The sequence below is a fragment of the Mixophyes fleayi genome, chromosome 8, assembly GCF_038048845.1.
Source record: "Mixophyes fleayi isolate aMixFle1 chromosome 8, aMixFle1.hap1, whole genome shotgun sequence".
Classification (NCBI taxonomy): Eukaryota; Metazoa; Chordata; class Amphibia; order Anura; family Limnodynastidae; genus Mixophyes; species Mixophyes fleayi.
The window spans coordinates 113,952,081-114,024,169 of NC_134409.1; the positions used below are offsets into that span (position 1 = coordinate 113,952,081).

The 72,089-nt window shown below is 41.9% G+C and overlaps 1 protein-coding gene across 3 annotated transcripts; it reads right to left on the minus strand.

Moving 5' to 3' along the window:
- Positions 1–8,719: 8,719 nt before the first annotated feature.
- On the minus strand, positions 8,720–55,334 carry DCP1A (decapping mRNA 1A). 3 transcript variants are annotated; one of them, XM_075183222.1, is made up of 10 exons: positions 55,165–55,333; positions 50,240–50,280; positions 49,581–49,708; positions 35,717–35,783; positions 27,451–27,577; positions 23,214–23,321; positions 17,792–18,475; positions 14,261–14,326; positions 12,509–12,724; positions 8,720–12,327 (listed from the first exon to the last, which is right to left on the minus strand). In XM_075183222.1, the coding sequence occupies exons 1-10, from the start codon at positions 55,297–55,299 to the stop codon at positions 12,247–12,249; spliced, it is 1,653 nt and encodes a 550-aa protein (XP_075039323.1). In that variant the 5' UTR covers positions 55,300–55,333; the 3' UTR covers positions 8,720–12,246. The 3 variants fall into 3 exon arrangements, with proteins under 3 accessions (XP_075039323.1, XP_075039325.1, XP_075039326.1); XM_075183224.1 differs by lacking the exon at positions 14,261–14,326 and having other exon boundaries at positions 55,165–55,334; XM_075183225.1 differs by lacking the exons at positions 49,581–49,708; positions 50,240–50,280; positions 55,165–55,333 and adding an exon at positions 49,403–49,516.
- Between the last annotated feature and the right edge of the window lie 16,755 nt (positions 55,335–72,089).

Consider the following 72,089-nt stretch of genomic DNA (forward strand, 5'->3'; position numbering starts at 1 on the left):
TATATTTATATATATATATATATATATATATTCATTCCCCCAGTATAGAAAATGTGAGTGACAGTTTTACAATGAAGGCAGTAAAAGTGCCGATATGGCCTACCACCGTATACCAGCTCACTGCGACGTGTGTGAATATAAACACACTTTCTTCTTGGCTTAGAGCGCCTTCACACAGGTGATTATAAGCAATCCCTGTAAAACAGAGAAAATCCTGCACTCTGCTCCCTCCTCCCCCCTGGGGGTCTCCCTGTCTTCCACGCCCCCCTTCTTGGGCCCCGTCATTTTCGGATCCTCCCTCCCCCTTCCCCGCCCTCTCTAGCTGTGCATTGAGCGTACTGAGTTGCTGTGTTTACTGTACTGTGCTGTCTCCCATTGTATTGTGATTTTGTTTGTCTCTGTACGGCGCTGCGGATGCCTTGTAGCGCCTTATAAATAAATATTAATAATAATAATAATAATACTCTACCTTTTAATAGAGCGCTACAAGCATGTTCTTGAAACCTCCCTGCAGCATAGAGTACTATGTTCTTAATGAGCGCTCCCACAGAATTCAATTATTCTGTTAGTTAAAGCTTATGAAGACTACATGCATTTTAAGATGGGATACAATGCAGAGAAGCGAACGTTCATCAGAAAGTGTGTGTATGGGTCAAGCTGGTTACATTACTTTTTATCAAACACTCGGACTAAAGTCTGTTGCACATGCAAAAATAATCTTGTGTGCCAGACCTTAAATAGCAGCCTGTCCTTTATCTGCATGCAAAAACCAACCACACACTCTTACCTCCTGTTCAGTGTGCAATTTCCAATGTTTCATTATTTTGTTGTATGATCAATTGCTCAGTAACCCCACACCTTATAAAAGACTCCATCACATCATTGTATTGTTATAGGAGGACATCATAACAAGTAGAAATATCTAGATTAATGCAAAGATGGGTAAGAGCAGGGGCGAAGAGGTTTCTACACACATACCATAACAATAGAGGGCACTGTTCCCATTTCAATACAATTTCAGTAAAAAACAAATAACAAAAACCAGTGCTGCTGTCTAATATATAAAAAACAAGTGAATTAGGGCACACTATATATATATATATATATATATATATATATATATATATATATATATATATATATATATATATATTCTAAATAAAGACAACGATCCACCGATCGCAGTATCGCGTCTCATTATTTTGAATGCACATATTATTGTGCATTAGCTTTATGTGGACATTTCACAGTACAAATTCTCAGGTTTATATATAATATAAACTGTGATGGTCAGATATTTGATTATACACTGTAGCCCCAGCTCCTGCTTCCTTATGTCAAACACAGCGTATACACCAGTTATAGGCAACCTGATACAATTCAGGGGCTGGATGGGCAGGAACTCTCACCTTCAAAAGGGCTGAAAATGTCCTAAATCTCGGTAATACAATAGATTTAAGAGACACCTGTCTGTGATAACATCAGCAGCCATTTTATATGTGTTACAAACTATAATAAACACATCTGACAATAAAGCAGGAAGGAGCTGGGGGGCGGTGGTGAAAAAGCTCAGGGGGACGCCTGTTGCTCATCGGTGGTGAAAAGCTCAGGGGGACGCCTGTTGCTCATCGGTGGTGAAAAGCTCAGGGGGACGCCTGTTGCTCATCGGTGGTGAAAAGCTCAGGGGGACGCCTGTTGCTCATCGGTGGTGAAAAGCTCAGGGGGACGCCTGTTGCTCATCGGTAGTGAAAAGCTCAGGGGGACGCCTGTTGCTCATCGGTGGTGAAAAGCTCAGGGGGACGCCTGTTGCTCATCGGTGGTGAAAAGCTCAGGGGGACGCCTGTTGCTCGTTGCTGTTCTGCACAGTTCAACTACAAAATGGTTCAAGAGGAACTCTATGAAACTGTTTAAAAACCATATCAAGTCCAAACCCTATTTAAATTGAGTTCACCCGTAGTCAATGCACAGTAAAGGCATGCAAAACCCGAGCGCACGCGCCCACATCAATCAAGCTCTGGACATCTCAAAATTACTTGTTTTTCTGCCATATCTCTTTAAACGCACGTAAATCGGGGCATATTCAACTAGGAGCGGATCTGAAGATGTCTGATGAAGAACGCGAGTCTAGGTCAGCTCTGCTCTGACAGGACACTGCAGGATATGTCCAATACATATATGGACTATAAAGTCACAAAAGACAGCACAGAAAAAATATATATATTTAATTAGCTTCACCTGATAATAATCTGGTCATTAATGACAAATCCTAAAAAAAAAAAAGTTGTATGATTTACTGTGGCACTGTCATAATATTTACGGCATTGGCAGTCAAACTGTTAAAGGTATCGATTTATGCTGGGATGACACACGTAGCTGTATATTAGTACTGACTCGGATAGAAGCCAAACCTGCACACATTCATCTACCACCCCAGAACAACAACAGGATAATTGTTTTCACTTTATTTTATTTATGATAAGTAGAGATGCTCAGACTCTGTTCCTCGGAAACCTAACACACCCGAACTTAGGGGATCCGAGTCACTTCGGTACTTTTGCGCTTTTTCGGATTCCAAAATGAGGCAAAAACGTCATTGTGAGGTCGTCTGATCTTGCGAGTTTTGAAATCTATAAATACCAACCTCCACTGCGATCTAGCATCATTTGATAGAGGGATACAGAAGGGGTAGGATAGAGTGTAGAGCAGTTGGGTAGGAAAACTTACAGAATTGAAAGAGGAGAGTGGTAGCAGTGTTAAAGAAAGTTCCATTGCCAATTGTCATTGCTGACATACAAACATACAAGTCCTTGCAGGCTTTTTTTTTCTGAATTTGCACCAAAAAGTGTAGGGTGTTATCCAAATGTATTCACAGCAGGACACAGAAGAGCAGGAGCAGCAAGCAGCTGCTGCCACCAGTCCTGATGATAGTTATCCCTGTATGTCATCTGGTAAAGCCTATGTAAAAGTACTTGGTGTTTTTTTTTGTTTTTTCCTTGACTTCAAAAGACTAAATTACCGTGTTGAAGAGAAAAAGAGCTGTAATCCAGGAAAAGCTACTCCTCACCTCTACCAGAAGTTTCTTAAAATTTTTATTATTGGGCTGCAAAATGCCATTCTACCCACTGGACACTTAACCACAGATATGTGAACAAGTGAAACTGGTCAAACTAAAGATTATATGACTGACAGCCCACTGGGTTTGGTGATTCGCCTTCACCAGCAGGAACAGAAGCAGCATGTACCCAAGTACGTCACATTTGTCAGAGGCAGGCTACTCTGTGTATCACTGCCTTCACTGAGGCATACAGCTGACAATCTGTTACAAAAACTAAGGGATGTCATTGCAACATGGCTTATCCCGCTTTGACTCTGCTCAGGATATGTCATTTCTGATAACGCCACCAATATTGTCAGAGCATTACAGCTGGGTGAATTCCATCTTTTGCTCACACAATAAACTTGGTGGTGCAGAGCTTTTTAAAAAATGACAGGGACGTGCAGGAGATGCTGTCTGTGGCTCATAAAATATCTGGACATTTCCGGCATTCTGCAACAGCAGGAGATTGCAGCAGCTGCAAGAGCAATTTAATTTGCCCTGCCACCAACTGAAGCAAGAGGTGGTGACAAGGTGGAATTCCACTCTGTATATACTTCTGCGGATGGAGGAACAGCGAAAAGCCATCCACGCTTACTCCACCAGCCATTACATTGGGAAAGGAGGGGGGATGTAGTTTAGTCAAGCGCAGTGGAGAATGGTTTCCGTGTTGTGCAAGGTGCTGAAACCATTTGAAGTAGTCACCTGCTAAGTGAGTTCAGACACTGCGAGCTTGAGTCATGTTATTCCCTTAATTAGACTTTTGGAAGAGGAGCTTGAGAAACTGAAGGAGATTAAACAAAGCAATTCCGCTAAGTATGTCGGACTTATAGATCAAGTACTTTATTACCTTCGCCAGGATCCAAGAGTTATCAAAATCTTGAAATCGAATCACTACATTTTGGCGACTGTGCTTGATCCTCGGTTTAAGAGCCATGTCTTCTCTTTGCCTCCAACTGACCCAGATCTGAAGAGATGCAAGGAGATCCTGGTGAGCAAGATGACAGCTCATTACGTGACAGGACGGCGTCTTCTCCTTCCGTTTCTCAATGAACTGCTGCTAGGAAAAAACCCCCAAAAAACGTAGCTTTCCCAAGAGACACAGGGATGATGCAGATGACTCTGCACCAAATTTTGACGTCTGGTCTAAAAGAATTTACCAAAAAACATGACCTCTGCCGTAACTCCACCTGACCCTACTATCATCCATCCAACAGCATAGAAATAGACACATCAGACTGTCTCTTTACATACTGGGAGAAAAAAAAAAAAAGAATTTGGAGACCCATGTACCAACTCGATTTGCACTGCCTAAGCTGCCCACCCCTCCAGGTGTGTACTCGGAAAGAGTTTTTAGCACAGCCGGGAACCTTATCAGCGATTGGCGTTGGAGGCTACTTCCTCAAAATGTGGAAGAGATGATGTTCATAAAAATTAACTTCAAGTTCCACGAGGAAGGCCTTTCCCAGCAATTACATCAAAATACTGAGACTTCTGTAACGGTGGATTCCAGCGGTGATGAATTAATAATGTGGAAGGATCATGTACACACTGATGAGGGTGAGGCCGAGGATGACAACAACAACATCTTGCCACAGTAGAGTTCATTAGCAGCACTGTTACCTTAGGTGCCTTAAGTCAATTGCTACCTTGTTTTGTGGGGGCCCAAACAAACCAAGCACTTCAGCCACAAGGAGTGACACTTTTGTGGCTGAAGTGCTTGGTTTGTTAAAGTATGCATGTCCTTTTTAAGATCCAACATAAGGGTGGATGGGAGGGCCCAAGGACAATTCCACCTTGCACCATTTTTCATTTCAGCTATCGCTGTGTGCCAATGTTACCTACATGTGCTATGTATTGTTGTGTGCTTAACAAAAATGTTAGACTTCCATTCATGATGCACATGACTCAGCACAACATTTTGACATCTGGGCTTGTCTACTGTAAAAGTATTGACCAGAATTAGTGACACCTGTGCTCAACATCCAAAGAATGATGGAGGGATTATTTTAAATGTTTTTGAACGGTATAAAGACAACTATTTTATTAACAAAGAACAACGTTATTTGCAGAAGTAATGTAAGCATGGATATCTAAATAGACGTGTATATGAAGTACCTTCCACTTTGCTGCTGGTTCAGCAAGTGTTTGTAATCTGCACTTTACATCAAAGGTACCTAACTAGATTATAATTTTGTGGGAATTGGGGCTGATTCGAAGCTCAGTGATGAACTTGCTTTTTTGCTGGGAATTACAATGGCTCTTTTTAGGGCATTGTCTGGCATCCTGGATTGGTCTGGGTCTGATAAAAGCACGCATCCCGGGGGGGGGGGGGGGGGGGGATCAGCGCTCGTTGCCATGTATTAGCTGTAGAATTACCTCACTTATCCAAGAAACAGTGGAGCGATCAAATGAACCATAACTGGTTTCACGATCCAAGGACAATTCCATCTTGCCCCACTTTTCTTTTCTGCCACTGCTGTGTGCCAATGTTTCCTAGATGTGCTAGGAACTGCCGTGTGTTTGAATCATTGTTCTGTCGCTTACCATCCAGCCAGATCGCTGCAGTCTTTGTCCAAAAGTGTATGAAAATATTAATGTGACCTGTGAGGTGGCCAAAATTGACTGCAAATGGCTTGAAATTAGTGCTATTGAGGTTTATAATAATGTAGGATCAAAAAAGAGCAAAATTACGTGATTTTAGCATATTTTTCCAAAAATATCCAGATCCAAAACACAGGAGGGTGGTTTTGCCAAAACCAAAACACAAAGCTAATCCAGATAAAAAAAACTTCACGGGGGTCAGTGAGCATCTCCAACGATAAGTATAGCATGTTGAAAACAAAGACCTGCTAGTGATTTAAAAATTGTGTAACTTCAGCAAATAAAATAAAAATAAATAAATAAAATCCACAACTCTGTAGGCGATGCTCACACATTTATTTAGAATTAAAAAATATATATATTTGCAAACATAGAAAGTTTTTACATGTAAAACTGCACTTAAACATGTATTCAATAACTTAACATCTGCAAACGTTACATCAATATGTAAAAGGTTATACAGATATAGTATTTGCGCACCTGAAGTTTGTATCAGATGATTAATGCTGGGGGAAAAAAAAGTTCAAACAACCTTCAAAAAAATGATCTAGGTAAATACTATATTACATGCAATTGTCAAATCCATACTTTGGAACTAGTAAAACCCCTGTTAATATATGCATTTAAAAATCGTTTTTGTTTTTATTTTGCAAACTATTAAGAACTAAAAAGATAGAAAAGAGAAGCTGTATTTCCCATTATTGCATACATAGAATGTAACAGATTTTACAAATCCATATTCAAGAATTGCCCACATTCTGCATCCAATTTTGTAAAATTGTAACAAAGATTGGTTTTAAAAGGATTTTTTTTTTAAAATTAGAGTAGAAATTGGTCATTCTTCCAACTTCTGCCAAAATGTTACATGATATTATAATTGTGGAACACACACAGCAGAGTGAGGGGGCATTTATAAAGTCACAGAATAATGTAGCAAAATAAAGAATTCTGGATGGAAAGTGTTCATATACTTGATAATGAATAATCTGACCACTTTGTAAGAACAGCAACGCTTGTGACCATAAAAGCGTCTGTTTTAAGGAACATTTAGTTTTACCTCTTCCTGTTCCATTTCAGTGCATGGGACGAACATGAACTTATACTCATCTCAATGGGAGCAACGTAAATGCAATGACATTCCGTTATGTAGCATTTACATAGGCAACTGACAAGGGAACTTCCTGTTTAGCCAAACATGCATGCTCAAAATACAGACTGACCACCATACGGAACCCCATTTAAATGCACATTAAAATTAATATATACGCAATGAAGTTTGTGTTCTTACATGCAATAAAAATGCATTGCAAAAAATGTGTATATAGCCTTAAATAACGGATAATAAGGACCTGTTGCATAGCAAAATATCACATTTCTAATCGATATATAATAACAGTTGCATATTGTTTTATGTGACTTTTAGAATTGCAACAATATTCTTTACAATTATCTGTATTCTACTTTTAATTTATTTTTTTGAATCAATGCCTCCTTTATGCCATTGCGCACACATGCTTAAAGAAACACTGCTGGTGCATAGCTGAGCTACCTGATCTATGCTAATTTGCAGATGCAAATCTGTTTAAAAAAATAAATAAATTATGCAGCATTTCTTTAAACCTTCCCATGAAATAGGATGGTCCTTTTTACATACAGTAATAGCAAAAATACAGGTTTATATTTCAGGTAGCGACCTCTAAACAAACAAAACATTCTACGTGATTGTGCAATAAACATAATAAAGGAAACCCAGCCAAGGTAGGATACTGAAATATTCAAATACAATGAATATTTGCAGCGACATACAGTCCTGTCACAGGTAAAGAAAATCCTTTTGTAAAATGCCCCAACAATGAGCAGACGTTCCTCTACAATGCTGGCTGCTCTTCGGAGACAGCTGGAACCATGCTGCTTAGCACAGTGTTGGCTAACCTGTGACACTCCAGGTGTTGTGAAACTACAAGTCCCAGCATGCTTTGCAAATATGTAACAGCTTATTGCTGGAAGGGTATGGTAGGACTTGTAGTTTCACAACACCTGGAGTGTCACAGGTTAGCCAACACTGTCCTAGCAGATGATACATAAATACACATGTGATGCGAAGTCTTTGTTATCCTAACGAGAGTCTGTGACAGTCTGGACTAAAATATACAAGTATATGACAAGTAAAACTGTCCTTTGTAATTCCAGACAGTTTACTTAAAAAGGTCATTCACGGAAACAGGAATATGCAGCCCAAAATATTGCATAGAAAAATAAAAGTACCGTATATACTCGAGTATAAGTCGACCCGAATATAAGCCGAGGCACCTAATTTTACCACCAAAAACTGGGAAAACTTATTGACTCGAGTATAAGCCTAGGGTGGGAAATGCAGCAGCTACTGATAATGGTAAAGCAAAAATCAATGTAGGGTGCTGTCACCATAACGAGGAACCCACAGGCTCTTTATCTGGGCCAACTTTTGGAGTGTGTAACCAGGGTTAACCAGCAAACACACACTGCACCAGATCACATCTTACCAGGCTAATTGCAGCCTATCATTCACCTCCAGTACCATGGAAATGGAAAAATATTTTCACATTTAAGAAAGTAAAGAATACATAAGTTTATTAATGCAAAGCACCAAGAAAGCTTTTAAGCAAGGATTAAGTTACACATGTAACATAACACATAGTACAGTACCATTCAGATGCGCTGGTAGCCAACCTTGGGGTATCCCTTTTTAAGGTGTAATCCTTTGTGACAGAGGTGTCACCCCACAGATCCACAACAACATCCCCAGAGATTCAAGAAGAAGAATGAAGCTTACTGGTCCTCAAAGTCCTTCACTTTATGCTCTGATTCTTCAATCAGTTCAGCAGCAGCTGTATTCCCGCGTTAGTCCTGACATCTCTCTCTCTCTCAGCCCCGCAGTGGAACGCATGTGCGTTCCACATACAGGAAGTTCGGCATTTCTGTTACAAATGCAAAACTTCCTGTCAGTGGAACGCACATGCGTTCCACTGCGGGGCTGAGAGAGAGAGTTAACAGCTCAGGGACCGGACACCAGGTAAGTTCACCCGTGTATAAGCCGAGGGGCCTTTTTCAGCATACAAAAATATGCTGAAAAACTCAGCTTATACACGAGTATATACGGTAGCACCATTATAAATGGGAATATATTTAGTTTGCAAGTAGTTTATTTTCACCATGTTACTATAAATGTTCAGTAAAGCACACGAATGTAGGCTTAATTCTCTGCATAATTTGCTTGTAGTAATATTAGCGGGACCTGTTATAATGCTTGTCAGAGCTATACTGTATATCATGCATGCACTACAATAGCATAGTGACCAATGACCAATCTAACAAAGGTGGTAGAATATGTTTTTGATTTTACCAAACAATAACTCGAGCAGACATCGGTCAGACAGGTCTTCAAGAAAAGCGCTATAAAACATATGGTTTGTTATATATAAGCAGGTTCTCTGTATATAACTACAAAAAATTCTAAAGTGTGATGAATGGATTATCCATAGCAGATCAAATTCCATTTGGAGTCTAGTTAGTCCATTTCTGCTGTTCACATCTCTTACTCATAACGCTTAATAGTATCAACTAATAAGTAAACTGTGATCACTGGAGATCTACATTAAAGCAGACAAGTTACATACAAAGATAGACCAAACATCGTCCACACAGCCGATTCATAAATATACCAAAGACGCTTTGTAGCAAAAGCATAAATTACTGTACAGGATTAATGACTGAAAACTAGTGTTTAGTCCCCATAGTTTGATAGTCACAATAAACCACAGTAGCCAAATGTGGATCAAATGTAGCCCGATGTTTAATGCATTACGATTGTGATTTTGCTTACACCCTGCAAAAAAATGCCAAAAAAGGACTATAACATTGTTTAAAATGTTTGTTTTTCTGTAGTTCAGTCCAGTCATTATCACAACCTGTCTCAGCTGATTACAGAAACACAGTTTCTGCCTTCAGAGCTGCAGACAAATTAAAGCTTTATTTATGGTGACTATTGTATGATATTTACCCAATAGCACCAACACATCATGGTATGACTATTAATTTAAATAACCGCTAGTGCTATATAAAATGCAGCATTTGTAAAATAGTGTTACAGTCGCTAAAGTTACAAATGTACCAGATATACAGTTCAGCATCTGTCACTTTCCAGCTCAGACTTCCAGGAAGTCACTGCCCAGAGTTGCTACGTCCCAGCATATACATACATTGCTGGTGCTTGTAAGTACAGTAACAGCAGCCACTGCACAAGGTGCAAAACCGGCATCACAAGATTTGGTTTATTTAGTGTAAAACTACGCTGACAATTTCTTCTTTTTTTTTATTTCTTTTTAAAAACGCCATCATCTTTTCCTTTCTCCCTTATCCCGTGACCTGGTAGGTTCTTGTTCACCATCGTCTGTACATATTTTTTTTAATTTAATATAAATTTCATTCAAGTCAAGCAAATGAGAAGGGCATTTTAGGGATACATCTATTAACAAGTGTGAAAGAAATTTTGCTCCAAAATCAAATGTATTGATTTATCCTAATGTTACTCAACAGAAACATATTTAAGGTTAGAGAGAGAGAGAGAGGGGAGGGGAAGATAAAGAGAAAATAATAATAAAAAAAGAATTTAAAGAGAAGCTGCAGCGGGATACAAGTGTTGAGCCTGATTCACAAACATCCTATGTCTATCTGACAGTTGGTTCTGAACCACAATAACAATGTCCAAATCCCAATGAGAGAATGGAATCTAAACATGAATTTGAGTTTCTCACTAGGAGCATTTAGTGAAAATATATACAAGAAACTAGAATTCCAAATCATTTTAGAGAAAAGATCACAGGTGGCATTTAAAATGAGGTACAGCAAAATAAAAACAAATATTAATTTTGGCTTTTTGCAAGAAAGCAAAGTGCTAAGGATGCAGGAGCGTATAATTACACAATACAAATACTATCGCTCAAATCACCATGGGCCATTTCATTTTTCAAATACCCTGCTTAGCGTACTTTGGTACAACATTGCCCTTTTCACAGTGCGTAGCCGATTTGGAACGGATGGAACTAAGTGTTAAGAACTTAGATTTTAAAACCTAGCTTCCCTACCAAGGTTATCATAATATAATATAAGAAAGACCTATGTACTTAAGTGCACGTCACTTTGAATGTTATTATGGTCTGGGTAATGGATCACTCAGACAGACTATATGTCAAGCTATGCATTGCTTCCAAAGACACATGCTTTGTGTTGAAGAACAAAAACATGTAATCTGTCTCCTCTGCCTTTTACTAGCACCTCCTATTCCAGCATCCATACTGCGGGCCCAGTATGCAAGAGACACATTGAGAAGACATTCTAGCAGTGTGAAATAGCTGGCTGCAACGTGCTGCTATGAGAGGAGAAAATCCAATACAGACCTTTGTTCTAAATCGCGATGAGTTCAGCGATTCCAATCCAGTTATCTGGTTTTATTTTTCCTTTTTAAAAAGTACATCTCCTGTCCCCAGCTTTGAATGGCTTGTAGCAAAACACACATTACAACATCTCCCAGCACCCCTCTGTTCCCTAGTATCCGTGGCTCAGGTGAACAACATGCAGAGACCACTGCTGCCCCCTGCTGTGCATTATAGGTACAGGAACTGGGCATTGCTTGTTATAATACCAGAACACCGAATACGCTTTCTATCGGCCACTCCTCTCGGTGACCCAGGAGCAACATGGTGGAAATGTTCTCCGCTACAAGCCTTATATTTATATAGCCGATACTTAAAGAAAAGCAGCCACAGAGGTGAGAGGTCCCCTATGCTCAGGAAGTACAATGGGAGAAGTGGCAGCTGGAGGATTACCCTGTAGTTATTAGGACTGGTTTTGCAGTAACTAGTACTGCAAGCATAGCAGATTCTAGCATATAAAAGATATGGGAACTGATTAAACATGACACTCATTTGTCAGTATGTGTCCCAACTACAAGCAAATGGCAGCAAGTCAAAGAAAAAATTCTGACGCCTTTGCTAGGAGACAGGTTATAGTCATTTTAAGCCAGATTTTAAAACTTTAAAATTAAAAACTGCTCGGAAGGGGAGAAACAAAGGTTACGTCAGTCAGTTATAAAAGGCACTACATGGCGCGGATTTTAAGAATGGATTAATTTAGAATGGGGGACGATACTATCTAAACAAAAAGGAGTTTGTAAAACCCAATGTTACTACTTTTTTTCCTACTATATAAGTGGCATTTCCCCAAATTTCGCAGTAAAACATTAAGATCCTTCCAAAATATAACACGTAAACAAAACATATATGTTATTTTCGCTGTGCATAATACTCAGTATAACATGTGGACGACATCCATAAAGCCGATAGCTGGTGATTGCCGGGTAGTACCCCTACATTGTACTCATACCACCAGCCCCTGCGAGTCCTCACAACATATAAATACAACCCATGCTGATTCCACTAGGGGGCGCTGCATTGTTTTGGCTGTTTGACAGTCAGGCGTAGAATAGAGGTAGGTACAATCGCTTTCCTTCTTTATAGTTTGACATTGCCCATGCCTTTGGAGACCACTTGCAAATAGGCGTCATGAACTGTACTCAGGAAGCTGGAGTCATTCTACAAAAGATAAGAGATCGGTCACTAACACATAAAGTTACAAAATAAAGATAACTCTCAACGTTTTACTTGCTGAATGTACAGCTGCATTATGAAAAGGGGGTATTTTAAAAAACAAAACCAAAAACAAAATCACAAAATAACCTTAACTGTGGTTTAATAGAGCACTTACTGCCGTTACCTTTATGAGGTGTTCTAGGGTTTCCTGGAGCTGAGAGCGGCTGAGTGCTAATCCAGTAGTGCCGGATCTGGTCAGATCTACCACGCGGGACATCACCGGCGGTGGCCCTGCTACATCATCCTGGCTAGTGTGCTTTGGGGCTGCTTGCTGGAACACGTTGGGGGACCAGAGGACAGAAGCAGCATCCGTGGTTGTAGGTACCCCAAACTGGGAAGCCTTAAATTACACAGAATTCCATTAGCTCAAAAGGACCAAATAATTGTACATATGGGAGATGTGTCCATTACATTATGAATATCTCAGTTTTTTTACAATTTAGATCTAGAAGGTTTGACACTTCCTCTCTATTAAAGGTGTTCCAGCAGTCAGGCAGGGACCTGACTGTTGGTAAGTTAAGTGGTTAGCACTTCTACCTCCCAGCACTGGGGTTATGAGTTCAATACCCGACCATGGCCTTATCTGTGTGGAGTTTGTATGTTCTCCCCGTGTTTGCGTTGGTTTCCTCCGGATGCTCCGGTTTCCTCCGGATGCTCCGGTTTCCTCCCACACTCCAAAAAACATACTGTTAGGTTATTTGGCTGCTAACAAATTGGTGTGTGTGTGTTAGGGAATTTAGACTGTAAGCCTAATGGGGCAGGGACTGATGTGAGCGAGTTCTCTGTACAGCGCTGCAGAATTAGTGGTGCTATATAAATTCTGATAATGATTTGACTTATGCGAAATAAAAAAAATATGGAACTGACCGTGCCCTAAAAAACAAACCAAAAAAAACACGTGCCTTAAATGCAAGGTTCCTGTCACAGGAAACATTGAGTCCCAATGAAACCCCCATTTACATGTGTTGTATTATATTGTGTCATAGGTTTTCCCAAGCCTGAGATTACCCTGTGTATTCGTGGTATTTACTACAAGATACTTAAACTGCTAGAGAAGGTGACAGTCAAATTCTGTTTGTGATAATATATAAAAAATACGTAAATATCATAAGAATGAGGACTTCTCCTTCCTGTGGGCAGCCCCTCTCTAAGGACACGTACACACATGCGGTGTTAAATGTACAGTTAGCGCAGGAAACAAAGGTCACTGTCAACAATCATTATTAGTCACTAGATTTATAGTGAAAACAACCCTTCTACGCAGATGGTAAAATGTTCTTTCCTTCAACAGCTGAAGTACACTCAGTTGCGGCATTAACGCAATACGTTAATCCTTTATATAAAGTTTATAGCCTTGCAAACTGTAAGCTCATTTCTACCCCGCACTAAATGACAAATACAAAAATAGCCAAGTACTTATCCTGCAATTGATGACTTGAGAAAAATAGTCGAAAGATATTTATGGTATTCAGTACCTTCCGCAAACGGCAACAATAGAAACCACCGAGATACTGTTGATCAATAAGAAGTTTCCTCTATTTCTGACAATTGTAAGGATAAAGCGTACAGCTAAACTGACTGTTGGCGGATCACTGTAAATTAGATGGAAATAAACATAGTTCTCAGAATAAACACCCGCCTATCAGTGTCCATAGAGAATGAGGGATATTTTGGTGACGCGAGAGTTGCAGGATAATATTGCAGATCACACGGTTTATCGCTGCGCTATTTGTAATCTGCCGACATCATTTTATAGCGGTGATAGGTCCCAGCAGGCTCAGCCATATCTCTATTTCAATACAATGCAAACTGCTCTGGTCTGTGGGCAGAGCTGCCAATAAGCAAAGCTTGTTATCAATATAAAGACATTACTTACAGCTACCACCTTGGATACACACAAGGGTTGGGCAAATGCTTCAGGCTCTTTCTTTTCATGGACATTCTATAGTAATACAAAAGATGGAAAAGATAAAATGTGTATATAGAGATTATGGAAGATTAATAGGTAGTGCTACACATGAAACATGAGGGCGGAGCAGTAAATGCTGGCACATGGAGAGCTGTGTGCACAAGTAACACAATTCTAACACCACAAGTTAACCTCTAGAGCCTAGGTTCCCAAACTGTGCGCCGTGGCTCCCAGGGGTGCCGCGGCGCTGTCATAGGGGTGCCTTGGACAGGAAGAAGAAGAAAAAGAAAAAGAAAAAAAAAAAAAAAACAACTTTCCAATCCGGCAGCGTCCGGGACCCAGCATCCTCCTCCCTCCTCGCTTCTCACTGAATGCCGGGGGTAACGTCATCACGCCCGACATATTCAGTGAGAAGCGGCAGGAAAGAGGATGCTGGGTCCCGGGCGCCGTCAGATTGGTAAGTTTTTCTTTTTTTTTTCTTCTTCCTGTCCACGGCGGAATATAGAGGGGGCAGAGCGTGGATGCAGAGGGGGCATAGCGAGGGGGCAGAGCGTGGATGCAGAGGGGGCACAGCGAGGGGGCAGAGCGTGGATGCAGAGGGGGCACAGCGAGGGGGCAGAGTGCGGATACAGAGGGGGCACAGCGAGGGGGCACAGAGTGTGTGGACGCAGGGGGCGCAGAGTGTGTGGACGCAGGGGGCGCAGAGTGTGTGGACGCAGGGGGCGCAGAGTGTGTGGACGCAGGGGGCGCAGAGTGTGTGGACGCAGGGGGCGCAGAGTGTGTGGACGCAGGGGGCGCAGAGTGTGTGGACGCAGGGGGCGCAGAGTGTGTGGACGCAGGGGGCGCAGAGTGTGTGGACGCAGGGGGCGCAGAGTGTGTGGACGCAGGGGGCGCAGAGTGTGTGGACGCAGGGGGCGCAGAGTGTGTGGACGCAGGGGGCGCAGAGTGTGTGGACGCAGGGGGCGCAGAGTGTGTGGACGCAGGGGGCGCAGAGTGTGTGGACGCAGGGGGCGCAGAGTGTGTGGACGCAGGGGGCGCAGAGTGTGTGGATGCAGGGGGCGCAGAGTGTGTGGATGCAGGGGGCGCAGAGTGTGTGGATGCAGAGGGGGCACAGAGTGTGTGGATGCAGGGGGGGCACAGAGTGTGTGGATGCAGGGGGCACAGAGTGTGTGGATGCAGGGGGCACAGAGTGTGTGGATGCAGGGGGCACAGAGTGTGTGGATGCAGGGGGCACAGAGTGTGTGGATGCAGGGGGCACAGAGTGTGTGGATGCAGGGGGCACAGAGTGTGTGGATGCAGGGGGCACAGAGTGTGTGGATGCAGGGGGCACAGAGTGTGTGGATGCAGGGGGCACAGAGTGTGTGGATGCAGGGGGCACAGAGTGTGTGGATGCAGGGGGCACAGAGTGTGTGGATGCAGGGGGCACAGAGTGTGTGGATGCAGGGGGCACAGAGTGTGTGGATGCAGGGGGCACAGAGTGTGTGGATGCAGGGGGCACAGAGTGTGTGGATGCAGGGGGCACAGAGTGTGTGGATGCAGGGGGCACAGAGTGTGTGGATGCAGGGGGCACAGAGTGTGTGGATGCAGGGGGCACAGAGTGTGTGGATGCAGGGGGCACAGAGTGTGTGGATGCAGGGGGGCAGTGTGTGTTAGCTGTACATTATTCTTTGACAGAAATATAATTGAAAAAAAATATATATAAAAATATTCTTTTCCCTTGGATTTATGTATATTATTTTTGCATGCAACTAAATAAGTATTTCTGTCCTGACCTAAATACTTATTACGTTTTTTTGACTACTTATAGAGCGGTATTGCTTGATGATTATTTTGGAGGGGTGCCTTGAAAAAAGTATGGAGACTAAGGGTGCCGCGAACTGCAAAAGTTTGGGAACCACTGCTCTAGAGCATCAAATTGTATATTGTAGAAAGAAGCCTATGGACGTCCTCACTCATAACTCTCCATAAAATGAAATGGTATTACCCAATGAGGTGTGCTACACATAGCAGTAAAGTTGGGAATAGGACAATTTGTAAAAGTTTCAAAAAGGAAAATAGTTCAAAAGAAACATCAATGATTTCAGGCAACAATGGGGTAGATTTACTAAACATTCTAAACAGGAAAAGTGAAAGTGTTGCCCATAGCAACCGATCTGTTTCAAACACATCCATCTACAGTTGCACATTCGTGCAATTGATTGGTGACTATGGGCAACACCTCCACATTTTAGAAGCTTTAGTATACTTACCCCTAAGTCTCATTTGTCTTTGCGGAATCTTTCTATTTTGTGTTTCCAAGTGTCTATCTACTTCCTAAATTCAACAGTGTAGGGTCCATCAATACGCATATATTCTCATGTCAGAATGTGCCAAAAATATCATCTTTAGATATTTCACAGTTCACATGCTCTCACCCTGGTCTAGATAATTAATGCATTTAGTGGAGCCGCGGCTGTAGCACTACAGGAGGCCAGTGATGTAGTATTATCAATAGACATCAATAGAGAATTCTCGTATCTCTAATGTACCGCATCACTGGGCACCAGAACGGCACAAAGTTACTGTGAAAGCAGTAATCTGTTCAACATCTGTACCGGTAAGTATACATATGTCCATATACGTTTGTGTGCATCTTAAAAGGTGATGTATAAAAATAAAACATAATAAAAATAGAAAGTGAATTTTTTTTTAAACTGCACCCATACTTTAAAATGCAAATAAAGGAGAAGAAACTACAGAGTTCTGAGACACCCAAGTGACATGAATATCCTTAGAATACATATAGGATGCTAATATATTAATAACTCCTGCAAATAATACCTATATAAACAATGATGCCATCACCTCAGGGAAATGTTGTGTACTCCAAACAATAATACAAGAAAGCTGTAAATAATTACATATATTATAAGTCCCCTCGGGTTTCCAGAGTCTGCATAAAAACACTCTGCCTCAACCTTCTTCCTTTATATGGTCATGTGTAGACATCGTGCCGCGCACATTGCTGGCAATTACGGTAAAAATCTCTGATCATTTTCCTCTCGCACCTTTATGGGTGGAGATTTCTGTACCTCTAGTGCGGTGGAGGTTTCTGTTAAATCTCTACTGCGAAGTGTCTTGCAGACGTACCGGAGACACTTCGTGGCTAGCTAAATTCCCCCCAGTGTGCATGGTTTTAGAATAATGTGCTAAAAAATAGAGAATATTACTTAGAAAAAAAAACAATAATAAAGAAATATAGAAAACTACGGAGAACAATGCAGACAAGAGCATGATGAGAAGACAGGTCTACAGATTTATGTAGGACCAGTTACCATGCAGGGTGAAAATGAGGAGATAATCATATTGATGGATAGGTAAGTATACATGGAAAAAAAAAACAAATACTACTGAGGGGGTATGCACTATATACACATGAATATATGAAATGTATATCTATCTTGTGTGTGAAGTAGAGACATTGTTGATTAGGGCTTCTATAACCACAGATTGTAATACCTGAAGAGGCGCCATCACTAGTGTTCCAGAGGGTAACGTTTTCAGTGAATTGTCCTTGAAGCTTTCAGGCGTGACTAGCTGGCTAGCGGTAGAGGAGAACTTTGGTGCTATTGTGGTTTTGCTGATCGTCTGAGTCTGTAGTGCATTCACCTGAGGGTTCAGCTTTAGCTTCTGCAGAAGATCCACGTTTGGATGTGAAGTGCTAGAAAAGCTACTACTTCGGATAGGGGCTAACGGTGGAAGCAAGGGTTGATTTTGGGGAGTGCTGCCAGCGTCCGAGACAGACTGACTCATATGAGGGGACACCTGTCTGATGTGCATCAGGCTGGAATTATGTGGCATGGATGCGCTCAGGACTTCAGATGAAGAACAAAGACTGGGGCTTATACGGACTGGAAACGGAGTCACTTTCTGAGAGTCCACTTGTGGCACTGGACCGTGAGACATTAATGTTGGAGCGAGACAAGCAGGGTGACTGAAATCACTGGCACTACAGTTAAAGCTCCTGGGCTCTGCCTTCACCACCACTGGGTTTGACTGCAGAAAGACGTTGTGCTCTCCTACATCTGGCAGGAAGGACTCCGTCACTGCAGGATTAGGGCACGTGGTCGCAGGCTGTTCTTTCGGTACGGAGGTTCCAAACAGTTCCTCAACAGTGAGGTGCTTCTGTATAGTACCAAAAGACTGAAAAGAAAAAATGCAAATAAAACCTAGATCCTTCAAAGTGTTTTCAGATATTTAAAGGAAAAATTGCACACACATTTTAATGTAAATGGTTTCAGAGTATTAAGGATGCATTGGATTCAATAGTAATGATTTGCAAATCATTTTAAGTAATGCACTTTTCAGATAAAAGGAATACATCAGCTAACTTTTAGTAAAATGCATTTTAGATACTTGGGCATGTCTGCTATAAAGTTCTGTCAAGCTTGTAACCAGGGGGTCCATAATAAAACAAAAAGTACCACTGGTTTGGGCTAGCCTGAATTAACTTGACCTCAATCCCCATCCCTCTAAAAATGGACACAAAGGCTTCTAAAAGTACCAACACAGCTGATGCCCAATCATTTAACATATTGTTGTGAAATTGTATCTGGCCATTCCAGATGGAGAATTACGGCATCACCGATACCCTCACCACAGCCCTGATGCAGCACGAAAGACAAGAAGGAGGGCTTTGTATCCCTAAAACTAAAGTAGATATCCCGTAGGTTAATATAGTCATTGGAAAGTATATACAATCATGACAAAAACAACTACTTTTATGTTACATTTATTTTTTCCTGTCTTGGTCACTGCATTACCAGGGGCTCACTTGTAAACACATTACACTGATCACGAGTGGTTCTAGGTGAAGACAGCAACGCTAAGTAGTATCATTTCCACTTGGCAGCTTGCCTAGAAATAGTAGCCATGCTAGCGGAAGGGGACTTTGGATGACCTCTGCTAACACTGACAAACAAGGTTATCATTAATAATCTAAAAATACTTTAGAATAGATGTTGCTTCCTCATTCTCCACTAGATGGCACAACAGCACTAAACTTTCTGCCAGATATTAACTCACTAGACAACTCAATTTTTTATTTTTACACTATATTATAAACATGAAGCAAATATCACAGCATGGCCATGGTTATGAATAAAAATGTACAGTTCTGCTTGACTATGATTATGACCATTACAGCTGCAAAAAAGATCTCAGAGACTTTGAAAAAGGGGCGATTGTTGGGGAGCGTTTGGCGGGAGCTTAAGCAACCAAGACCGCTCAACTTGCTATCTTGGTCGCTGAAGTTCCTGCCAATGGTGCATGGTACCGAGAGGGAAAACCATTAGTAGCAAAGAGTAACAGGGGGCGAAAGCGCATACTCCAGAAACGCGATATCTGCGCATTAACTTCAAGTGTATAACAGGTAAAGTAAGTGCAGATCAATTGTTCCAACTGGTGCCACAAATTGCCAGTTTAAAAAAAAAATGGTCCATAGATAACCTCACAAAGCAGGAAATAGTCGTTCACTAACTTGCCTAGTTCAGTAGCATAATATAATGCAAAGTTAGTGGTGCAAAGTGTACAGGCAGTGGCCTCCTAAGCAGTACTTGGAAGAGATAGGGTCAGATGAATAATCCTTCACTATAGTCTATCTATATCTATCACCTATATAAGCCCAGGAGGCTTTACGTAGTTCCGCAATGTTGTGGGGTGCCTTTTCCTGGCACAGTTTAGGTGTGAGCATTCCCTTACAAGTGAAAATCAATGCTAATCTCTATTTAATAGTACAGCGTGATTATCTTAATTCCAGTTTGCAGCGTTTGTTGTGGCAATGTCGGGGTGTCCTCCAGGATGACAATTCCCAAAGTCCACAGAGCACAATTCCAGTAAACTCAATTCGAAAAAAGTATACAGGGCGTACCAGCTGCACTTCATGGTCCAATGCCTTATTAAATTACTTTATATTGGGGGTATATATACACACATACACGTCTACCATATATCCCTTTAAAACAGTGAGCTGTACTGTCATAATAAAACAGCTTTTTATTTTTTTTTCTGCTAAACATTAGACAGACAAGTGCATTCTTTTAGCTAATCCATACAGATGGCCCCAGCTCTGGTTTCCAGTGAACTGTATAAAAGCACAGTAATCAAAATATACTAGGCATATGGTATGACCACACACAATTAGATAACGAGTACAGCTACATGACATGAAGTGCTGACCGCTGTCTGCTAATTGCAGGCATCCAATTAAGCAAATGTGCTCCTGCACGGCAAATATTATACAAAGGGGGATGGGGGGGGGGGTTCGTTCTACAAGAAATCACTTCCCTTGATGCAAGTTTACTGCAAATGTGACGTCTTGTATCACGTGACTCCTGCACAGCTCCTGGGGCCGCTACATGTGTCAGGAGCGGTATTGTTTTCTTACAGGGTCATGTCATGTTCATGTCACAGAACAGAAACCTCTGCAGATTTTATGGTAAGAATACTACGGTACTTTAAGTACAGTGCGCTGAGGGAATTGGATGCTAATCATTAGGAAACAATTGGACACAGCACAAAAACAGCTTCACAGGCGCGATTCACTAAAAGAGAGAGGGAGAACATAGCAACTACCGTCTCCTGCCACCCTCCGTCCCAGCAGGACAGCTTCTGACAGTACAAACATGCCTACTGGATATCCAGATGTGCTTTTGTGCAGTGTTGGTCCATAAACTGAGCTATAAAAACAGTTCTGAAACCCAGGTCCAGTCTTCAAGTATATACATCTAGTCTAAAAAGTTTATTTCTATGGCGTTTGCAGTTAATTACTTACACTATTATACAGTTACAGTGAAAATACTCTCAAACCCTTGAAATTGTGCAAAACTAAAATATTCATAAGAGTTTTGATTTATATGATGTTTTGCCCCCCACAGTGAAGTGCCAGCTGAGCCCCCCCATCACCTTCATGTCAAGATCCTTTCATAGTACAAGCGGTTTCATCTCCTGACCTTGTAGTTTCTGCGTGACGCACGCTCTAGAAAGGAAGCTACTCCGATAACTTATTCAAGAGGAAATCTAAAAAAACAAAAACGCAGCGCTAAACTGTAGCTAAAGTAAACGGCTAGGAAATATCCGGGCAATGCCCACGATTAGGCAGCATACTGAGACACTACCAGCGCGGTGTAACCCTTTCACTGACAGAGGGGTGTGCAGAAGGTGGCACATGGGCAGCCATGCCATCAAATTTTATGTGCTGCATTCAGTAACTCTCTCTAATTTATGGGCACCATATAGGGTTAGAATAAAATGAAGATAGAGCAATTTCTCATTATTTTCATAGCTGCTTCACAAAATAAATTAAAACACACAAATTGATATTACCCTGAACTGTAACATTTATAGGGATACCAAACACTTGCACGTTAGATATGTGGTCAATGTATGTACGCCATATGAAGTGTGTAACCCAGAGATTGTAGATGTTGTCCTTATTGCTGGAGCAGGCGTTACCACAGACATCCGAGCCTGCTACATGTGGCTCAGAGTCTCTGCCCCTCTTGCGGTAACACAAATTACTGGGGTTCCCCCACTGACTCATGGGATGTAAGACATAGCAACGTAAGAGAGATCACTGCGCCCATGTGCTCAGGAAGCGATGGGGGGTAGAGAGACAGCGCAGCCACCCCTAACAGAGACAGACACCACGTTGGTTTACTGAAGACAGTCAAAGCCATAAACCCTACAGCTGTGGCACTCAAAGGGTTAAAAGTATACTGTCTTTGTGATGTCATTGGTTCCTAGTCGATGGAAATTCCCATCTTAATGATTTAGCCCTTTGAGGATCATGTAGTCCAGTCAAATATCATTTTTATTTTAATGAGTATCGACAGTACACACATACAGGGTCTGATTATTCAATAGGCTGACGTCTAGGATGCAAGGCTTTTTAAGGGGGGAGGGGGTAAAATTGTGACAGGGGGAGGTATAAACTGAAATTAGGTTTAAGATATAAGGGAATAACATAAAAAAACCTGTAGCAAGATTTTATCCTTGACAGTTTTCCATGGTGCGGGTTGAAGACAATGAGTCATGGCTGGATAGGTGCTTGAGGACAAGAGCAGGAGAGACAAGGAAGGCGACAGCGCCCCTCCCTCTGCCTTTACCTTTAGTGGTGCTTTCCACAGCTCTGTTCTTCTATATGGTTCCCCTGAAAACTAAATAAGTGACTAAGACTGCCCCGACCCATTTAAATAACCAAGTGCAGCCGGATTTCAAAAACACACAAACGTAAATATTGGTGTCGGTGGTGGTGGAGGGGGGGTGTTGGTGAAGGGAGCCAGATATTAAGTACAAATTCATTGTTACCTTAGCTTGCTGTGGAAGGTGAGGGGGGGCGCTGCGAGGGTACAAGCTTAGGGTGGCCTGAACCCTTAATCAGGCTTTGCACACATAACACACACACTTGCTCAGGTGATACTGCAACTTTTTAGAAACTTTTTTTTCCCTTCCGTCTTGTGGGATATATTATTAGCTTGGGGAGCAGATCTTCACGAACACTAAAACAACTTAGATAAGATAATGAGGTATTTGGAAGCAATATCCACAGTCTACAGCCACTGTCATTTTATCGCGACAATGAAAGTGGGGTGTATTCCACGCAAATATGCAGAGAAATAAGATACTATGAGCACAATGTTTGAGGAAATACAGCAACAAACAAAAAATAAATCCTAGTGTATAAAAGTATACGTCATCTGTACTAAACACACCATGCCTTACAATAAAATGTAGACAAACTTAAGATGAACAACGGTCTCATTTTGGTGCACACGGCTACAGATTGTGGTGATGGAATAATATGTAGGTGACAAGGCAGCTGAAACTACTCAGACTTCTATGTATGTGGAAGTAGAGTCAGGAAACACAGCAAAGCAAATACCTTATCTTGAGGAGCAGAAGAAGAGTTACGCTCCGTTGTCTCAGAACTTTCCGTCTTCACGAGATGCGAGTTCTTCATAGCGCTGGGGGCGGAGTCATTTCCTTGTCCCTAAACAAACCAAGTACGACAGGTGATACACACTAGTGAATGCTCGCCAGGGATACAAGACACAGAGAGATAGATAGAGATTTTATATATATATATATATATATATATATATATATATATATATATATATATATATATATATATATATATATATATATATATATTATTATTTACTTAAACAGAGTATTTATGTACTTAAATATATTATATATTATTTACTTAAACAGAGTTGGCAATGCCAGTACTGATTGAGCAATACCACCACTGTCTACAACCAAGCACAAACTATTTCAGCTATGGAACTGAATACGCACACAAAGCAGGGCCATCTTAACAACATTATGGGCCCCCGGGCAAAGCAGTGCACCAGGGCCCCTAGATATAGATATATAGATGTATACAGATACAGATATAGATATAGATATATAGAGATAGAGATAGATAGATGTACTTGCTCAGTGACCCTTGTAAGTTTTTTTGCAGGTTTTTTTCTTTTGCAGGATTATTTATTCTCATTAAGAGCCGTGCCTATGGGGCCCCCTTGCCCGTGGGGCCCCCGGGCAGCTGCCCATCGTGCCCAATGGAAAAGATGGCCCTGACACAAAGAAAATGTACACCTCAATGAACTCTGAAAGCCATGACCACTAATCACTGCCCCTGAAACTGTTCTAGTAAACATCACTCTATTCAGTGTCTGCATATACTTTAAAAAGGCAATTAAACCACTACAATTCTAATTAAACATATAATTTTGCTTGGTTCCATGCAGTGTACTTCAGCTGACTTACATGAAGTATTGTGTGTATTTAAACAATTAACCACGTATTTTCATGTTATGTTTCCTGGTTATGCGACTTGAAAACATTGTTTGAAAATAAAAATAAAAGTAAATGGTAGCATTAGAAATGTGTTTATTATCGGTCACTTGACAGGCAGATATTTCACTACTAAGCGAACCCCAAAGGACTGTGGCTGCCGTACAGTCAGCAGACTGAGAAGACAGTATTAAGATGGGAACACTAAGACACATCAACTCCTACATACTTTTATCCAGGTCTCAAAATCACATCCCTCTCTCATGTAGACAGTATTCAGCAAGCACTTTGAGGATTAAACTGTATTTAGAAGTCCAGATTAAGTCACTTGGGCCCTTAATAAATCTCTAGGTGCCTTTGTGGACATGCCAGACTGACATCGGGGCCAATCTTGCGTGGGCGGCTCATTAGGATTATTTTATGATCCATCTGGAACACAGCAGCTAAATAAGGAAGTTCCAATTGCAGGCCTATGGTTTAATTATTACAGCCAGCATGCAAGGATGTTACTGTAATGAGAGCTGGGCAAGATATTGTCTGGACTCGGGACACAGTAAAATCACAGAAGCTCTAAGGCAATACATTTCCTGTAAACTGCACAGGGGACAAGCACGAGCAGCAAGCCCATTTCTATTAGACTAGGCCTCCGGTCTGTATATCCTATTACCGTGCTAGAGACTCGTTTTGGGTTTAGTGGACCTGTAATATGCATGTAGCCAGGGTCGGATTAACCCGAGGTCTAACTGGGCTACAGCCCAGGGGCCTCGGGCATCCAGGGGGCCCTTGACAGAGTTCAGCAGAGGTATTGATCGGGACGGGGGCGAGGGCGCCCCCGGCCCGATCAATGCTGAGCTCTGTCCCTGCAGTCCTCCTTCTCCGGTGCTCTGTAATCTCCTTACTGAGGAGATCTCGCGAGAGTGTCACGAGATCTCCTCAGTAAGGAGCTTACAGCGCGCCGCGGAAGGAGGACTGCAGGGACAGGAGAGGAGAAGGTAAGCGCTTGGAGGGGAGGGAGGGGGGGGGGGGCGGTCGGCTAACAGGGGGACCAGGCTGCTAATGGGGGGGGGGGGGCCTTACGGGGGAATGGGGGCCCCATTAGCCCAGGGGCCTCCATTCCGTTAATCCGGCCCTGTATGTAGCTCATGTAGTCAAAGGACTACTACTAACATTCACAAACAAACACAAGTGCCCCTCCACACAGGAGCTATGCGCTTACATTTTAGACACGCTCTACAAACACAAAAACAATTAATTTAAAAAACTGCAGCTTTACAGTTATCATGGTTTTTCATGCTTCAGGACAGTAAAAATACAAATGAAAATATCAATATCATTCCAAAACAAATCCCTGTCATATCCTGAAAGACAATCCACTATTATATCAGAATGGAAGATATTTGAGAAAAAGTTGAGACCGTTTTTTTTGCAATCCAGACTTCCTGTAAGTAATCCAATTACTAGTTCAATAATACTTCCGCCACCTTTGGCAGAAAAGGGACAGAAGCAGAACAATGTCTGCAGCTGCATCACAAGTGTCAAATCAATGTGAAAGCTCTCAAATTTGTCAGGGTAGGACAATATTATAATTATATAAATGTCATTAGGAGCTCTTTTATGGAAGGTGACTTGTATTTTAGGCTTAGTGGCCCCTTGACAACCTGTCCCTATATCCTCACAAGTTACTTCCATCACTCCTGTACATTCCCCCTACAAATGTCTCTTGAAGTGAAATCATGTATTTAGGATTTTACCCTGCTTTACCCCCCCCCCCCTACAGAAAATGTATATTTGTGTGCCAGTCAAGCACTTCATTCCTGTAAATACATTGCTGCCTTCTCCCATCATGCCTTGCTATTGGCTCCAACTCTGATTCACACAACAAAAACGTCTCTGCTCACTCCAAAACGCACACCGTCAACTGAGACCGATAAAAGGCAAACTCTCCACATTCAACCTTGTCATTTACCATTTTACTCTGCTAATAAAATCAAATGGATTTCATAAAAAGGTGGTGTGCAATATGGATATTGCCTTTCTGGACTGCAATGAGAGTTGTTGATTATTTATATTTAACATACGAATGTGTTTTCCTGGCAGTGGATAGTGTGTGCGCACTGTGCTAGATGGTAAAACATTATATCCTGGGCACACGATAATTTGTGAAAGCAATAGGCACACTGTAAAAACGTGCATGTCTAGCAACAGAGGACCCCTGGGGAAGAGGTGACCAGAAACGTGCTCCAGATACATGTGGCCATTAACCCAACTAGCTGTGTGAATGCGCTGGTGCGCGGCAGCCTGCACTCCCCCGTGTGCACGTGTCACACACACCTCCTTCTGTGCCTCTCCCCAACATCTGTGGCACAACAAGCAATGACAGGGAAACTATGGCAGGTGATTAGGTGGGGTGGTTGTATGATTTAGCAGCTTTGGGGGAAGAGTGTCAAGGACGTGAACATTGGCATTTATTTGCTGTCTCTATAAAATAACGCAGCAGGGCTAGCCGGCAGCAATACTCAATCACATCAATAGTTCATTGGGCAGCACGGTGGCTTAGTGGTTAGCACTTCTGCCTCACAGCACTGAGGTCATGAGTTTGATTCCAGACCATGGTCTTAATTAGCTGTGTGTAGTTTGTATGTTTTCATTGTGTTTGTGTAGTTTTTCTCCAGGTGCTCTGGTTTCCTCCCACACTACAAAAACATACTAGTAGGTTAATTGGCTGCTATCAAATTGACCCTAGTCCCTTTCTCTCTGTCTGTCTGTGTGTTAGGGAATTTAGACTATAAACTCCAATGGGGCAGGGACTGATGTGAGCGAGTCCTCTGTACAGCTCTGCGGAATTGGTGGCGCTATATAAATAAGTATGACAATGTATTCCTCCTATTTGCTGACTAAGGCGTGGCTAATCGCATTGGATTAAGTGAAAAGTATGTCCTCCTAGAACATAATCTTCACTTGATCCACCCCATTTTACTAACTTTACCTTAATTAACAGGTGAAGTTTTTCATCCAGTGGGTGACACTACAGAATTTTACACTTGCTATTTGAGTAGTTTACTTCGAAGCCTTTTGCTTTTTAACAATTTTTAGGTTTCACTGGTGGATCTTACGTAATATATGTTATTTGTGTTTGAATATTTTTAGAAACCTCCCATTTCATTTTGCTGGATTGGGGAATTCCTGATGTTCTGCACAGTAACATTTGTATTACTAATCCTTCTGCCTGGACAGTAATGACAGGGGTTGTGTGCCTAAGTGGAGTAAACGGTAATTACGAGAGTAATATAACCACAGTCGATGGGTGTACTGACCTTTTCATACTCATTCTTGGCTTTACTCAGCATCTCCAGGATGTCTATAGGTCGGGTGAGGCAGCCATTCATGATAATGGGACTCTGTTTACGGTTTTTCATCCGTTCAGATTCCTGCTGCACCACTCTGAAAACATGAAGTCACAAGTGGTCATTAGTATATCTTGTCCGTAGAGGACCGCGTCATACATGCCAAAGAACCATGACAGTACGTGGCTAGTATAAGAAATATCTCTGTGTCTAGGTAGGCTGTCAAGTACAACGCTTCTCTAGCTTTAGTCTGCTTTATGATTTACAATACAAAAGAACACAATTTTTTAAACAAATAACACAAAACAGACTGAATTCATTGTTCTCTGTTACAGTCTCTTGATACAAAAGATCACCTTGAAAGTTTTCAGAGAAGTATATTCAGCATTATCCAATGATGACTGAACACTCAACTAAAACATTATCTGAACAGTCCCTTACATTAGCCATTGTTCTGACATTATTCAGTACATAAAACAATTCTTCAACTTCAACTAAATATAAATGAAGAGGTTCAACAGAGACTATCCCTGCCTGACCCTTCCAACTGCTTCTGCTTCACCAGCTAAACCCTTTCAGGCCAAAATGTAGCTATGACGAATTCACTGCAAAACTCATATTCATATCCTTCCTGTAATCCTCTTTAATAAAAACCCTATTAATCAACAAAATAAGCTTTGCATGTGCAGAGCGGCGGCCGAGCTGGTCTGTCATGTCTAAAGTCTTGTACAGTACAGCTGACGGCAACGCCACATCCAAACGATTCTCAGACGCGTCAATCACTCCAGTCACCATTTCTGCAGGTCCCAAAACTGTCCGCTACGGTTGCGTATTCCTCTCCAGATGGAGTGTGTGACATTCTATATGAATAATGTGGGACTGTGTGTCAGGTTGGTGAAAGCATGGGGCGGAAAATAAACACAGCATTCCCAAAGCATTGAATAAAATATCAGTAATTCATTGACTTCAGAGCATAAGACTAACTAATCCACTTCCTACATATATACTACATGGTCACAAACCTGGTCGCGTGGATCAGCAATCCAGGTTTGCAAGGTCACCTTATTTTAAAATGAGCATTTTTTACAGATTGTGCCATAAAGTAATTTAAGATGAGAGATTTAAGATTTACACGGTATATTTATTTCTCCAGCTAAGGGAAGGAAACGTCACCATAAGCACAGTGCACGTAGAGAACGCAGAAGTCTTTACACAGGGTATTTATGTGCAGAGATTAGCATTGTGCAGTCTCTGAACATAGCGTGTTCAGTAAATGACCAGGGACGAGTGGGAGAAACTTCATACTTCTATCTGGACGACCCCTTTAAGTGCTTCAGAACGGAAGTTTGTGCAAAAATATTTTAATACCATTTTGACCCGTTTGTTTATAGGTCAAGGTACATTGCCAAGGGATTCTATTTTATATCAAGCCTTGTTGAAACTGTGCTATAGGCTGCCATTCTGTATCCCGAACACAGAGGCTGCCTTTTTATGGCCAAGTCATCCCATGGAAATTTAATACAACCAAGTTACATGCCAACAAGATTTTAAGCTGTTCGGTGACACATAGACGTATACATCCTTAATGCACAGCAACGGACTGCAGTATAAACAATTTATCTTCTCTACTCCCCACAGATTCACAGTAAGACATAAAAATGAGTAAGATGTGGCTAGTTTACCCTGTGCCAAGTGGAGGCCCTTTTACACAATGAGCCAACGACGTCTGACACCTAGACAATGGCGAGGTTCTGTTTTCTGTCAGATATGGAGAAACTTCAGACAGGATAGTGTGCCAGGGTTCTTGCCATATAAAGCCTAGGACAGGCCTGTAATACCTATAGTGACATAATTCCTTATGTATTATATCCCACTGCATGCAGTATTTTGTCTTCCCTATTCACCCACTTGCTCACCCCTTCCCTGACAGCTAGCGCAAGCAGTTTCCAATGCAAAAAAATAACGTTTTTAAAAAGGGTCAATACACCTAGAATGAAAGAGGATTTATTATCTACGAGAACAGGACTGTAACCTGCTTAGTTATGCCTATGCTGCACATAGCTATGTCACTGTGCGGGTTATGAGCAAACTCAGGGGTTTGGGTGCACTACCCCCCCTTCACCTACTCTCCACCTTTTTGGATCTTACTGGACAAGCCAGACCAGCAATGACCGGAACACACAACCCCCTCTTGCAAGGCCATGCCACCACGCAATTGTATTTGGAGAGAATGATCACATTTCAAAAAGACTGTCAGGAGAGCTGTGAAGAAGAAAAGGGATTATAGGGAAAAAGAAGAGAAACAATGGCATCTCTACTGAAGGTTTGTGATGATCTGCATGAACAGCTCCCTAAAACTAAAAGACGTCAAATCAGGCATTTATTAGCTTCCCCACCGTTGAGAAATCTGGGGATAGGACCTCCCCTGGCCAGATACTACTCCCCGTTAACCAAAGGTAGTAGTAGATCCAGCATTACCCTCTGGTATAATACCTTACTGGGTCTTGGTACTACATCTAAATCTAAACCTCAGACCCAATGGGAATCAGACCTCCAGTTAGAATTGTCAGAAGAAGACTGGGAACATATTTTTACCAACTCTTTTAAAATGTCTAAGTGCCTTAACCATACAGAGATGCTGGTAAAATTATTAAATAGAACGTACGCCACCCCAGACAAACTACATAAAATCTGGCCTTCCATATCTCCACTATGTTGGCGCAACTGTTCTGAACGTGGAAATATTTTTCATATATTCTGGGCATGCCCTGTGGTAAGGCCTCTATGGAAAAAGTCTTTGAATTGATAAGCTCAGTCCTGGGTCACTTGATCCTCCCCACGCCAGAATTGGCTTTATTGCAATACTACCCCCCTACTCTTCCTCGTTGGGACAGATATCTGACAGGTCAAGTATTGATAGCAACCAGAGCAGCTATTGCTCAGGCGTGGAGGCAACCTTTCCCTCCACCCCTGACCAAAGTGATCTCTAAAATCAACTTCAATTTTGAAATGGAAACCTTAGGTGTCCCATACTCTACATCAACATCGTCCCCGCTGATTAAATGGAGAGCTTGGCACAACTATGTTACTGATGGGGAGGGAGCCCCATCACGTTCCCTGCCCTCGTCCTCTAATGACGTTGATGAATGATCTTTTATTTGTTGGTATGTAATATATTGGTTAAGTCTATTGTATATGACAAATAGTCACAAACTTGTGGTTTTGATTCTGTATGCTTTCGGGAGCATTGTGTTCCATCCCCTTTATGTACCCTTCCCCCTTTTTTTTTTCTTCTGTACCCCTTTTGAAAAACTTTAAAAATCAATAAAAAATTTATTCGTTAAAAAAAAACTAAAAGACGTATAGGAGCATATTCAATTGTCCGGTTCCCGCGGCGTGTTAAATTACTGTTACTACGGTAATAGTTAGCTGTATTTCAGCTCGCAGCTCAGGGAGCCGCGAGCTGAAATCCAGCGAGAAAACTACCGTAATAACGGTTTTTCAGCATATTACCGTAATAACGTGGACCGCGAGATTTTCTGCGTTTCCGCCGACAATTGAATATGCCCCATAGGGTCAGAGTCCCTTTAAAGAAGCATTAATAAGATTCCAAAATATTTATGAAAAAAAAAGAGTCAGCCGTCTACCAGAACTAAATATATTTGAGATGAGGCTTTCTTTTCACAATTTGTGACACTGGTGATGGACACTGCATGAAGCCTTCCAATGCAGGAGGTAAATAACAATCATACACAAGTATAACTAGTACTCTTTATCTACCGCTATAGATCGCCAACATATCTGCAACGTCGTATAATAGGTACAAGAACTTTTGCATAAACATTTGTGAATGTTGGGAGATGCATTTTCTCTGATCAAGTTTTACAATGTTTGACAGCGAGTCTGTGTCCTCCAGAGCTGGAAACTGATTTATGATGAAACCCACCACTTGGCAGAGTCAGGGCATTCATAGAACCCTGATCTGCCAGCAACGCCAGGTTTATATGTGGAAGACAAACAACTTGTAAGAAGCTTGAGCAAAACAGTGACCAAATCTAATATACAAACAATTAGGTTTATTCCCAAATTACAGAAACTATTGACATCAATTGATCTTGGAGGCCACAGACTTCCCCATGCATAACATATTATTATTCATTTTTATTTATAGGGCGCCACAAGGTGTCCGTGGCGCCGTACAGGGACAAACATATAATACATGTTATGTATTTCAGGAAAGTATATAGAGATATATCCAGAACTGAGAACCATTGAAGCTACAAAAAGCACTTATGAAAGTAACCTGTTTTGTACCAGTCTTGTATATAACATTAATATGTACTAATGCACCTCTTACTGTAAATGATAAGGCCAGAAGAAGTACCAGGAGCTCTATGCTCATTTACAAGATGTGGTCATAGGTCAGTGTTGAATAACCTGTGACACTCCAGGTGTTTGAGAAACTACAAGTCCCAGCATGCTTTGCCAATATACAGCAGCTTATTGCTGGTAGGGTATGCTGGGGCTTGTAGTTTCACAACACCTGGAGTGTCACAGGTTAAGTCAACACTGTCATAGGTCATATATATGATGTGTTAGAGAGCACGCACACGACAAGCACAGCGAGAGACGGACTCTCTCCAGCACTCTCATCCACCAGCACATAATGTACTGGTACATGGGATCTGCTGTGGCACCAACCAGTCTGCCATTTGCACTCTAATATACATTATACATATGCACAAACACACATTTTGAACAAAGAACGCAGGAGAAGTTGCATTCTACGCTTCAACACAACAATATTGTTAATTTTACCTCAGCACAACAAAATGTCATCCATACACAGCACATAGAACACTGCCATACAGTGGTCAAATTATGCTGATAAAATAATGTTCGTCAGGCACTACGGTACACTTATTTCAGTTAAAAATATATATATACACACACACACACACACACAACGTATAATTTAATATAATATATTGCCTTAAACATGCATATCTCTAACTTTAAAAAGGTAACCATTACATTTAAAACAGACAAAAAAGAAGAAAAAAAAAACAAACCTATAATTTTCTATGACTTACTGAAACCATTCACAAGCAAATCAGGGAATCCTGAATGAATCATAAATTCAGGACATTGAGTTGTGCTGGCAAACTGCACTTCCTGGGGAGCTGGCAGATAATAAACAAGATCCTGTTTTGAAAAGTACAAGTGTAAGACACCTTCATAGGGAACAGACACCAGGCAAGTTCCTGTATGTGTCATTTCATCACCAAAATATGAAATTGAAAAGGTGCAAGAAGGTGCAGTCCTATTAAAATCAGACTTTAATAACATTTTAAAAAAAAAAAGTCTCTAATTATTTTATTTTTTTAAATAAAAAAAATATCACAAGAGTGACCAAATGTAGGCCCTACAATCTGTGCAAGATTTTTGCTCCGATACAACCAGGGGAGGTTTGAAATTGTGGCCGGGAACACACATCTTCCCAATTTATATCTCCGTAAAGTCTGGCACTGCTCAATGCGCAAAAAAAGCCCTTTGGTTTTAGATTTCATTTTTTCCCCTCTGAAGCTGGCAGCAGAAGAGACTATTGTGCCACGCAGCCCACGCACCAAGCATAGACATAAATATGGGTATATTGGAGAAGATCCAGCCAGTCAGTTCCACTTACACTCCAGTTATTGTGGTAGGAACATGGACCACAAACACCGTCTGATCGTTTACCAACACGCCAGACACAGATTACATCAGTCGCTACAGATAAACACTCTCGTTTTGGGGCCATTGCCTTAAGCTAGGTACACACTACACAGTTTTCGTCCAATAATTGGCTCAAACAGCAGACACACGACCGCTCGTTCAAAAGTCGGGTCAGTGTGTGCAGTGACACGATGGTCGAATGTCTGCCCAAATGGACGATTGTCGCCTCATTTGGTTGGTCGTACCGTTTAATATTTTCGTTCCAATCTCGTTTCCGCCGTGTAGTGTGTATAAACTTCCGGCCGATCCACAACAGTGAGTACGAAATTACAGTCATTGCTCACAACATGGCTGTAAAAAGTCGCTAAAGGGACGTCCGCTCTTCCCTTTATCGTCCTAAACAAGGCTAGTGTGTATGCAGTCCATGGACCGAGCGATCGGAACATCGATCGCATGTAAAATCGCTCGGCATAAAAAGTTGGTCGAAATTTCTGTAGTGTGTACCAAGCTTTATTGTTACTTTCAACATCATTTGTGTCGCCAACAGAAGTTCCTTTGCATTTATTTTTTTTTGCAAAATTCATCAGAAAACTTCTACTCGCTTAGTAATAGCATTACCCCTAGATATTAAAGGGGCCATCCACACAAAGAATCTGCAAATCTGTTCAGTCTCTCAAAAGAAAGGGAGAATTAAAACGGTGTGGGAGAGAGACTGGAAGAAGTGGGAACGTTTGCAGCTCTCGATTTTCCAGTATTGCCCACCTGCCACTTTAATGGGCAGAGCAGCAGGACTTCCAGAAAAATACATTTAGGTCTCAGCAAAATAAAAGATAAATACATGACCTAGTCTTCAGGTTTGAATTTGTGATGTTTGAAAGCATCTATTGTTGTCTGCTCAAGTTTATTACTGGTCACAAAAACGAAAAATAGGAAATCAAGATCTTGTACTAACTTTTTCCACAAAAGGTTTACAAAAAGGATCCTGGCACCTTATCCAGCATGGTGTTCCATATTGTGGGATCTTATCCATAGTATAGTAACTTTTTCTTTTTTGGGGGGGGGACCCAAATGTGACCCCAAAAATGGCGATTGCCAATAGAATGCTTTGCTTTCCCATCAACCTATTCAACACAGCTGCAAAAAAGCAACTAGTTTTGCCATAGACTCCGTTAGAGAACTCAAGGTGACCTTTTAACATTAAAATGATCTACAGACATTTACTAAAACAACCAAACATGATGCCCAAGAGCTTCATAAAAACTACTTTAACAAATGTCTTCTGTGTGAAATATATTTGATAATTTAGAGTTTTACAATGAATCGGCTTCTGGACATAGATCAGTTTATTGGAGAAACAGATTTGTATCTGCTTTGCCATGTGCTTAATATAAATTATATATTCAATGAGTAGAAATTATTCATCCAGTAGATTATTCATCATTTCCACTTCAGCAAATGGGGTAAAGGAAAGTTAATTGGAGGGAACTGCAGGAGAGAGACGGAAATCTGTTGTGTATCATCGATCATGTAAAAGTGAGCAGGGCCCTTTCTACACAATGCATTTACCGGAGAGCAGAGAGCACCCTTCCAGATGATCAAAGCCTAGCAGAATGAGGAACACATTAGCACAACTAATTGAACTTCCTTATTGGGAGTACGAGCATCTGGTGAGGTATACAGTGACTGCCCCATGTAAGACACTGGTATAGCTATACAGATCACCTCATATCAAATAGCTTCATTGTTAAAGGGACCATCCAGCTACATTTTTCACCATCTGAGATGATCATCCTCTTGGATAGTAGATTGAAAGACAACGTACTGTAAGAAAGTCTCCCACTAACTTACAGAAATCCTTGTTTTTGTTCTAAAAATCCTTATATATAAAATTTAATCTTTCTGAAAACCAACAAAGTTTAATGTTTCGATCATATCCAGTGTCCCTTCTCTCCTCTCAACTGAGCAGGTCAAGTGCTACAAGTCTTTCCTGATAATTTTAGAAGCCCATACAGTTTTTACCCTTGTCCAAATAGTTCCTCTGTAAGTCTTTATGGAGATGGGGGGCTGAGGGACTATTGAGAAACTACTTCATGTCGCGTTTTGCGGTTTTGTTTAAATCTAAAAACAAAATTAATTAAAAACCACCATTGTAGAAACTCACAGATGATGGCTTTCCTCATACTATATGTCGTAGTTCATGATTATTATGTATAAAAACATATCCTTGTTCTTATTTATTGATATGTACATGTTTGACATTCTTCAATAAAGAAATTTGAAATAATAATAATAATAATAATAAATAATAATAATAATAATAATAATAATAAAAAATAAATTAAAAAAAAGCCAGTGTTTATGAGCCCTTATAAGAAGCCCAGAAGGCTGCTTGTTTTATTTCTGCATTAATCTTCCAATAAAGGGATTGCACAGTAACACTGTTTAGGATCTATTAACAAGTTGCACAACAGACCACCTTGTCTCACAGCTCAAACATGAAAGATGCAACAATCATACTCACTGGGTCATCAGCTTTGCAATCCTCTGGCAGTCGTTCTCATCATAAAACCAGATACTGTAAATGGACACTGAAAGAGATAGACACACATAAAAACAAAGATAAGCACCACTATCATCTGTAATGTGTGTCTTCTCCGGTCACACAAGACAATCAGAAACCACCCACAGGCTGCGCAATCTCAAATTCCAAAACACATGATAAACCCTCAAAGCTGTTATTTTTGGTTCCACTTTAGAAAGTTTAAAAAAAAAACAAAAACAAAAAAACAACCCAACAACTCTGCAACTGACATTCAATATCCCAACCTGATTGAACAAAGGACATACAAAGCACGGTTCAGAACACCAAAAGATTGATAACTGTAGAAAATAAATGGATCACTGAGCTACACCCAACCAAGGGATTATATGAAACTGTAGACCTTAAAACTCCTAATGTGGATCTGAAACACACATTAAGCAACCACTTCTAGCCAAAACACACAACACAATACTTCCATATAATACAGTGCTCATTCCTTGAGCGTATCACTAAATTCCAGAAAAATATGCAAATATTAGAGTTATGCTGCACTCATCAAAAAGATGATCAAATATATTCGATCAACGCTGTAAACAGGGCTGGCAATTAAAACTGCTATAAAAAGGGAAAAGAAGACATGACAGATACTCAAAGCTTCCACCTTTTTCCAGGGAGAGGGTGGTAGCATAAGGTATATTTTGTAGTTAGTCTACTTACCTTATCAAGGTATGTGTAATCTGGTGCCAAGTCTCAAATATAGATCCATACCTGGTGACTGATGAGACTAATGACTCCTATTTCAGACCTATTTCTTGAAATGTCATTAAATATACAAGTAAACTTTTCTGCCCTTAATGTGGAGCCATCACACACACACACAGAACAGTGATGTACGAATACTTATGAGAATTTAGCCTACAAACTCACTAGGAACCAGAAGTTCATGAATGTCAGAGATTGTCTCAGTGATATCAATGATCTCGAGCAATCTGATGGCTGAACCAGTGCAGTCTCACACAATGGATTGCTTGTAGGCAACAGGTCTACATAAACTCATTACACAAAAAATAGTTTTATAGAGACTGTTTTACATGTTTCCCCATTTGATTATTGAAAGCTTGCCAGCCGAGATGGACAGACCTAAAAAAGTGGGATTAAAAAAACCCAACACCACCTACAGAATGGTGGCGGTTCCTCGAATTTCAAAGTTCCAGTGCCAATAGTAAGTGTGCCGAGACGCTGAAATGTAAGGTCAGCGGGCCAACATGGCAGAATGACACAGTGGGCCGACATTACATTTCTCTTCTTCACTCAATCCACCGAGGGATAAGCCCTCCCACTTCCCAAATTACACTCCTCCCCCCAAATTCAGCTTTCAGCCACAACAAATTATAGCTGTGGATAGTTTCAGGGAATGAGAAAATAGTTTTCTGCAGCACTTACTATTACAGTCAGTCCCCCTACCCCCTCTGCCTGCTCTTCTCTAGGCCAAAGAGCTATCATCATGGCTTGTAGCCATTTGTGTTCCTCTCCTTCACTAACAGAGATCAGAGTAGTACAGGAACAGCGTTACCAGCCAATGATGATGGCGGCTGTGAGAGGGATTTGGCAATAGCAGCAGAGGAAATGACTGCCCACACAGAGAAAGTGGGAGAGGTCAGCTCAGTGGGTAACTATTTGGCATCAGGTACGGCTGTGCACATTAGTCACCAGGTATGGCTCTATATATTAAACTTGGCACCAGATTATACATACCTTGATAAGGCAAGTAGACTTACTACAAAGTATACCTTATGACTACCACCCTCTCCCTCACACATCCTTAATATAAAACACCTTAGAGAGTACTTGGTAAAAATATACCATAAACATACTTTGTAAAAATAAATGGTTTCAGCAACAAGGATCCTTCTTTGTGCCAACATGTAGATTCAGTTTTCATGACTGTAAAAGATATCAGACTATGTTGGTGAAATATAAAAGTGATTAGCACTTCTGCCCCACAGCACTGGGGTTATGAGTTCGATTCCCGACCATGGCCTTATCTGTGTGGAGATTGTATGTTCGCATGGGTTTCGTCCCACGCTCCAAAAACATACTAGTAGGTTAGTTGGCTGCTATTAAATTGACCTTAGTCTCTGTCTGTATGTTAGGGAATTTAAACTGTAAGCTCTATTGGGGGGAGGGACTGATGTGAGAGTTCTCTGTACAGCGCTGCGGAATCAGTGGCGCTATATAAATAGCTGCTGCTGATGATGATATAAACAATACAGATAAGAAGGTTTCCACTGAAGACTAAGAGAGAACTTACTCAACATTTTTAAATAATGCTACAGCCAGTACTATAAACAGGCACATAGTATCTTACAGTAGATCTCTAACAGTTCTGCGCAGAATTTGTCTGCGCTACACCCTTTATTGCTGTACTGCAATTGGCTGTACCCACTGACACCTGCAACATGGAGAGTTTCTAAAAGACATTTTATCTGGAAGTCAGGTCTACAAGCAGTTAGCCACCTAGCAATAAATTAATAAGAAGGCAGTGTCTGATGTTAATAACCATCAGTAATATTTCATTCTTGAGTCTTACTTGATACCTGTACAGAATCACAGTTCAAACGTTGCCAATGAAGTTAAGTTGTAAAATATGAGCAAGAGCAGTCCTTCAACTGTTATCCCTCAAAGGAAATCATTTATTATTATTTCTAAACAAACATCTTGCGTTACAAATCGCTTGGTATCAGGATGTTCCCCAGTTGTCAGTTAATAGTACTGGCTGAAACACAATGTCTAGCTCCACAACTTGGTTCACCACTTCACTGAGCAAACACCAATCCAAAGAAAGCCTTTGGAAGCTTTGATCAAACATATTTGATTACACTAATCAGTGGTTCATTTAACGAGAGGTAAATGGACAAGTAGTTCTCTGTGGAGTACTGTAATCCTGAGCTCAGTCCGAGTTGGGCCGTTATAGAGTGACAGGGAAATCTAGTAAGAATGTCAGCGGAATGTATTGGACTTGGCAAGAGGAGGACATGTGAATGGAGCTACGGCGTGGGGAAGCGTATCCAGCCGCAACATGTGGCAAATAACAAGTTTACAAATTTACACGCATTCACGAACATACACATTTGTAATTAGTACACATTAATTTTAATTGCAACACAGTTATTTATGTCGAAAAGTAGCAATATTTATGTTTAATATTATAAGTTATATACATGTTAGTGAAATCAAAGGTTCAGGTTGCAGGAAATATGTCATATTTAGTACAATTTTAATCCCCTATTCATCAGCAGTTGTCCGGTTCATTCCCCTAAGAGATTGCACATTGCATACTCTAGTTAGCGATGTTAGGGAATAAATGTTTAAAATGATACTGCCTGTAAAATGCTAATAGACTAGTTGAAACTGGATTCTTGGCGGGAAAATCGGAGTGCATCCCCTGGAGAGCTGACCCCCACCTTTGGATATTTTGGTTTGAACTGGCCAATAACCTGCATTACACTGGACCTTCTTGAAGCCTGGACCAATAGAAGCAAGCCACATCATCTGCATTGTTTTACTGTATACACTGACTGTATATAAGCAGGGGCTCTGGACCTGGTGGACAGTCTACTTGACCACAGCCTTCAGACCTGAAAGACTGTACACTGGATGCAGAGCGCCTGCGATAAATAACGGCTGTACTTATTTTATTCTGATTTATTATTCTGCTACTTTTGGCTATTAAATCACTTTGTGCTTTGGAACCACATATCGGCAATAGTTATTGGATAGCATCTAGACGTGCATAACAGGAGATGCATTGTCTAGTACAGACCTGGTCAACCTGTGGCTCTCCAGGTGTTGTGAAACTACAAGTCCCAGCATACTTTGCCAGCTATCGTCTAGTTATCTGCTGGCAGTGTATGCTGGGGCTTGTAGCTTACAAAATACCCAGAGACTCACAGGTTGGCCAGGCCTGGTCTAGTGTCTTAATGGAATACCTAATCACCATAATTCCCTGAATGTTATAACAAGGGTACCACTCAAAAGATCAAATGACTTACTATTTATACTATCAGTATACAATATAAGAAATAATATGAGAATCCATTTACAATTACTCTATTTCTGCATTAAATGGTGATCATCCAAGTTCTAATGATAAAGATAATGTATCCCAACTACAATCGTACATAGCCATTGTGCGTTTTCATTGGTTTTATAAAAGTAGTTTTTTTGTGGGAGGGGGGCTGAATACATTACACTGTAAAAACTTTTGTCCAGTATTCCAGGTCTGTGAGGTCTCTGTATCACCACTATTACAGTGTGCATTTAAAGACACAAATATGGAGGTTTGCGCAATATCATACTTCACCAGCAATAAGGGCAGCAGATGAGAGGAGATGCGGGGGGGGGGGGGGGGGGTGGTTGCTTGTGAATGAAAATGCTAGATGTCTCTAGAAGAGGCAATGTTTATCACATTGCAGCAGAAGTAGGAAATGTGCGATTCTTCAGCTGTTGTGGGACTACAAGTGCCACCAGACACTTCCAGCTAAAATGCATTCCATAGATGCACGATATATGGGACGCATTGTGTGACAATAGGAAAAACTTTTTGCTCTCCAGAAGACACATCTCCCTCTTTTGCTTGTGTGCACAATAACTGTATAAATCTCCTGGAAGGAGTCCCCCAGCACACACTGTGTGCGACACCGCCAGAAGAGAGTCTTAGAAACCTGTTTGCTGAAGAAACAAAGATAAAGGACTCAGAGTGATCGCTGCTGGCATCGATTATCTCGCTGCCCATTAAGCTGACTAGCTGAGCCCAGAATTACAGCCCCAATTGGCATTTGTCTGCCAACATCAAAGGACTCCTTCTGTGCTGCTGGCAAGGAGTCACATGGAAATTCCAGCAGAGGCTTGTAATGTCACAGATTGTGCATTGTGCCTCATATGGTAGATAGCTGTGTGTGTGTGTTATTGCTGCACAATCTATACAATCCTCTCCTGCTACTTATCTGGAATCACACACGTGCGAACGGAGCAATTGCAAAACTTTAACAAACTGCCAGAGCTGCCATGATGCTGCACTGTCTGTATACCCCTGGGTATATCATTATAAATGCTATTTTTGCAAAGGTAATTCAATGCCAAATTCTAAACACTGATTGAAAGAGTAAAGTACTTTAACATGGATGACACTGTGCTTGGTTCAAATTTAAAATCAATGAAACATTTTAAATATCCCTATGGAGCCAATAGGAGCTCAGATTTGTAGATATATGCGTTACAGTAGATTCTGACTATAGGCTGCAATTATTGGGACAGCGATTGCCGACTTGAATGCAAAATATAAGTTTGGATTTGTCAGAAGAAAAGAGAACTTAACAGTTAAAGGAATGCAAAACGGATTAAGTGTATAGTACAGTGATGAGCAACAGGCGGCCCTCCAAGCTCATTTCAGATTTATTTGTTTATAGCTTGTAACACTTGTTTAAAATACCTGCTGTTATATTACAGATAACCAACGGTTAATCACACTAATTCACTACTATATCTCAGGAGCACAACTGCATCGATTTTGTACCTTTTCTCTTTTTAAATACTTTGCTAGCATCTAAGAATCAGGGACAATATGTATTCATGAATGAACAATAAAGATTAGATATTTTATATTCTTAATGCATCTCAGTGTGCCCGCGTAACATACTTCTGTGTTCGTTATTATTGATAGATGTCTCTTTCTCTGATTGAATGTATTGTTATTACAGAGATTAAGTGTAATGTGCAGCCTTGCTGAAGGTTAGAGGGCTGCTCCATGAAGGGTCTTACAGATCAGACGTTGTGTCACCACCAAAAAAAAGTTGTGAACCACTTCATTAGGACCAAGCCCATCCCAAAAAATGAAATCACTTCTGATCTTTGTTTCCAAGCTCTGCAACATGAAGTCACAGAATTTGCTTTGATAAAATTAGAGTACCCATTTAATTTGTGGTTTCTGCAGACCGTAAACAGGAGTGTTGTGCCGAGATCTCGTCAGTGAGGCAAAAACTGCATCGCTCACCAATGACAGTGGGAGAGGGGGAGAAAAGGTAGATATCACTTAGGAGTAACCTTCGCTGTAACTGTAGTGTTCAGATGGCCATAGATGTAAACTGTAATATCTGATTGAAAACTATCAAATTGTAAGAAAACAATAGACGTGTAGATGACAATAGATTACACACAATCAGAAGTAGATGTCAGATTGGCACTGAATTGGAGTTCCACAAAATGTGTCATTAACCATCCAACAAAACTCTAACGGTGTTATAATATATGAAGCAACTAGTCAAATTTGTTTTAACTTTTAAAAATAAAAATCTGATAGAAAAATTTTTCAATTACGGCAAACCTAAGTCGTATAGAAAGACAGTTGTTAGTTCTAATCTAAAATAGGACTATAATCTTTACTTCCCAACAACAGCTATGTCCAAAAACTTATTGGAATCAGATACATTTTCATCTATGGTCAGTGGCCAGAGAACACCCTTGTTTTACTTTATACAATTACGGTTTAAATAAAATTAAATGGATTCTCGATCTTCAGTAGGCCTAGGAGATCTCCATGTTATGGCATATCTCGGTTGTGCCTTGTCTGATGTGAAAACGCACTTAGAGGATTTAACCACACGTTCAGACAGACGTAGTACATTACTTTTAATCTGGAGCAAAAGGAGAAAAAATATAAAAGTAAAATTTAGTGCTGCCACCCCCTTTATATAATTATTTCATATAGGTGTAAACCTACACAGCCATCTGGCCAATTGGAGCTCACACTTACACTATTAAAATAGAAATTAATGTTTATAATACATATATCTTTAAGTTACTGAAAGTTATTTAAAATGTAAGTATTCTTGTAAAAAGAAAACCTAACTGGGACGTGAGCGATGACATTCGTATAAGATGGCAAAACAACTAAAATCTACAATTTTTTCACTTTCACCTCTTTCTGATTTCCCAGTGCGGAGCAGCAAATCCCCATGTTCTATCTCTCCTGTGCAGCTGCCAAAATACATCTCCCTGGCTGCACACTATGAGATAGAGGGACGAGTCACAGGAGAAACTGGTAACAGGAGAGATCTGAAAATTCATGTTAGGGAATGGTGTTATCATCCCCATTATGGTTACATACATACATATTATAAATAAATAATATATATATATATATATATATATATATATATATATATATATATATATATGTATTGCCAGATGATTTTACACTGCCCCAACATGCACAATATATGCTTCTTGTATGGATAAAAACAGCATGGTGGCTAATGTTGACATCATAGAGGAAACCACATTGCACAGAGCTTTTTGGATATTATTGGGGTTCGAGCACCAGTACAGCCATCTAGTTTGGCACAAGGTGTGCATTGGATCCACATATTTGGGTCAGATTGGATACGGTCAGCAATAAATCTGTTTTCAGGGTATTTTTGTTACCTTACACCACACTATGGTCTAAAATAGTAGGGCGTCTCAGAGTATGCGCCATTTTGGTGGCCGAAAAGTTGCATGAAGTGTTCAGCCTGCGCCGTCACTCCGCTTGAGCTGCATTATGTTCCATTTGTTCAACTTAAAAAAAAAGCCATCATAGCGAATGCTGAGGGGCAACATGGGCTGAACGTCCAAAAATAGACGGTTCCCAATAGAATGTCTGCAAGATGCCCAGATTGCCAGAAATGCATTACAAATTTTTGGGCTCTGAATTCCATGCTGTGCACATGTGGTCTTGCCCTCTACACTGGTTTACGTGCGGAGAAAATAAATAAAGGACAAGCTGTTATAATCAGTTTTGATCACTTTCTTTTAAAGTTTTTTTTTTTTTCTTTTTTTTTTTTTTTTTTTTTTTTTTTTTTTACACATTTTTAATTTCTGAAGATGAAGGCACAACTACCACAGATAAATGTCAGACTTCTGACTGTACTACAAAGAAGACACCAGGACTGACAACATTGTGGCTTCTTATAAGTAATTACTTCTGATATCCCAACACTATATGGAAGAGGTCATTCCTGAAGCTGTAAGACATACAGATGACGGTTTGTGACATCATGAGCCTATTCTTCCACAAATGTACCCATATGAACCTGTGATGGGGTCACTTAGGGGGTGCAATGTTCGCACCGTCTGACAGTAGGAGCCACTCCTAGATAATGTTAGGAGAACTCCACTGCGTCCACAGGCAAACACAAGCTGTGCAGGACGAGATAAATAAACTGACTGACCCTATATTTTATTTTCCCCTTTGTATTTGCCTAAATGTATAAATATTCTTGTTACAGGACTATACCAAGTTCTAGCATACTGCTGGTAAAATGTTTTTTTCCCAGCATAAGGGCTTATAAGGAATTTTAAAATGTCCACATAGGTGAAGGAGATTGTGCCTCAGCTTATACTTTGTCTTCTCAACCTTCCAGGCAGATGTTCTATAGTCAGCGTATTTCTACCAGGGTACAGTTCTCCCTTTTCAGCCAAAAACCCATATAGTCCAGGGGGAGATGTTAGTGCTGAGAAAGAATCTGGTGGTTAGTGAGGGTGTCCTACAGTGCTAGCAGGCAGGACAGTGCCCTCCTCCCACCACGTGGGTGCGCGTCTATGTATGCGCTACTCAGACAGGCAGAAAAATGTGCTGCAGTGGCAGAATTCTTTAGTTTGGTAATTGAAAAGCACTTTGCTATGATCCAACCTAACTTTCTTTAATCCCCAAGGAAATAAAATAGCTCTACAAACCTGTATCTTAATACGTCCCAATCATAATCCCCATATTCTGGGAAACAGGAATACATGAGAAAACATATGTTGGATGGCTGGATGCTGCACACCATACCAGAGGCTTAGAAGGAACATGGTACGACAGCTGAAGGTGGCCAATTCTCAACTCTGACTTAGTGTATTGGACTGTACATGACATTCTGCAACTTCTACTAAATAAACTATCATCTTGCTGTGCTCTTCAGTCGTATCATCAGGCAGAGTTTATTGCCATTACACAACACAGCTTTCTGCACTGAATGTGATCGCAGCTGGGGGGGATGATGAGAAAATAAATAGATTGTGCAAAAGATTCATAATAGACCAGTGTTTATTAACCAGGGTGCTGCTGACAGGTCCCAGGGGTGCTGATGGTGGACATTTTTCACAGACCGACAGCAGGGCCGTAACTAGGGCTGTGCGACAGGGGAGACCGCCCAGGGCGCAACGCTGAAGGGGGGCGCAATTTAGGAATATTTTAGGTTCATTTGGTTAAAATTGAGGGCTAGGGGGGCGGCATTTGTCTTTCTCGCCCCAGGCTCTAGAATTCTAAGTTAAGGCTCTGACTGACAGTGACATTAGTCAACAGGCAGAGGACGCATGGGCACGGCACCCCTGTCGTTCTCACCCTGCTAGAGTTCTGCCCTCCCCATTCAGATGAACCGTGCCGAGGAGCCATTCTTGCAGACAGCAATAGTAACAGCAGCAGCAAACAGTTGAGTTTGACCTCAACAGGGATAAGTTTGTGTACAAGAGAAAACATGATGACTGTTCTAAGAGGTCCTAATGGAAAACAGACTGGGGGTGTCACAGAATAAGGTATTTGGCTTGAGGGGCGCCATCACTAAAAAAAGGTTGGAAACCACAGAAATAGATGGATATACATGGGACACACCAAGTCAATATATTAATTCTGATACTACGACAAATGCTGTGACCTTAATGTAAAGGATGACCATAGCTCACAAAGCTGGGGGAAGAACATGGCAGACTATTGGAGAAAAGAAAGCGTGTAACTGGAATCTGTGCTAGCAATGATTATATTCTGCTCTCAGTCAAATACCACAATAATCAACAACCAGAAACTCCAAGTTTACACACAAACAGAAATAGAGCCTCCTCATTTACGTGTTAGATATTCGGATCCCAGTTTGCCTTAAGCTCAGCTGCCATAGAAACAGTGTATAAAACACACTTTTTCGCATTCAGAGAAGAGACTTTGTGCTTCCCGACTGACATCGCCTTCAGCATCTATACCGCAGATAACAGTAAGGAGCTACGCAGACCCATTGTGTAAACATCTCCACCCAGAGATCAAACAATTCCTTATAGTCCTGAAGTCTTGATATTTGTAGCGAAAAAACCACGAGGGAAATTAAATTATTGAAGTGCACATTTACATGCGACGTCCCTCATAGTCTATGAATGAACTGAATAGAGGCTTCTGGTGCCGTAACCACAACATTCAGATGAACAATACATATCACTAATATCTATTAGAGAGCTTTACAATTCTTTAATCAGAAAATAGTTTCCTTCCCATACTGCTGCTCTATATTACAGTATGTTGATACCTCTGTACAGGTTTTATTAAGTGCTAAACTGCCTTATGGAGATCAAAACAGAAAAACAGATAGAGAGAATACGTAGCAATACAGTGACAAAGTTAGCAGAGATATTTTTACTATATATATATATATATATATATATATATATATATATATATATATATATATATATATATATATATATATATATATATATATATATATATAGATAGATGTTTTTTTCACATTGGCTCCATAGATTGTAAGCTTGCGAGCAGGGTTCTCTTACCTCTCTGTCTTTTATGTATTACCCAGTATTGTTTTATTAATATTTGTTCCCAATTGTAAAGCGTTATGGAATTTGCTGGCGCTATATAAATAAATGTTGATGATGAATTATGTCCCTTAATCAAACAGAAACATGATTAGTTTTTTTATTTGGTAACACACACAAAGTTGGTGAATAAAGGATCATTGTGATCCACCCTAAACGGTGGGATGACCCGTATTTTGAGTTCTGATCTGTAGGCGAAGAATCACTGAGAAATACATGAAGGCATATAACACATCTGGCAATGGCTTTCTGTAAATAAATGAGAAGCTGAAGAAGGAAATTGTAGATTATACACCCTTATAATTTCAGTGTACAGGTAGTGGTCAAATAGAAATAAATAAAAAAAAAAAGTAAATGGAAACGCAAACATAAAAATCACATTCTAGGGCACTGGACCACCACCTGTGGGCTGAATGCCTCCTCACATGGAATATAACAATGACTGGTACTGTGCAGGAGGGATGCAGCATCATTATTCCACAGTGTATTAACAGAAGTCTGGTTGGTGGTGGGGCTGGAAAACACTGTCTCAGGCTACATTTCAGAATATCCCAGAAATGCTACACCATAGGGACAACATCAGTATGATTATCATTAAACCTCTGGCAACATGGGCTCTGTAGACATCCCTTTCTTCAGGCAAAAAAATAAATAAAAAAAAACTGCAATGTGGGGGTGTAGATGATCACTTCGTATCATTAAACAGAGATAAGTAATGTCCATGCATTCAAAATAGAATGAGTGCACCCAAACCAGGCCAGGAAAATGAGTCCCACATTACTGAACCACTAAAACCCTTCACCGTTGGAAAACAGTAATCAGGAAAGGTCTTTAGGTTGGTACCACACAGAGTGCTCAGTTTCTCAAGAACATGACTATAGCCCTTCCCTCTAGCACTGCTCAGTCCATTGCCTGTACTCTCACCAACACTGAACCCCCCAAACATGAAATGCCAGATGTGATAATCTGCTTATAACCCCACTAGGATACCCCACTCTGTGGAGTTCTCATCGGCCCGTTTTATGATTAAGCTGGCTGCTCATGTCACAGGCTGCAGTTGCTCACCTGTTCTGTCTTGGACTTTGAGTTAAGGCACAGGTATCGCAATCCTGGAGGACGCGTTTCCCCCACTGTTGCACTTTGCTAATGAGGTTTCCCCTTCAGAGGACCATGCGGATATCACATTACACATCATTTCTCACTTTAACAAGCGCTATCTTGGATACCAAAGCTTCTACCAAGTATGTCCCAACAACGACACCTATTTCAAACTCACTGAGGTGCCCTCTTGCAATCCAGCAAGACATAATTATAGTTAACCAGGGTAGTCCAGCAGTTTTGTACATGAAAATGAACACATTCTAATGGTTGTTTGAATAACTAATGCATAAGCCACACCTATGTGGAAACCTTTGCCCTCTATATTCATAGTGTTACATGTTTACCCATGCGCTACGTCTCGTTTTGTTCACTACCAATGTACCAGTTAATTTCTGTATGGAATATGTGTACATTTAATTCTTCTATCTCTCACCATACTACAGATAGGGATCCTGGTATAAATACTATGACAATAAAAAAAAAAGTTAATAGCAGCATTGCCATAGTAACGGAGTTACCATGATCATTAATCAAAAGCAACATGTTAACGTTCTGAGAGACTCAAGCCATCTACAATCACAAACAAAAAAAAACTAATCTAAAAATGGAAATTTCAACAAAGCAATCCTTTGTTTCAAAAGCAATGACATTCTGTTTTGCTAAAGGGTTTTTAAATGTAAATTAGCTCACATAAATGTTAAATATCGCAAACAATACCAATAGCCGTGCTGGCATGCTCCTTGGGGCATTATGATGTTTTAACATCGTACTGATTCTGTTTGTCAGCTTGTTAGTATCCATAAGTCTCATCTCTGCAGAGTCTGAGACAATACTAGTATATTAGTACCCTGTGGGACAAGGCTACTACTGTAAGAGACTAACAAGAACTGTGAGGAGCTCTGCTATTAATTTTTACAAAGAGGAGAAGGCCATTGACATTGTAAGTAATTTTAAGTTTTATATTCTAGGCAAATTACAGAAAAACCCTTTCTACCTTATGTGTCGAGCATACCAGATAAAAGATCATACACCTATGATATGTGTAAACAGAGTGCAGACAGGTAATCAATTACTTCCCTCAATGTATTGGTAAAAAAAATAAAAAATAAAGTAACAAACACACTAACAGGCATTTAGCAAAGCAACAAATAAGGATTTATTTTCATAGTAGTGATCATCAAGACAAACTGGGTATGCAGTACTGCCCACATAAATCACTATAGTTATATAACAGCAGCACCAAAGCAGATTGTTTTTCAATACAGTATACTATATACACCCACTTACACAGCCAATAAAACATACAATGTAAAAAAATACTTGTAGAATTCCTTCTAGTAGAGAAACAGAGGCCCCAAAACATCATTTATTTATATAGCACTACTAATTCAGCAGCACTGTACAGAGAACACACTGACATCAGTCCCTGCACCATTGGAGTTTACAATTTAAATTCCTTAACAGACAGACAGACTAGGGTCAATTTGATAGCAGCCAATTAACCTACCAGTATGTTTTTGGAGCGTGGGAGGAAACCAGAGCACCCGGAGGAAGCCGCCGCAAACACAGCTAGAACATACAAATGCACAGATAAGGCCATGGTCAGGAATCAAATTCATGACCCCAGTGCTGTGAGGTAGACGTGCTAACCACTAAGCCACCGTGCTGCCCTAAAACATGAAATTCTATTTAATTCTTTATCACGCAGAACAACATACACCAAGAACCCAAGTAAGTTATTAGACGATAAGGGGGAACATCTAATAGGATCTGTTACCTGTCGTGTTTAAAAAGGAACCAGTGTAACGAGCCATTGCATGTACTACGTGACCCTATATGGGGACATATTTTCCTGAAGTATGTGGCTACAAGACAAATCAGAAGACATACCTGCGAAATGTGGTTGTACACGGGCTGCAATAGTTTGTTGTGAGTGAATACTCACATACATTATTCCAGCACAGAGGGAATATATCTCACCATCACCATAGTCACAACTGAATGTGTAGAGATTTGAGTGGGGATTAGGTGGTGCAGACACATTTATTTTATAGCCAGTAAAACTCACGGCTTGCGTTCCGGTACAGCAGGAAAGGCTCGTGAAGCTGAAACTCTAGATCTTTGTTGATGGGTTCCACTAAATTGTGCATATTAAGCCGGTTCATTATTGTAAAGCCATGCTGGGGAGATGCTGATCTAAAAAACATGGGGGAAACATTTTAAAAATTAATGCAATTTTAAATTCCTTTGAAACAAAGTGATGAAATGTAAATACGAGACTAGTCATTATTTCTCAAACAGCAGTCAGCAAATCATAATCTCTAAATGACATGCTTGAGTTAATACCAAAACGTCATTGAAAGGGTCACTGAGCCTCAAATACAAATAATGTAGATATAATGCGATATACAACTAAAATAGCTTTAATTATGATAACCTCCTATAACCGTGTGTATTTATGTTATAGGTACAATAATGACTTAAGCATTGCAAACAATTATATACCATGCTAATCTGCTGGCACACATTTTATTTTACACTGCTAAAAGGATGAACTTGCCGCCTCCGGTTCCTCAGCAAATGGCAGAATAGGTTTATGCATGCATTATATAATGAATCAATGTTGACATTTAACATGTCATTAAAAAACCCAAAAAGAACAGAACATTACATATCAGTCAAACTGTTAAATATGTTGGCGAGCTTTGTTTGAGATCATATACATACCTCGTATACACAAATAAGGTCCCTTCTATTTCAGTTTTTTCCTGCATAGATAAGAAAAGAGAGCAAGACTTATACTCTGCAATAATATCAGTTATTCAGCCTTATTATAAAAGTCATTGACTGACCAGCGGTAGGGCCTGCTCACATAGGTATACTTGCCCTGGGTTAACCCCCGTCTGCTCCAATACATTCAACACAAAATCAGACATGGAGCAAGCGTTATCTCACAGTACTTTCTGCATTCACTCGTGTACACAATGCAGGGCCGGATTAACCATAGGGCTAACTGGGCTACAGCCCAGGGGCCTATGGCATCCAGAGGGCCCTTCAAAGTGCTCAGCAGCAGTATTGATCGGTCAGGGGCGGGGGCGCCCCCGGCGCGATCAGTGCTGCTGAGCACTTTCACTGCGGTCCTTCTCCGGCGCGCTGTAGTCTCCTTACTGAGGAGATCTCGTGAGTCTCACTCTCACGAGATCTCTTCAGTAAAGAGCTTACAGCGCGCTGGAGAAGGAGGCAAGTGCCGGGAGGGGGGGGAAATCACTTGCGGGCAGCTCGGATCACAGGGTGGGGCCCACACGGGGGAATGGAGGCCCCTTTAGCCCAGGGGCCTCCATTCCCTTAATCCGGCCCTGACACAATGTGTGACTTGCTGATGGGTATTGCTTGGACCATATATTAGTTTGTATCTACACTCCGGTTCCAGCCCAGATCTGCGTTTACTATATTTATAACCATCATATGATTAGCACTCAAAGGAAATTTAGCTAAATGGATTTTGTAGTTTTATAGTTTTAATATTCAATTACACAACTAACATGACCCTTTTGAATTGAGCAGTTTATTTTAGACATAACACTTATTTCTACATCACACCATTTGACTTTAAATAACCTATGAACAAGAGGAGGCATTGGCCGTCACTAACCCACATTGAATCTGATTTGTGTACTGCACAGACATTACCCACTGAACGGTTTACAAGTTGTGCTTCCTAAAACAGCTTATTCACAATGTTCTTAATGTTACTTTGATGCTCTTTGTCATCATCACCATTTATTTATATAGCGCCACTGATTCCGCTGTACAGAGAGTGCCTGCCTCATTGGGGGGGAGGGAGAGGGAGAGCGCAATTTTAATTGCAGCCAATTAACCTACTAGTATGTTTTTGGAGTGTGGGAGGAAACCGGAGCACCCGAAGGAAAGCCACGCAAACACAGGTAGAACATACAAACTCCACAAAGATAAGGTCATTCTGTTTCTTCTCTCCACTTCATTTTTGTGTCACAGTCATCTAATACCCAAGAGACCCAACTTGATTGGCAACTTTGAAGCCTGGCCCTCTCGCTTCCGATCCACTCATTCTAAGGAATCTCTTTATCTCAATTGGCGGCTTTAATGACACCAATGCTTCTAAAATCTCCTTTGGTCTCTTCCAGTGGGCGTAATCTCCTACCCATTACTATGGAAGATCCCTGGAATTCATGTTCTCGCATTTCTTTCCCTCTCCACTGCCCTCCAGCACTTCCGACCTCCATACCTAAAACACCTAAATACCCTTCAGCCAATTGCCTCATCAGCCTCTCTTGCACTACTTCTCTATTCTATTATTCTTCAAAGCCTCACTTGTATCAATCCTCTATCCTATAACTTCTTCCCTCACTGCTCAACTTTGCCACCTACTTCAGAGGCAAAATTGACACCATCCATTAAGAAATCTCCTCTTGCCAGCACACCAAAGCCATCTTCTCATCCATTCTCCTAATCAGTCAGTTCTTTGTTTCCTGATGCCAAGGGCTTAGCACTCTTTTCTTCATTCCCAACTCCTCCCAACACTTGCCCACATTTAGCCCACCTCTTCAGCCTCTCTCTACACTGACACTTTCCCTTCTGACTTCAAACATGTGCTAATCTCTCCTGTTATGAAGAAACAATGGTTCTTCCCCTACTACTGCACTATTTCTACCCTCACTTTTGTACCCAAACTACTTGAGAGGCTCGAGTACACCCACCTAACCTACTTTCTCTCCTCTCACTCCCTTCTTGACCATCTACATTCAGGCTTCAGTCTTCTTCACTCGCCCAACACAAATCTCCCTAAATGGACCAACAATCTGTTCAAAGCTAAATCAAAAGGTCACTTCTCCATACTAATTCTCCCTGATTTCCCTGCTGCTTTCCACTCGCTTCTTTTGCATTCCCGTGGCCTTTGCAGCACTGTCTCTCTCCAAGTTCACCTCCTACCTTTTTGAATGCTCCTTCTGTGTCTTTACTGGTCACATCCTTCAAGCCAATCCCTATATATGTCATATACACTCAAAGTTCTGCTGCTGGTCCTCTTCTTTTTTTCTCTTTATAGATCTTCTGTTGGTGAACTCATACACTCCTTCAGCTTCCACAACCAGCTCTATGCAGACAACACCCACATCTACCTCTCTTACGCGTACCTCTCTCCGACTTTTATTATATGTGTCCAACTGACTTTCTGCCATTTTCATCTCAATGTTCCTTAGCGCAACATGTCCAAAACAGAGCTCATCTACTCCCCCCTCCCTCATATGACTATTACACTCTTAATAAGCCCCCCATGCCTTGTCTAGTTGTCAACCTTAACTTTACCCTCAGCTTTACTATACACATCCAGAACCTGACCCTGTCTCGTTGTCGCCTCCTTTAAAATGCTGCAAGAATGCAATCCTTTCTCATATAGATTGTTACGAAAACCCTTTATTCATTCTACCATTACCACCTATTTTAACTACTGCAACCTCCTATCTGGGTTTTCTCCAGATCATTCTATTTCTGCTCAAACCCGTTCTGCAGCTGATGTGGATCAGTCTCGCCGCAGCATTTAGAACTATGCAGATCCTTATAATGGCTTCTCCATAACTGCCAGAATACAATTCCGAGCTACTCACCCTCACCTTCAAAGCCATCACCCCTTCCTCATACATCTCTGACCTTGTCACTCTCCCTTACACACTTTTAGATCTGCCTCTGACCTGCACCTTGCCTCCTCTTTAATTACCATCTCTCACTCCAGTCTACAAGACTTCTCCCATGCTGCTCCTCTCTTATGGAATTCCCTATCCCATCTGACCAGACTCTCCCCTAACCTTCAAACACTCTCTAAAAATCCACCTGATACTGCTCCCTCTGGACACTACCAGCTACAATCTCACCCCTCTAGCTTCTACTTTTTCTTTCAGCACTGCCCTTTACCTCCAGATTGAAAGGTCACATGAGCATGCCCCCCCCCTACCAAGTCTGCACTTTCTGTCATATCATATGTCCGTGTTCTCTTACTATATATGATTTGCTTATGTATAACTTATAAGGGGCTGTAGAGTTCTGTGAGCAAAGATGATACCTCCATTTATCCCACCATCAGTGACATTATTAGCAAGTAACATCTTGCACTTGTCAAAAAAATATATCTTGGTCACTGTTCTATTGACAACTGCCTGTCATTGCACACTACAACCACTCATAGTGAGGAAGGCTTCACAACGTTTAAATTAAGCATGTTCTTTGTGTCTTGTATTCATTATACGCCTGCCTCAACACTTATCACAAGTTCTACCTAAATTTAGTCAGTCTATACTTTATTTTGTGGCAGTGGAAAACACCGCCTGAAGTCACCCTTAAAACTTTTATCATTCTCAGACCTCCCTGGCCAATTTTGTCTTTCCCTCAGATTTCCATGCCAAAAACATCTGTTCCTTGGGAAACATCAGCAAGCAAAACAGTCCTTCTCACTATAGAGCAAAGATTCCCAACCAGTGGGTCAGGTCACGTGTTATAACGCCAAACTGGAAGGGTCACATATGTTCACAGTTAGTGTGTGTGTGGATTGGGGGGGGTGTCTGTCAACTCGAGTATTTTGTTTATAGGTAATGAAGATTATATCTGAAATGTATTAGTACACCAATTATAAACCATACAAATTAGCTGTAAATCACTCTTCAAAAGAACCAAAAAACGTTGCTGTAGCTTCTACCCAACATGCCCCAATCATTATCAGGCTCCACTAAGGCCATGGAAGCCAAAATACAGTATAAACCAGGCACAACCAGCATTTTTGTACATGATGGCATGGTAATGTGGGAGTAAACCCAAAATGCACTATCATCATCATAACATACATGAGTCACTTAGGTTTCACTAAATGTTAGTGCTGGTCCACGGTACAGAACTTTGATTTGATTAAATGCTTAGTAATATGATGTTAATACATTCATGTTTAACATGGATGCACGCATGTCCTATATTTATGGCTGATGTCTAGGAAAGTCACGTCCACCATAAAACCCAAGACCCATAACAAATTACAAAATACACCACATTGCCTTTTGTTGAAAAAAACCACAAAATACTGAAAGCCAGATGTTGGATACAGGGAAGTCCACAGACTTTAAAAATTAATGTTATACATAGTTTGCACAAATGTTACTAGCATAGAAACAAGTGATCCATGTACTATGATAGTACTACTATCCCTCACCAGCTATACACATTAAAACCACCAATGTGGACATTGTGACAGCTGATTATATAATGACATACCTGTCACTGAAAGCATGACCACTAGATATACTGAGAACTGTATCTAGCAGCCACACCAGGGAGGTAGTACTGGGCAGGTGGTGACTAATAAACACCAAAGAGGAGCAATAAGTAAATAGAGGGGAGGGTAGGATATTCTATAGGGACAGATGGGGGACACCTGGGACTGTCCCACATGGATGGGGGACACCTGGGACTGTCCCACATGTACGGGGGTCACCTGGGACTGTCCCACATGTACGGGGGTCACCTGGGACTGCCCCACATGTACAGGGGTCACCTGGGACTGCACCATATGTACGGGGGTCACCAGGGACTGTCCCATTTGTACAGGGGTCCACTGTGGCCCCCAGGTCACTCACCCATTCATTGGCCTTCGCGCTGAAGCTATACAGAGCCACCTGTCCGGTCACGTCTACGATATCATTAATGTACGGGTCATTTTGGCGAAGAGCAGCCAGGCTCATCTCATGTCCCACTTTACCCCGCGACTCCATCTTGTATCAGGACTACGGCCGGCGCACAACCTTAAACCTTCCCCGACCGCCAGAGCCCTGATCATAACGTTCCGGCCGTAAAACGGTTCCGCTCCTCACAAATCCCGGAGCGACCGGCAGCCTCTATCCTGGGGCCGAGGGTGGGGTTGTATACAGTATAGCAGTCCGCATTTACAGGTAAATGACAACAGTATGAATCTGTCATCTGCAACACGTTGCAGAGGCGCAGGTGACTGTCAGGGTATGCTGGGACTTGTAGTCCACAAAAGCTTGCAAGCCCCAGACATGCCTGATATGCATTATACTTCTAGGGATACTGAGCAGGTGCAGATAAGCCCATAATAGCCATTGTGCACCCTCCCATCACTAACTATCCCTAGTTTAAACAGGAATTCACCAATGGACATGGTTATCTAATTAAAAACGAAAAAAATAGTTGTTTTATATGCTATATGTATTTCTGTGTAAATGTTCGTATACTGTATTATCTGTATATTAATCTTCATTAAAGGTGAATATTTATAATAAAATGATAGAATATATATTTTGTGATCGGGGAACGCTTGTCATCTCCTGGTGTAGACGGTAGTGTGTAGCAGCCGAGAGAGCACACAAGTCCAGGTTTTTGGGTGCAATTGGCCTCAGACAGTTTTATTAAGCAAGAAAATAAAAGAAACTTCAAAATAAACACCGTTCCTGCCCGCCACTAAATAAATACAAGTCGCTACTGACTAGCAAACTTAAACAAAACATAAGAGGTTTCAGCACGGTTTTCTCATAGCAAAAACCAGGCTTCTTCTCAAAGAAACTCTGGTTTCTTTCACCAGGTACTGAGAAACTGAATCCACTGCCTAGCAGCCTTTTTAAACACAGCTCACAGGTGCCAGCATTAATCAGTCTGACAGCAGGACTGGGCCTTGTAAATGGAGCCCACCCTTCTTTTCTTCATATGCACCCCAGGGACCCTTCACCAGCTTTTCCCTAAACCTGAACATTTTGCTGAAAAGCATTTCCCAAATGTAAAAACACTCTGCCTAAGGTTTTAAAACATAGAGGTTAGAAACCTGGGAATATACCTGTCTGCAAACTCTGTTCCAGTGTCTTTGTCAAAATATATATATATATATATATATATATATATATATATATATATATATATTTGTTTTTGAGGACTAATGTAGCCGATGTCTGCAAAGGGAGAACTTTACCTTTGAAAAATAATTCCATGGAGATTGTGCAAGTATTATAAATTTTGTCATTGTTTATTTATATAGTGCCACAAAGGGTCTGCAGTCCCTCCCTACATAGGAGATACAGAAAAACTGTACTAGGCAAAAACAGGACATTACAGTAAAGGCAGAACCGATTCATGACAAAATAGGAAAAACAGTATAATATACAGCAAACGAATAGTCAAACCAGCAAGAAATGAAGTGCTTGGCGGGGAGTAGTCCATTACAATGATTAGAGGTGGGAAGCAAAATAGCACGTTCTGAGCCTGTACCCAGGTGTGTGGGCACAGCAAACAGGATCAGAGCCACTGGTTAAGAATATAAGGGAAGACACAGTTGAGCTGGTGGCGTTAGTAATGAGAGGAGGATTACAAGAGGGGAGAGGGCCCTACTTGCGAGAGCTTGCAATCTAGGGGGAGAGGTAGACAACAGGATGACAGAGAAGGTATAAGACAATGTGAAGAGGTGAGTAGATGTGGGTTAGAAGTGAGCTGGTTGGCTTTGATGCCGAAATTCAAAAATAAAGAAAATAACACTTAGGGGTAAATTTATCAAGCTGCGGGTTTGAAAAAGTGGAGATGTTGCCTATAACAACCAACCAGATTCTAGCTATTATTTATTTAGTACATTCTACAAAATGACAGCTAGAATCTGATTGGTTGCTATAGGCAACATCTCCACTTTTTCAAACCCGCAGCTTGATAAATTTAACCCATAGACTGAATGTCCTGCTCTGGCAAGAGGTGTGGTTAGCTCCACCCATGTCATATCTATTGTCCTCCAGGGCATGTCCAACAACACCAAGTGGAAGCTATAGTATTGTGTATAGAATGCCGCCAGAGGCAGTTTGTGTATGGGTGGCACGCTGTCAAAGGCTGTATAGTGCAGCAGGGCTGAAGGGAAGATAGCAATGTTGCATTAAATTGGTGGCATGGTGTCACGGTTTGGTACACTGGATTCTTGGGTCTGCCCAACTTGGCGTTACTCCCAGCAGGGCGCGGAGTCTAACGGGTGGATGGTATTCACCAGTGACCACCGCAAGGTGATTTGGACTTAGCGGCGTCCGCCCGCAGGTCGCGGTCCCTTCCAGGAGTGTCAGGCTTGACCCTAGGGAATAAATAATAAGATGTTATGAAGATACACAATGGAAGTAGATGGAATGTGAGCTCTTTGGCCGGAGGGCTAGAGGAGACTGATGGATACAGGTGGAGCGTAAGCTCTTCAGTCAAATAGCGGAGTGAAGACAGATACAGAGTTAACAATTCAACTAGCAGGTTAATGGAGGCTAGTGTGACTTGAGCAGTACAGCCTGTAGTGTAGCGGCACAATAAAGATAGGTGCAGCGTGAACAGTCCAGCCAGCAGGGTAACGGAGACAAGTGCAGCTTAGGCGGTTGAGCCCGTAGTACAGTAGCACAGCGGAGACAGGTGCAGCGTGAACAGTCCAGCCAGCAAGGTAACGGAGACAAGTGCAGCTTGAGCAGTACAGCCCCTAGTATAGCGACACAATAAGGATAGGTGCAGCGTGAACAGTCCAGCCAGCAAGGTAACGGAGACAAGTGCAGCTTAGGCGATTGAGCCCGTAGTACAGTAGCACAGCGGAGACAGGTGCAGCGTAAACAGTCCAGCCAGCAAGGTAACGGAGACAAGTGCAGCTTGAGCAGTATAGCCCGTAGTACAGCAGCACAGCGGAGACAGGTGCATCGTGAACAGTCCAGGCAGCAGAGTAACGAGGACAAGGAGGCACTGAGGATCCAAGGTAAACGTATAGGAGACAAGACTAAGTCTAATCAGGCAGGTAACTTGATCAACAGGCACTGAGGAGAAAGGGGAAGTGCCTTTTCAAGTTTGAAGCCAAACTGATAAACCAATGGAAAACATGCAGAGGACACAAAGGTTAAAGTCTGCACATGCGCAAAACCAAAGCCAGGACGCCAGTAGTTGAACTATGCATCAATGGGGAACAGGTGAGCGTGTCGGTCTTCGGTTGTGGAAGCCGAATGAGCGCCGCGTGACACATGGTGTCATCACGTGCAGACATGCCAGAGTTGACTGGCAAATTTTAGCCCAGTGGGCAAAACTTAGCTCAGCAGCGTATTTAGAACATTTTAAAGGAAAAATAATGCAAGTAGCCCAGTGACCCAGTCCAAGGAAGCCTACAATGTGACCGCGGAGCAGATGCCCTCCTGCCCTCTAGCTAGCCCCTGAGACATGCACATACGTACACTGGCAGTGTAGGAGGCAGAGCAGGAATCGGGGAAGTTAACCTACCCAGGGCCGGATTTACCGCTAGGCAACCTAGGCACCTGCCTAGGGCCTAGCGGCTCTCAGGGGGCCAAGAGGGGAGTGACAAAAGAAAATCTATAACAAAAATAAAAAATTGTGGCCCCTCCAACCGACTCGCGGCACCCCTCCCCACCCCCACCTCCCCCCAAGAGACTCGTACAGGGGAGGGGGGGGGGGTTCGGGTGCCGCAAGAGGGGGGCGGGGCTAGTGTGGTGGCTGGTCTCCTCCCTCCCTTCTCTGTGTCACATGGGACGTGCACCACATGACAGGTGCCGTCCCATGTCAGAAGACTGCAGAGCGCAGCGCCGATTGAACAAGGTAAGTGTGGGGGGGTTGAAATATTGTGTGTGTGTTTGTCAGTCAGTGTCAGTATATTGTGTGTGTCAGTGTCCACATATTGTGTGTGTCAGTATAATGTGTGTGTCTGTGTCCGCATATTGTATGTGTCAGTGTCCGCATATTGTGTGTGTCAGTGTCCGCATATTGTGTGTGTCAGTGTCCGCATATTGTGTGTGTCAGTGTCCGCAAATTGTGTTTGTCAGTGTCTGCATATTGTGTGTGTGTGTGTCAGCCAGCATATTGTGTGTGTCAGTGTCTGCATATTGTGTGTGTGTGTGTGTGTGTGTCAGCCAACATATTGTGTATATATATTAGAGATGGTCACTGACCCCCGTGTTTTGGTTTTGGATTCGGTTTTGGATCTGGATTACCGTTGTGTTTTGGTTTTGGTTTTGCAAAACCGCCATAGCGTGTTTTGGTTTTGTTTTTTGTTTTTTTGGTTTTGTTTTGCTATTTTGTTGGAAAATCAATGTTTTTGGGCCTAAACTAACCCAATTTAGTGCTCCAACTGTTTTAGAGATAAGTAATCTAATTGTAGAGGTAATAAATCATCCAAAAAACAGTTTAATTCTTCGTTGGTAGGCCTTCATTTATTCTACACACAAAACAGATTGTCTTCCTCTCCATCTATGCATATTGGCAATGCAGCCATCGTCTTTGGATGTATATTACACCCTACACTTATAGTTAAATATGTAAAGAAATGGAAAAAGGCAGTTTGCTTTCTGTCTCTATAGGCTCCCCTCCACTTGTTTAAAAAACCAAAAAATTCAGCCATTATAGACTGTACAATATTAATTGACATGGAGAAAGCCAGTTTGTTTTCTGTCTCTCTAGGCTCCCCTCCACTTGTATAAAATGCAAAAAAATTTAGCCGTTATAGACTGTACAATATTAATTGACATGGAGAAAGCCAGTTTGTTTTCTGTCTCTCTAGGCTCCTCTCCACTTGTATAAAATACCAAAAAATTCAGTCGTTATAGACTGTACAATATTAAGAGAAATGGACAAAGGCAGTTTGGGGTCACTCTGTCTATGACACCCTACCCTTAAGGAGAAATTGCCCAAACAGCAGACGGTACGTGATATGGAAATGCCACAAATCCCTTTCCTCTTTGGGGGTAGATTGCACCCTACACTTACATAGAAAGTTTTAAAAAGATGTTATCGTCATCATCTTCAGCTTCATCCTCACCCTCATCAGTGTGTACATCATCATCACAGACTATCAATTCATCGCCGCTTGAATCCGCCATTAGAGAACAGTCAGGGCTTGGATGTCTTGGATTGTGAAGGCCTTCCTCGTGGAAGATGTAGTTCATTTTTATAAACATCATTTTCTCCACATTTTTGGGAAGTAACCTTCTACGGCGATCACTGACTAAGTTCCCTGCTGTGCTGAACACTCGTTAAGAGTACACACTGGAGGGTGGGCAGCTTAAGTATTGCAAAGCAAGTTTGTACATGGGTTTCCAAATGGCCTGCTTTTCTTCCCAGTAAGGAAAGGGACTGTCTGACATTTCCATATCAACTACCTCTTAAAAGTAATCCTCCACCATCCTTTGCATGTTTATACTCGTATTGGATGGAGTTATGGGCAAAGTGACACATTTTTTAGAAAAATCCTTCAAACCAGCCCAGATGTTAAATTGTTCTGGTCTGCCCCCTGCGTCTTCCCTGCTTCTTTTTGGGAATTTTAATTTTTTACGAGCAGCAGCAGCTTGAGAAAGTGAAGGAGGACACGTCGTCAAGCCGAGGCCCAGTTCAGCGGCCAACTTGCTGAGCAATAGATCTTAATAACTTGAGGATCATTGTGAAGCGAATTAAGTACTTGATCGACAAGGACAACATACTTTGCTGAATTGCTTGCTTTCAGCTCCTCCTTAATTTTCTCAAGCTGCTTTTCCAATAGTTTAATTAAAGGAATGACTTGGCTCAAACTAGCAGAGTCTGCACTCACCTCACACGTCACAACTTCAAATGGTTTCAGCACCTTGCACAGCACTGAAAGGATTCCCCACTGTGCAAGAGTGAAATACATCCCCCCTCCTTTCCCAATGTCATGGCTTGTGCAATATGCTTTGCGCTGTTCCTCCATCCTCTGAAGCATGTACAGGGTGGAATTTCACCTAGTTACCACCTCTTGCTTAAGTTGGTGGCAGGGCAAGTTAAACTGCTCTTGGAGCTGCTGTAATCTCCTACATGCTGTGGCTGAATGCCTGAAATGGCCTGAAATCTTACGGGCCACCGAAAGCATCTCCTGCACCTCACGGTTATTTCGTAGGAAGCTCTGCACCACCAAGTTGATGGTGTGAGCAAAACAGTGAGCAATATGTTGGAAATCACCCAGCTGTAATGCTCGCACTATATTGTTGGCGTTATCAGAAATGACATACCCTGGGGAGAGTCCGAGTGGTATAAGCCATGCAACAATCACATCTCTCAGTTTGCGTAACAAATTGTCAGCCGTATGCCTGTTAGTGAAGCCGGTGATACAAAGAGTGGCCTGCCTGTGACAAATGTTACATAGGGGTGTACATGCTGCTGCTGTTCCTGCTGGTAAGGGTGAATGACCAACCCAGTGGGCTGTCACAGTCATATAGTCTTTGGTTTGCCCACTTCCACTTGCCCACTTCCACTTGTCAGCTTTTCCCAACACTTTGCCATGAACTCTCGTTAAATGGCGTAACATAGACGAGGTTCCAAGATGGTTAAGGTCCCTCCCTCGACTGACTGTGGCTTGACATACACTACAAATGGCTATACAATTGTTGTCTGGATTTGGGTAGAAATAATTCCACACATAAGAAGTGGATTTTTTTGTTTTATGGCCAGGCATGACAATGGTCTTTTTCTTGTCACGTGCCAGAACTACTGCCACTGGTGCAGGACTTACACAAATCTCCCCCTCATCCTCTTCTAATTCCAAAGTGGCATCCTCAATTTGGGTATCACCGGCTACACTCGGGCTATTAAGGCACACATGAGCAGAATGCTCACGATTAGACATCCCACTGTTGAATGGACTCTCCACAAGGATTGGTGTCATTTGTGAATCAGAGCAAACATTCTCCTCTAATGCCTCACTGTTATCTTGCAGCTCGGCTTTGATGCGTAACAGTAGTTGTGCACCAATTGTAGGCTGGGTAACTTTTTGGGATCTGCCACTAATAGCCAAAGGTGAAGGCCTCATTCTCTCTTTGCCACTGCGTGTGTAGAATGGCATGCTTGCAATTTTTTTTTTATCGTCACTTAACTTTTGCTCAGTTACACTTCTTTTTCGCTTCAATACAGTAAATTTTTTTTGGGTTTTTGTTTTTTGCACTAATTTGAAAACACTCTGTTGTTTGACATCGCCTTGGCCAGATGACGTACTGGGAACACTAACATCAGGACTGGTGACAGAACCTGGTTGCTCATTCTGATCATATGTGGACTGCTTTGAATCCATTCTGAGCGCAAAGCACTTGTAGTGGTAAAAATTATTTGGTAGATACTGCTGACAGATATGACTTTTGACAGCCAGAAATATTTATGCACAATTAGGGGAGACACCCCAAAAGCACTGAGGAGTGCTAAAAATTATTTGGTAAGATGCTGCTGACAGATCTGACTTTTGACAGCCAGAAATATTTATGCACAATTAGGGGGGACACTCCAAAAGCACTGAGGAGTGCTAAAAATTATTTGGTGGATACTGCTGACAGATATGACTTTTGACAGCCAGAAATATTTATGCACAATTATGGGGGACACCCCAAAAGCACTGAGGAGTGCTAAAAATTATTTGGTAAGATGCTGCTGACAGATCTGACTTTTGACAGCCAGAAATATTTATGCACAATTAGGGGGGACACTCCAAAAGCACTGAGGAGTGCTAAAAATTATTTGGTGGATACTGCTGACAGATATGACTTTTGACAGCCAGAAATATTTATGCACAATTATGGGGGACACCCCAAAAGCACTGAGGAGTGCTAAATATTAAAACAAAATTATAAACCTCTATCCTCCTCTCTTCTCTAGCGATTTTTGTTAGAGCAATTGCAAGAAGAATAGTGTATTCTCTGTCCCAGCTCTAATCAGCCTGTGACTACACCCTGCTCTCTCCCTCTGTCAAATGGCGATGGATTGCTGTGGAGGTGTGTACTTATAATCTTCAAGTATCGCGAGAACCGAGCCTCGAAATCCGACGACGTCATGATGACGTTCGGCCTCGATTTCGATTCGGAGTGGGCGGGAGAGTGCTCGGTACTCGGATAGCCAAAGTTCGGGTGGGTTCGGTTCTCGGGGACCCGGACCCACCCATCTCTAATATATATAAGTATGGGGCCAATATATTGTGTGTGTGAGGGGCCAATATATTGTGTGTGTGAGTGAGGGGCCAATATATTGTGTGTGTGAGTGAGGGGCCAATATATTGTGTGTGTGAGGGGCCAATATATTGTGTGTGTGAGTGAGGGGCCAATATATTGTGTGTGTGAGTGAGGGGCCAATATATTGTGTGTGTGAGGGGACAATATATTGTGTGTGTGAGTGAGGGGCCAGTATATTGTGTGAGTGAGGGGCCAGTATATTGTGTGTGAGTGAGGGGCCAAAATATTGTGTGTGAGTGAGGGGCCAGTAAATGAATGTAGTGTGTGTGTGTGGGGGGGGTGGATCGGCAGTAAATTAATGTGTGTGGGGAGGCAGTAAATGAATGTAGTTAGTGTGTGTGGGGAGGTTCTTAATACAATGTGGGAGGTGGGCTATTAATTTAATTGTGGAGTGCAAGTGGGGACTAATTATTGGGTGCTATTTTATTTGTGGGGTAATGGTGGGGCAATTTAATTTAATAGTGGGGCCTATGAATTTATAATGGAGTAATTAGACCTTTAATTTAATGCTGGGGTGGTTTGGAAGCTATTTATTGATTGTGGGGCTGTTTGTGGAAAATGAGGTCTATTTATTAAATGTGATTATGTATTTTTAACGCCTGTGATTTTTGTGGGAAATGGTAATATTTGTTAAATGTAATTGCTATTTAAATTATTGCTGGGTCTGTTTGGAGGGAGGGAAATAGGTTTATATATTAAATGTGTGTGCTATCTAATGTCAGGGTTGGTCGGAGAGAAAGAGATCTATTTAGCAAATGTGAATATTATTTTAATGTTGTAGCTGGAGGGAGGCCTAATTATAAAATGTGAGTGCTATTGATTTAACACTGGGACTAGTTGGAGTTTTCTAAATTTTATGTACCCAAATAGGTATATTCCAGGATCCAGACAACCAGCAAATGAGCTAAAGTAACCAGCAGCCACAAGTGGTGACCGTGACAAGAACAGGTAGGAGAGAGTAGGACAGTCTGCCAACTGTCCTGAATCTGGTGGGACAGTCCCGAATTTGGGTGACTGTTTCACTTAGGAGAGTTGGGAGATATGCCCCGCTTCACCGTGTACTGCTTGTGAAGGCAGAACTGTGTACACCTAACAGTAGTGCACACAATATTGCCTGTATATGTGTCTAAAATGATAACCATGTTACATCATAGGGGGTTAATCTGTCTAAAGTGCCCAAGCCCCCCAGAGCCTTAATCCAGCTCTGGGCCTGGGCATAAAAATATATATATGGATTAAGCAACACTAAAATAGTCTCTTTTTATATAGATAAATATATATTGTACCAAAAACCACCCTTTAAGGATGGGCCGCTACTTATGGGCCAGTGCTATGTGCTTGCCCCCCGGGCTAAAGTCTGCCAGCCCTCCCCTGCATGTGGCCACTGTGTGTGTGTGTGTGTGTGTGTGTGTGTGTAGTGTGTGTGTGTGTGTGTGTAGTGTGTGTGTGTGTGTGTGTGTGTGTGTGTGTGTGGCCACTGTGTGTGTATAATGTGTGTGTGAGGGGCCACTGTGTGTGTATTATGTGCGTGTGAGGAGCCACTGTGTGTGTGTGTGTGTGTGTGTGTGTGTGTGTGTATTATGTATATGTGAGGGGCCACTGTGTGTGTATTATGTGTGTGTGAGAGGCCACTGTGTGTGTGTATTATGTGTGTGTGAGGGGCCACTGTGTGTGTGTATTATGTGTGTGTGAAGGGCCACTGTGTGCATGAAGGGGGGGGAGGCAATCCAATATCTTGTCTAGGGCCGCATGAGGTCTAAATCAGGCTCTGAACATACCTTCCCATGAGTCCTGGAGGTCTCCCAATATTGCAGGAGTAGCCAACTATGGTGACCAGTATAGCACACTAAAAACACTAACAGTGCTTCTTTCACTGTTATTAGATCTAACAACATGGTAGGCACAAATTATTTCGTTTCCAGCCCTCTCCTTAAACTGTTGACTTAAACTGTCCTTATTTTGTTTTATTATGCACTCCCTGAAATTATCTTTCAGGACAAAACTTTGCATATTTGTTCTCCAACTCCAAATTTTACTAATAATATCATCTAATGGAATTACTTAATCCCCAAGGAAGCGAGCTGTTCATTGCACACTGCATTGCATTGCATAAGGGCACCAGGATTCATGTTACTGTTGGTAACCAAGATGCAATTTTGAGAGAGGAATACAGTGAGGAGGCTGTTTATACCTGAATCACTTGAATGTAAATGTTTACATTTCAATTCTTTTATGCGTTTATAATATACTGTACAAGATGAATGCTAGCTGTGTTTTACCAATGTACACTTTATACTGTTACCAGTAAATTAGGTTGTAGCTAAACGCAGAGTGTATGGCCCACAAGTAACTACTGAATCACCCTGGAGCACCAAGGGACTGCAGGTGTCGAGAAGGGGGACTTTCTTCCAAATGCAAGTGGTCCCAGTAATAGGACAATCAGTCTTTTATTAGTTTCAGAGTTTATTGTAAAGAAATTTGCTTATGGGTAGCTGTATCTACACAAATTGCACAAATGCTCACTATGCAAAAATAGTTTACTACAGACATGAAAGGGATTAAAATACAATTATACATTTATTCTATACTTGTATTTTTGATTCTGTCACTTGGACTGTGTGGTAGGATTGGCCAGTGTGTAAGTAACACTATATAATAGTTGCCTACTCCCCCAGAATGTCCAGGAGACTCCTGAAATTCTCGGAGTCCTCCCACACTCCCGGGAGAGTAGGCAAACCTCCCAATTCCCAAAGAACTCAATAGTATAGTGGGGGCAGGGCTTTTGATGTGATTTGTGTATCATCACGGCCTCGCTCCCTCCTGTAATTGGTCCAGAAAATGAAGGATGTTAAGGAGGCGGGGTCAAATGACGCAACCCACACACCCACCTCCCCTCAGTCTCCTGGAGCACTAATTGCCAATGTTGGCAAGTATGCACTATATATAGTTTTTATTAACTATACTTGCCTACTTTTCCTACCTCACTTCCGGGAGATGGAACAGTGAGGTGGAAAAAGAGGATACTGGGTCAGGCTTGACAATCACCTCATCAAGGCCCATTCACCTCACTAAACTGAATGGCAGGGGTGTGACGTCATCACTCCAGAGCCTCTCTGTGTTTACACAGGTGCGTGGGGTTTGATGATACATTTTGCGTTATCCCCCTCCTACCTTATGGCAAGTACGCAGTCTCTGGGAGAGTTGCCACTGTAAGGGAGAGGATGGTTGGCACCTCAGAAGTAGTGTAAGATAGGATTCCACAGGCCCGGTGGTATGGTAGAGAGGCAAAAGTGCCCCCAATAGTGTTTGAATGAAACAAGGGACACAGGCCTAAAACTGTATAAACTCGTAGGTTTATTCTTTTTTCTTGTGGCATAAGGTTTTACAACTGTGGCAAACTAGTAGCAGTAGTGTAGGAAAGTAATACCGTGAGACCGTCAATATGCAAGGTTATTCAACATGTCACAAAATAAATAACAATTTAGAATTCTCGTTTCAACAATATCACCAATATGCAAACATTAATCACTGCAACACATAGGTCACTGAATAAATATATCTCACTTCGAAGTACACTCTGGAGGCCTGAGTCATTAAAGAGAGCAAAGCATAAAACATTAGTAACTTTGCACCTGGGCAAAACCATGTTGCATTGGAGGGGAAGGTATATTTATAATGTAGACAGATTTATAGTTGGATAGAGCATGTCCTAGATCAACTTTACATTTCAGTGTATAAAATAAAACTATTAAGTATTTGTGTGCTACATGAAAAAAACAGCCGGTATTTATCTTATATGCAAAATAATAAACTAATTTGCACCCCCTGCCTTATAACATGGTTTGTCCCATAGAACATTTACTCCTTTTTTTGCCTTACTTTCCTTAATGACTTAGGCCCTGGATCTCTAGTAAGTAGGTTGGCAGACACAGTACGAGAGTCTCACAGACATTCCTTTAAAATAGGCAACTATAATATAAATATTTGTATATTTTAATAGATAAAATTGAATGTATTATAAAATCTGAGGAGATTCTCTCTGACCATCAAATTATAAATATTCTGGTATCTTTGGTTAGATAAGGATACAGGAATTCATACATGCCAACTCTCCCGGAATGTCCTGGAGACTCCTGAGACTTCCGGGTAGGTCTCCCGGCATCTGCCGGCATGGAGGGGTGTATGGGCGGAAGAGATTTGGGTCTGCTTTGGGTCTTTTTACCACTGTAAAAAGACCCAAAACAGGCATACATCACTGGGGAGGGGTAAGGGGCAAAATGAAGCGCCCCGCCCCCTTCCGCCCTCCCTTCACACCCCTCTTCAGTGATCTCCCAGAGGGAGCCTGTCAAAAGTAGGTAAGTATGCAGGATTTGTTTACAGTTAAATGTTCACTAGATAGAAGCAATTTGAATTTTTGCTGTATTTAGTTTTAAAATAATTATTTGCATTGCTCAATTGTCAATATTTTATGGGATTGTGTCACTCACCGGACCGTGAGTGCCTCTTCCCGGACATTTAGGAACCGTGGTCGTCCACCATCCTGAGGGTCTGCGCATGCGCAGCCCTTTTCTATACTTCAGTGTATACCCCTTTAACTCAATTGGCAGATCAGGCAACCTCCCTATATTAAGCACCTGTGGTCAACACCACGTTGCCTGATCTTGGAGTCTCATTCCTCATGAGTCTCTGAAGGTGTTCCTGTATTACTTGTGTATTCAGTGCTGCTGATTCCTGTGGTTTCCAAACCACTTCTACTACTGTGGTTCCATACCACTTCTACCATCAACTGTATCATCATGACTGTTGGCTGATTCCTATCCGCTGCCTCCGTGCACTACAGTCTTCTACACCACTTCAACGTTATTTTATATCAATGTGACTGTTTACTCATTGCTATCCGCTGCCTCCGTGCACTCCAGCTTTTACCTCACTCACCTGCTTCTCATCAAGTCTGTTTGCTGATTTCTATCCGCTGCCTCCGTGCACTACAGTCTCCTGCTTGCAACTCGCCTGTGTTCAACATCGTGACTGCCAGCTGACTGCTATCCGCTGCCTCCGTGCACTACAGTCTCCTGCTTGCAACTCGCCTGTGTTCAACATCGTGACTGCCAGCTGACTACTATCCGCTGCCTCTGTGCACTACAGTCTCCTGCTTGCAACTCGCCTGTGTTCAACATCGTGACTGCCAGCTGACTACTATCCGCTGCCTCTGTGCACTACAGTCTCCTGCTTGCAACTCGCCTGTGTTCAACATCGTGACTGCCAGCTGATTACTATCCGCTGCCTCCGTGCACTACACTCTCATCTCATCTTTGCTGTGGCTTCCTCGAGACTGCCGCTTTTCATTACCATCTGCTACACTTCGTGATCTACAGCTCCTGCCCTGCGCTGCACTCCTGTTTCCCATCGCTGTTGGTTCCTGTGGTTGCTACTGGGTACCTCCGGGTGCCGCTGAGTCCTGCCGCTGTGGTCAGCGCTATCGTCCATCTCCTGCTGATCCACTCTCCACGCCTTCACGTGTTCCACTGGCCTCTACCCTCCTGTCAGCATTGGATTTGTATCTCTTCTACTACCCTCTGCTGGATCATCTCCATTCTCCTGGGTTTCCAATGAGTCCAGTTCCACGTGTTGCTGACTCCTGTGGATTCGTGTCCCTGTCGGTCTACTCACCTGTGCGCTGCACCTGCTACACCGCTGCTTCTCCTATCCAGGGACTTCCTATCCAGTCGGCCTCCAGCCGCTCAGGTACCGCTGCAATCCCATCTGACTGCTACTGCTGAACCACGGTATGCATACTTCTCATTGACTGTGCTGTGTATTGCATATCTTGCTGGACTGTGTTTGGTTCTCTCTGGAGTCTGCTATCCGCTGAGTCTATTGTCATCATTGACTGTGTTATCATTGTGCTGGACTACTTCAAGAGACTTTCTAGATTGCAGACCTGATCAGTCATTTACATATATATATACCTATATTGTGCATATTACTGTGGATCGTGTATAAGGTGCCTGTGTATATCCTGTGTTGCAGTCTTCCCCCGTGCACCTCCTCACATATATATGCAGTGGTACAACTTGCTGATGTCAGACCACTGATCCCTGTTTCCGGTATCACCTGTTCCATTATCCTCTCACATAGCAGTGGTACAACTTGCTACCGCAGACCACTGACTACCTGGATACCTCCACTTGGATTCCATTCCTTCACTCAGACAGCGGTACAACTTGCTACCCGCAGACCGCTGACTCTCATCACCTCCTTGTTTCTGTTGGACATTCCTCCTCACTATAGCAGTGGTACAACTTGCTATCGCAGACCACTGACTACCTTCACGTGTCCTTGTCCATACAGTTCCTTGTGTATCATTACCTCATTATTACCAGTGTTGCTAGTCATAGACTTTCCTGAGCATCTCATCGGCCATCATTTCATGTTCCGTGATCACCCAGCTACCAGAGTACCCTATTACCATCTACATTGCTCTGGTAAGCCTACCATCTGGTGATTCCTGGGTAAAGACTCCTAGTGCCCGTGACAGTAAGATCAGGCCATGACAGACCCAGATACGGAACCTACAGCCAAAGAGATGCTGCGGCATCTGGTTACTCGTATGGAGCAACAGGAAGTTCGCCAACGGCATTTACTGCGGTGTTACCAGGCCTTAGCCTCCCAAAGACCGTCTGTACAAGATGCCACAACTACTGTTGATGCTCCTGTGCCTTCCTCCGTTTCCCCAGTGCCATCCCAGGTGTTTACAGCTTCCACGCTTCACCTGCCTACTCCGTCAAAATACGATGGAGACCCCAAAACTTGTAGGGGTTTTCTTACTCAATGCTCAGTTCATTTTGAGCTCCAACCTCAAAATTTTTCTACCCATCGTTCCAGAGTGGCCTATCTTATTTCATTGTTTTCTGGACAAGCTCTCGCATGGGCTTCCCCTCTGTGGGAAAGAAACGATCCATTGTTACAGGATAGTGCCGAGTTTATTTCCACGTTCCGAAGTGTATTCGATGAACCAGGTCGTGTCATTTCCGCTGCATCCAGCATTCTCCGTCTTCGCCAAGGATCTCGCACTGTGGCTCAGTACGTCATTCGATTTAGGATCTTAGCCTCTGAACTTCAGTGGAACACTGAAGCACTAGTTGCCGCCTTCTGGCAGGGGCTTTCCGATAAAATTAAAAACGCACTGACTTCACAAGAACTACCCTCCTCTTTAGAAGATTTGATCTCTCTTTGCCATCGGGTAGACCTGAGGTTTCGTGAAAGAGAACCTGAGAAAACAACTTCGGTTAAAACACCTCCTCTCTCAAATCCTCAATTTCACCCAGCTTCATCTCCGGTGATACCCATGGAGATAGGTCGCTCCAAATTAACTTTAGAGGAGAGGGACCGAAGAATAAAGAATAGACTTTGTATCTATTGTGCCGATTCTACGCATATGCTCAATTCTTGTCCCAGGAGATGCCGGGCTCTAACCAATACTGGGGAGATAAGGTTAGGGTTCCTGCAGTCCTCTCCATCGTCTATGAAATCTAAAGTCTGCGCTTTTGATGTGACTATTTCCTTTGCTACCAAAACCTTTGAGTCACAGGCATTGATTGATTCCGGAGCAGCAGGAAATTTTATTTCCAAATCATTAGTAAATCAATGGTCTCTACCAGTGATTACCTTAAAAACACCCATTACTGTGACGGCTATAGATGGATCACGTCTCATCAACGGTCTCATCACCCAGAGTACGTCTCCAGTAACCCTTCAGATTAGTGCCCTGCATCATGAAGAAATATCGTTTTTGATCCTTCCTGTTACGACAAGTCCGATTGTCTTAGGCCTTCCATGGCTTCAGTGTCACTCTCCCCAGATTGACTGGCGCACTCCTCGAGTTACATCTTGGGGAACTGAATGTCATCATCGTTGTCTCTCCCAAGTGGTTTCATTCAAAAGACAGCATTCGTCTATTCCACCAGGTCCTCCTCCACAAGATCCTTCATCTACGGATCTGTGTGATAAAGTTCAGTCTGAACGCCTTCCTCCTCATCGGGCGTTCATGACGTCATCGAACGTTGAAGATGGATCTCAGGAGTCATCTTCAAAAAGTCAAGTGCTGGTGGTTCACGGTCACCATCCGTCTTTTCCGGAATTTCCTGCCCTCCCGCCCACCCAAGTTCCTGCGGTGGAAACTGTTTGTCAGACCTTTAAAAATATCTGGTCTCAGGTCAGAACCTGTTTAAAGAAGACATCTGTCAAATATAAATCTTTCGCTTATAAGAAGAGGCGGGCTATTCCACCACTAAAAATTGGAGATCGTGTCTGGTTATCCACAAAAAATATTCGTTTGAAGGTCCCATCCATGAAATTCGCCCCTCGTTTTATTGGTCCATATAGGATCATTCAAGTTATCAATCCAGTATGTGTGAAACTCCTTCTTCCTAAGAATCTTCGGATTTCTAATGCCTTCCATGTATCTTTGCTCAAACCTCTTATTATCAACCGTTTTTCAACTCCTCCCTCAGCGCCGCAGCCAGTTCAAGTTCATCAGGAGGAGGATTTTGAGATTA

Coding starts and splice junctions, on each gene's coding strand:
- DCP1A (XM_075183222.1), bottom strand. CDS start 55,299: ATGGAGTCGCGGGGTAAAGTGGGACATGAGATGAGCCTGGCTGCTCTT. Junction 12,725..14,260: donor GTGTATCCAAGGTGGTAGCT/GTAAGTAATGTC, acceptor GTGTAATTTAAG/GCTTCCCAGTTTGGGGTACC. Junction 12,328..12,508: donor CCCTAGAACACCTCATAAAG/GTAACGGCAGTA, acceptor TATCTTTTGTAG/AATGACTCCAGCTTCCTGAG.